The sequence below is a fragment of the Humulus lupulus genome, chromosome 6, assembly GCF_963169125.1.
Source record: "Humulus lupulus chromosome 6, drHumLupu1.1, whole genome shotgun sequence".
NCBI classification, from domain to species: Eukaryota; Viridiplantae; Streptophyta; class Magnoliopsida; order Rosales; family Cannabaceae; genus Humulus; species Humulus lupulus.
In genome coordinates this window covers 191,256,694-191,328,782 of record NC_084798.1, presented here as the reverse complement: position 1 = coordinate 191,328,782, position 72,089 = coordinate 191,256,694, and the positions used below count along the sequence as shown (strand labels likewise).

The 72,089-nt window shown below is 37.6% G+C and overlaps 2 protein-coding genes across 4 annotated transcripts; both read right to left on the bottom strand.

Moving 5' to 3' along the window:
• Positions 1-43,915: 43,915 nt before the first annotated feature.
• Positions 43,916-46,452, bottom strand: LOC133782869 (transmembrane 9 superfamily member 11). Its single transcript, XM_062222292.1, has 2 exons — positions 46,292-46,452; positions 43,916-46,134 (listed from the first exon to the last, which is right to left on the bottom strand). The coding sequence occupies exon 2, from the start codon at positions 46,098-46,100 to the stop codon at positions 44,130-44,132; it is 1,971 nt and encodes a 656-aa protein (XP_062078276.1). The 5' UTR covers positions 46,101-46,134; positions 46,292-46,452; the 3' UTR covers positions 43,916-44,129.
• Positions 46,453-49,408: 2,956 nt separating this feature from the next.
• LOC133782868 (uncharacterized) lies at positions 49,409-54,134 on the bottom strand. 3 transcript variants are annotated; one of them, XM_062222289.1, is made up of 8 exons: positions 53,757-54,134; positions 53,297-53,439; positions 51,618-52,559; positions 51,313-51,405; positions 50,992-51,066; positions 50,746-50,807; positions 50,587-50,656; positions 49,409-50,441 (listed from the first exon to the last, which is right to left on the bottom strand). In XM_062222289.1, the coding sequence occupies exons 1-8, from the start codon at positions 53,938-53,940 to the stop codon at positions 49,584-49,586; spliced, it is 2,427 nt and encodes an 808-aa protein (XP_062078273.1). In that variant the 5' UTR covers positions 53,941-54,134; the 3' UTR covers positions 49,409-49,583. The 3 variants fall into 3 exon arrangements, with proteins under 3 accessions (XP_062078273.1, XP_062078274.1, XP_062078275.1); XM_062222290.1 differs by having other exon boundaries at positions 51,313-51,404; positions 51,635-52,559; XM_062222291.1 differs by having other exon boundaries at positions 51,313-51,404; positions 51,755-52,559.
• Between the last annotated feature and the right edge of the window lie 17,955 nt (positions 54,135-72,089).

The following is a 72,089-nucleotide window of genomic DNA, read 5'->3' as shown; positions in this document are numbered from 1 at the left end:
ATAATGGAAATTCAAATTTTGAATTTTGAAATTTAAGTTGTTATCTTTTTCTAAAAAAGATGATATCTTATTTGAATTTCTAATTATTAATTAATTAAAATAAAAATGCATGAAAAATCAAATCTCCTTATTTTAGGGAGGTGTTACACACATAGGGCTTCATGGACTGCCATATGCGTGTACCACTACTGATAGTGATCAGTTATTTGTTTTTTTATTTTATTTAATTGATTAATAAAACATTTTAAAATAGAATGTAAGACTTTGTTTTTAATTATAATTTATTTATTATTATTAAGATGATCAACTTTATTATTATTATTATTATTATGATAATAATGTCTATATATTCTATATAATAGAAAATAAGGATATAGTAGTTTTTACAAGAAAAATCAGAAAAAATTGATCATATTTTTCTCACAAAAGATAAACATTTATCTCTAGCCTATAATCAAGAGTCTCATGTGTTGAAAATACTTTTGATTCAAAAATTTGATTCTTCTTCTCTAAGTGCTCACCCACATCTTGAGGTGTAGAGAATATCTTGGAAGATCTTGGTGTGAGTACTTTAGCGAGGATAGGAATATTGAAATATATACGAAAAGATTCAAGGATTCTTGAAAGGCTACAGGAGGTAAATAATTTCGTATTATTTTTATATATACATATTACGTTGATTAACATATTACATATTAAAGGATCCTCCTATAAAGTTTTTGTTATATTATTTTAAATAATATAATGTTAGATTAAATAATGTGACATAATGTGATTTGTCACACAAATGTGATTTGTCACACCTTGTAGCATATTATTGAGAGTCACAAAAATTGGACACATGTGTGTGGCAAATGTGTCATATTTTGGAGTTACAAAAAAATAAACTTGTAACTCCCAAATATTACCCAATAATGTGTAGATTTGATATTACATTTTGATTTGAATTTCTCAAAAGTCATAAGAGATATGGTTGTTAGAGATGTGATTTTAACTCTCATAATGTGTATGGAAGTTACAAAATCAAGTGGGAATGAATTTGTAACGTTTTGGCAAATTTGGAAAATTGGTTGCTGAAAAAACGACTTGGGCTACTGCCTATGTTTTTCAGGCCGCGGCCCAAGAGGCAGAAAACATCGTAGGTCGCGGCTCATGTTTTTCAGGCCGTGGCCTGAGCGGCTGACATCATTTTCCAAACTTCGGTTTTATCCAATTTTGAACGTTTCCCACAGCCAAGTAACTCCCAAATCTCTATTTTAATTCCATAAACATCCAATTAATCATTGGTAACAGCCATGGGGTTGGTGGAATTTGAAATTCAAATGGTGTCTCAAAATTCTAGAAAAACAGAGCACGTTTGAGAGCTTTCCCGTATCATCTTCCCTTTAGTTTTCTTTGTGATTTTTGAATCAATCTTGAGGATTCAAGCTTGGGAAGCAAGCCTTGGAAGTTTAGGAGTGTGTTCCTCAATTGAAGGGCTTCATAAGCTGAGCTTTGGGTAAGTTTCTAACCATAGAATTCCCTGGTTTGCTCTGTTTTAGCTTTGTTTTGCAGCTGTGATTTCTAGGTTGAGACTTTGGTTTTGATGGGAGTTTTGGCTAGGGTTCCTATGGTTGGGATGTTTGGGGTATGCTAGGATGGTTTTTGGGTTCATTTGGCATCAAAAATGGGTTTTGGAAGCTTTGGAATCAGGTGGAAATTGAAGGAGATGAAGAAGGGTGTTTCAGGGCATTTCAGTGCTGGAGGTAGCGCTATAGCGCCCACCTTAGGGCGCTACAGCGCTACTCAGGAGGCAGATGGGCATGTTGGGGGTTCTGAGTATAGCACTGGGGCGCTAGGGGTTGAGCACTGTAGCACTGCTCTGTTCCTCTAAAGTCCCGTTTTGAGTATTTTTAAGGGTTTTTGACTTGGGGTTTCAATCCTTAAGGCCCGGGATCGAATCTTCTCACCGTGTGGGCATGTTTCGAGGTCCCGAGAGTGGTGCTTAGGTTAAAACCCTATCCATGTTGATTCTCATTAATTGAGGTTATAATTGGTTGTGATTAGGTGACTGCTAAGGAATCAAAGGTCGATCGTTCTCAGGAGTCGTTCTTATTATTATTTCTCGCTCGAACCAGAGGTAAGAAAACTGCACCCCATTTGTGACATGCATGGTTATTCATGAGGCATGTTGGTTGTATAAATGTGGACATGAATTGATTGTGGAATACTTAACAAATCTTGCTCACTTGTGCATGGTACTGACTCATTAGTCAGATTTGGCAAAGGTGCTAGTATCAACTGTGAAGCTGTGACTCATTAGTCAGGTTCGGCAGTGATACTGGGCACTGGTCACATTGCACTGACTCATTAGTCAGGACGGCTTTAGCGTGTTCAACGCAAGCCAATAAAGATTAGATCTAATCGACTTTCTGCATTGAATGACTCAAAGAGCATTAATGCCGGACCGACCTCAAGTTCGATGAATATTATAAGCGCTTGTGTGGCTCACCCATCAGTCACTCATCTGTTAAAATAGAGACTTACCCATCGATCTCTCATTTGTTGAAGGCTAGTGGCTTACCCAGCAGCCACTCTTCCATTTGAATTAGTGACCTTCTGGTCAGTCACTCAGTATGGTTTACCAGAACCTCAAGTGATATTCACTCATCTGTTTGAAAGCTATGACCTCTATGAGATTATAATGATAATCATTTGATGATGTTTATATACAATACTGTGTTTTCTTGCTGGGCTTTGGCTCATGGGTGTTATGTGGTGCAGGTAAAGGGAAAGAAAAGCTCACCCAGCCTTGAGTGGAGAGCTTAGGTGGTGATGTGTACATATGCAACCGCTTGACCACCACGGCCAAGGAGTTCTTAGAGGAACTAGGGGGTTTACCCTATTTTTGCCGTTTAGGTTGGCGGGGTTTGAAATTTTGGAACAGTAATGACATTTTTGAGTTGTAAATGTTCTTGTGGGCCCATGAACAGTTTTATGTATCAAATAAAACATATCATTTCCTTTTTACTGGTTTTCACCTTAACCTGTTAATAACACTTAGAACACGTTTTTAACTAAAGGACTCAGACAATGAGTCAAATTTCCGGTTCACCATTCACCGTAACTGTTCTGGGGTAACCAGGGCATTACATAAGCTATTTATGGTAATTTGGAATTTGAGTAATTTTTTTACTATATGATGAGTAATTGATTTCTAAAATAGACTTGAAAGCAATGTAATATAGTTTTGGACATGTAAATTACATGAGTAACTAAAAATGTTTATTAAAAGTTAACGTGTAGTATATTAAATTAATTTAATTTTTATTAATAAATTATATAGTAAATTATTATACTATATAACAACTCATTATTTTCTGAAATAAACATGAAGGTTCCTAAAATGTATCTCAAATAATAAGATACCATAATATAACATAAAAATAACTAATTTGTATATTAAGATGTCTACTAATAAGTTTTAGAGGTAACCAAAATGTATTGAAATAATATGATCTAAAAATAAAATTTTTAATAAAAAAGTGACCAATTTATAACTTATCACCATTATAAGTAACTAAAAAGTTATTTTTGAAAACCGAGAAAAACGAGAAATTTGGAGTTTTGAGAATTTTTCCATTTTGATATATTATTTTTGAAATCAAGTATTTTTGATGATGTGGCAATATATTTTTGTGAATACAACTTTATAAATGATTTTTATAATTATTTTATTTTATATTATATGTATGTAATTGTAAAGATCCCTTACATTTTCGTTCCCTATTTCAAATTGAACAACAATCAATCCCTAAAATCTTTCCATCTCATTTCAATGACCATCATTTTGCCTGCACATTGGGAACAAAATTCAAGCCGCACATAAGTCTTACTTTAATGAAATTTATTGTGTATTTATTGAATATTATTGATAACAATGTGTTGAATGAAAAAATAAATAAATAAATAAAGATAAAAAATATATATAATAATATATTATTATAAAAAAATGGTTCAGTCAAATTAGTGGAGAGGAGTATCTCCACCTTCCCACATTCCACTCTCACCCCTCTTCACATAAAGTAAAATAAAGTCTATAAAATGGGAAATAAATCAGACACAGGAAGAAGAAAAAAAGAAAAGAAGGAGAAAGCTCTGTCAAAAAAAAAAAACAAGAGAGAAATTAAGGAAGAAATACAGAGAGTTAAGATTTTCATCTTCAAGGATTTCTACAAAGTGAGTACTAAAGTTTGTCCCTATTTTCTTCTTGGTAATCCAAACATCTTTTATTTCTCAGTGATTTTATTCATTTGTCTTTGGTCCACTTTGGCCTAGGCTTTATAAGCCACAAAAGGTATTTAAAAGTGAGATATAGCCAAAGGGGAAAGGGGAAAAATCTGATTTCTCTATGTTGTTATGCTGTCCAAATCTCTCTTAAAATTATAATTGATTTTCATGTTGTTCATGGTCTACTTTGACCTAGGCTTTGCCAACAAAAGATCTTCAAAAGTGAGATATAACCATGAAAAACATGATAAATCATAAAATTCATATCTGATTATGTTGTCAATTTTTTTTTAAAAAAATAAATAAATAATTAAATTTTGCTAAACATTAAAGTCAAGAAAACAAAACTTGCCAAAATCCGATATCTCGATTGAATTTCAAAGCCTAAGAACATAGAAGTCTAGTTAACCAAAATGGTTGTTGATCTAAATTCTCTACTCATCACGCAACGTCAAAAAAAAAATGTATATATATATATGTATGCCAAAACATATGCAAAAATTTCACTTCCAGAAGAAATTTATATGCGTACACATACACATATATTCTATATACAATTGACAAGGGCTCCTTTAGAAAAAATACTACACCAGTCAAACCATCAGTCACATGCTATAAATGTGATAAAAGACTACAAACATGAGAAAATGTTTGTATTTTGAGAAATGTTTATATGTGAGAAAATGTGAGAAAGGACTATAAAAGACTCACATGATATACATATATAAAAACATTGATAAATCATCTTGCTTTTGGGCTTTTGAAAAGTCAAAACGTGACTGAATCTATAGTGTTTATATATATATGTGTAAAAAAAAAATAGAAACCAAACGAAAAGTAAAAAAAAATAATAATAAAATAAACGGCAAAATTATATATTGCTATACACTCAATCGAGACAAATCAGAAGCAAAATATATATATATACATATACATGTGTATGGATATAGCCATATATGGAGGCACGACAAATCAGACTAAGAAAAATAAATAAATAAATAAAAACTCATATTCATATTTATATGCATATATTTTATATATGTAAACGTAAACTTGGTTTACCAAAAGTAAAGAAGCAGACTGTTTTGAGGAAGATTCCTTAAATCAAGAAGTAAATGACAATTGAAGATAGATAATTGTCACTAACAAACTTTCGTCGTCTCCTAAAAATATGTATATATTTATATAAGAGATTAGAACTATATATTTATATAATTGTTTATAATGAAAACAATCAAGGAGAATAAATATACATACCCAAATATATGATTCACTTTCTTCTCAAAGTTAAACAATGTTTCTCAAATTTGGAGAACTTTGAAGAATGCATTATATTGAGTATGGTAGAAGGTTTAAATAGAGAAAGGATGATATCTTAATTATATTTCAAATTCAAATTCAAACTGAATTTTAGAATATAAAATAATAATATTATCTTATAAATATCTATATCAGATTTTATCACAAATTTTAAATTCAAATCTCTAAAATTAAATTTGAATTTTAGTATATAGATATTATCTGATATTAAATTTGATTATTCATTACAAAATTTTGGAATAATCAATTAAAATATTGTTCAAATAATCTCTTTATATATAAAATAAATTATTAAAAATATATATATAAAGAGATTTAAAGACATAAAATTGTCACCAAAATGATAAAATTCTAAAACCATGTGAAATTGTATGAAATTTCAAAATCCCAAATGAGCTCATCAAAATAAATTCAAATGATGAAATATCATTCCAAAATTTCAAAGAGGTCGTCAACCTCACAAAATCTAAAAAATGGTAATTTTACCTCAAAATTAAAAGTGCACTAAAATTCAAAGCCATAATAAATGGTATACCAAAAATAGGTCATTCACCTCTTAATTATCAAAGCATCATAAAATCTTTGAAAATTACGGAACTACGTTAGGCTTGATTCCTAAAAAGGGATACGTAGGCAACTTAGTTGCTAAGACTAAGTGCAGTCGCCAATACCGCAAAATGGTATAAAAACACAAATCTCAAAATTCCATAAAAGGTCATCCACCTAGGAATTTTTCCAAATTTTCAAATGGCAAAGAATTCTTGAAAATGGTCATATACCGGAATTCTTGAGCTGATGATACCCTGACCGTAAATCGATCTTAGAAAATACAGTCGCACCTCGGAGTTGATCAAACAAATCGTCTATCCGAGGTAGCGGGTACTTGTTCTTGATCATTACTTTGTTCAGCTCACGATAGTCTATGCACATCCGCATACTCCCGTCCTTCTTCTTCACGAATAGTACCGGAGCTCCCCATGGTGAATGGCTTGGCCTAATAAAACCCAAGTCTAGGAGTTCTTGTAGTTGCGTCTTTAACTCCTTGAGTTCCGTAGGTGCCATCTGGTATGGTGCCTTAGAGATAGGCTCGGTGCCTGGTACTAATTCTATCATGAAGTCTATTTCTCGATTTGGCGGCAATCCTGGCAAGTCATCGGGAAAAACTTCTGGAAATTCTTGTATAACTCGAACATCTCCAACTTTAAGTGATGTCTCCTTCTCCACATTCGTGATGCTGGCTAAGAATGCTTGACATCCTTTCTCCATCATTCGTTGAGTTTTGAGAGATGATACTAACGGGGTGCGCAATCCTGAAGCTTGTCCCATGAAGCATCGTCTCTGGCCGTTAGGAGTCTCGAACATCACCTTCTTGCGTCTGCAGTCGATCGTTGCGCCATGCCGTGCTAGCCAATCCATGCCTAATATTACGTCGAAGTCCTTGATCACTAGCTCTATCAGGTCTCCTTCTAGTTCTATATCCTCAATCTTGATCGGTACACCTCGTACTATTCGTGATGATAGAACTACTTTGCCCGAAGGCAACTTGGTTACAAACCTAGTTCTAAATCTTTCACTAGGTTTGTCTAGTTTTTCTATCATTCCTAACGAGATATACAAATGAGTGGCACCCGAATCAAATAATACATGACATAAGTTATTGAGGATAGAAACCTGACCTGTGACCACCTTGTTGCTAGCATCGGCCTCTCCTTGGGTTAAAGCAAAAACCCTAGCAGGAACCATCTTTTCATCCTTCTTCCCTTCTGGCTTTTGTTGAGGACAGTCTCTTTTACGATGCCCTTCTTGACCACAGTTGAAACATTCCTTGGTGTTGGCGTGGCATTCTCCAGGATGCTTCTTCTGACACTTAGAACATGGCGGGTATTCCACGTAGTCCGGCCTATTTCCCCCATTATTCGTACGTGCCCTTTTATCGCTGTCGAACTTCTTGTTATCAGGATGCCGTCTTTTCTGGCCGTTACCATTGTTTCCTGATTGATTGTTGCCGCTATTGCTAGACTGATTGTTGCCGTTATGGTTGTTGCTCCGACTGGCCTGAGGTTGGCTCTGCTGCCTAGGTTCAGGCTTACTGGCTTCTTCCTTGCTTACATTGGCCTGCAACCTTTCTACTTCGATTGCCGTCTCAAGAACGTCGGCATATGTAGTGTTTGCCGGGTTTGCTAGTTTAACCCCCATCTCGATCTTCGGACGAAGTCCTCTAACAAACTTGTTCACCCTCAGATAATCGATTGGAACCATCTCTGCCACGAACTTTGCTAAGCGGTCGAACTGACGAGCATATTCCGCCACTGTTAAAGTACCCTGCTTCAAGTTGGCGAACTCCTCAACTCTCGTAGCGAGTACAGCCGAGTTATAGTACTTCTTGTGGAAGAGCTCCACATATCGGGTCCATGTCATGGTGGCAGCATCATGGGACTGCTGGACCAAGTCCCACCATATCCTGGCATCTTTCTTGAGCAAAGATGAGACGCAGGATATGCGGTCCGCATTGCTGAGATTCATGTGCGTCAGAATCGGTTCCACGTTCCTTAGCCACTCTTCTGCCTCAAAGGGGTCTGTAGTCCCTTCGAAGTTTGGAGCGTGCTGCTTGCGGAACCTCTCATACACTGGCTCCATGTGCTGTACTGGATACGGCGCGTAATTCTTCATTGGCCATCCCCCATATGGACCAACTTGTTGGGGTGCTGGGGCCATTTGCTGTGACTGCGGCTGTGGCGGAGGCTGAGGCTGAGATTGAGCATGTTGGCGTTGTTGCTGCAAAAGTTCCTCGACTTGCTGTCGCAGTCTGGCAATCTCCGCAGTGTTGTCAGCTGGCAGTGCCGGCGCGTTGCGGCGAGCAGTAGCACGCACTCCCCTTCGGCGAACTGGAGGGACTTCATTGGTCGCTGGAACATCGTTGGAGGCGTTTCCGTTGGTGCGTGCAGATCTTCGGAGCGACATCGTAGCAGAGTTCTAACAGTTGAAAGAAACATGTTAGAACTTTACCTAATAGGCTCTAAGGCAAAAACATATTCTAAAACAAACATATCTCGGACCTATTTATTATGACTTTTTATAAAAAGTTATATAAGTCTTTATTTATATTCAGAGTGGGTTTCTATACTTAGAAAAACAAGTCATCTTTATTTTTTCTAAGTGTGTTTCTAATCATCCTATATGACTTAATTCTCAGGCTCGAAACTTATCTTTGTTCCAAAGTTAACCATATTGAAGGAGGGCTGGGATCAGTAAAATCGTTCCCACTACTATGGCCCCCTAACTCTCAATAAGGAAACTTGGTTCATTGATTTGTATCCACCCTCACCGAACTTAGTCATTATTCATTTTATTTATTACTTATTATGATTGCAAAAATAGAATCAAACTCATACATGAAAATAAAATAGCATGTTATTCATTTGGAAAAACAATTTTCACTTATTACAATCATAAAAACAAAATAAATAAAACAAACAATAAAAGCTACTAATCTAAAAATCGAGATCTTCTACATCCGATCCATCATCTAACATATCATCATCTATCTCCTCATAATCATCATTATCATGAGCATCAAAATGCCCTCTAGGAAGGTTTGTGAGAATTCTATGTTTTTGCTCATTTGTGAACCGAAACTCGAATTTTGCGGTGAACCTAACTAAGAGGAAATAATATCTCATCGCTAATGGTAGTTCATTCTCATCATTCATGTTTTCCCATATTTCTTCTAAGGCTGCTATTACAGTATGAAAATCTTTAAATAGCCTTATTACTAGTACATATTGTTCCGTTGATCTTAACATTATTTTCTTAGCCTCTTGAAGGCCACCTATCTCTTGGTGAAACAAGAGCAATCTTCGAGTGATCCTTTCTAGTGCTCCTACGGTGTTCCTTGGCTCCCTTATTCTTTTTAAAGCCTTAATGGCTCGGATATCCTCATAGGTTAGAGCTCCGTTCATACTTAACTGAAAACATAAACACTAAAGTTGTTAGCTATACACATAAGCAAAATAACTATAACTTAAATACTTACTTGGCGGTCAGATTCGGAGCTTTTGAGCATGTGTATCGAGGAGAACTTCATGCGAAGGAACCATTGCTCTGATACCAACTGTAATGACCCACTACTCTAGACTCTTGGACCATTAACGAAACTATACATACAAATCCTTAATAAAACTTACATTTGAGAAAATACCATAACTTTATTGAAAACTTGTAGAAATAAGAGTTACTTTCATAAAATAAGTAGGATATGGGATCCCATTGTCTTAAAAACAAAACATAATTTAAAATAAAGAAGTTACATAGAAAATGCGGAAAAATTACACATAAACCCATAAATAAAAAACTACATCCTCGAAATCGAACTCTCGACTCCTTGAATCCATTCACCATCGATACACAATCCCAAGCACCCACGAACCTTACCGCCACTAAAGCTATTTTCCTGCACATAAAACAAAAAGGAATGAGCCTAATGCCCAGCAAGGAAAAATCTAACACATAGTTCATATACATAAATTTCATAAGAAACATAAAGACATAACATAACACTTATTACATACACATACTATAATGGCCATTATTACTTGGGGTCCCATAGACTAAACAAGTCATATGCCCATGAGATTAGTGGGGTCCTACTAGCTAAGTAGGTCATATGCCCATAATCTTTTTGGGGTCTTGTTAGTCATATGGGTCATATGCCCAAGTCTACAAACATACATATTCATAACATATTTTATAACATATTTCATAACATAACACATAAGATAACATGAGCATAAAACATATAGATTCTATCCTATTTTCCTTACCAAAGTTACCGGGATATGTGGACAGTGTTGGGACTTTGGAACACTCCTAATAATCATTATGAAAAAGAGTGAGTCTAATGAAGAAAAAGAGATGAAAAGGAATGGGAAGACTAAACCATTGAAAAACATACTTACCAAAACTTATGTGCTCAAGAACTTAGATTTCCTAACCAAAATAAAGATTAAGGTTAAAGGCTGAGTAGAAGATTATAAGAACTTAAAAGAACAAATACAGAATTGAACTAGAGTTTTGGGTTACCTTGAAGACTTGTAAGACCAATCTACACCTCAAACCGAAATACTCTAAAACCTTCTTCCCAAAGTGTTTGATAAGCTTATGATGATCAAGCTTATGATTCCCAAACCCAGGTGTTTAAACTCTCACACTCACTTAGCACTTGCAGCCTCTGAACTTAGAGCAAAAGATGAATAATGGCTGGGTACTAGGTCATATTTATAGAGTTTAGGAATGAAAGGATCTTGATTTTACTTGAATAAAAATAATAGCTTTTTAGGTGAAAATAATTTGAATAATCGTTCAGCAGAGGCTGAAGACTCGTTCAAAAAGATGCTGGACTTATCAAGAGGTTGAGTGGCTGAATGGAAAATGAATTCAAAACATTTCAAAATACATTGAAGGAGGCGATATATCGTCCCCTGTAGGCGATATATCGCCTGGGCCAGTATGCCCGAGGCAGTCGTGCATCGTCTCGTGTTTTCCGTATCTTCGTGCTGCGATATATCGCCCCCTATAGCTGCGATATATCGGCACACGCTGATTAATTAAACACGAAATTACACATTTTTAGCTAAGTTTGAATGGAGTAAACAGCCTTGACTAAGCCCTCAACGTATTCAAAGCTGCTGACTGACCTTATAGCATTCAAACTTGACTCCTTATTACATTTAATCCTCAAAATACTTAATTCTTAATCATCCATTCATAACATGTGCTTAAAATCCTATTGGTCCTCATCTAAACCTTATAGTATAACAAATATTATCCTTAATATCAGTCATATAATCAAACCTTAGGTTAAACTTAATATTCTTAAACTATAGGTTAAACTTAGAAAATCTATAAGTACTACTATGAGTGTCCAAATAATTCCCGGTCTGAACCAAAAATCAACAGTTACAAAGATAATACTATACATACTATAATACTACTAAATAATTAACTAAGTAAAGTTCTTGGACTCTACATTTATATATGTAAACGTAAACTTGGTTTACCAAAAGTAAAGAAGCAGACTGTTTTGAGGAAGATTCCTTAAATCAAGAAGTAAATGACAATTGAAGATAGATAATTGTCACCAACAAACCTTCGTCGTCTCCTAAAAATATGTATATATATAAGAGATTAGAACTATATATTTATATAATTGTTTATGATGAAAACAATCAAGGAGAACAAATATACATATCCAAATATATGCTTCACTTTCTTCTCAAAGTTAAACAATGTCTCTCAAATTTGGAGAACTTTGAAGAATGCATTATGTTGAGTATGGTAGAAGGTTTAAATAGAGAAAGGATGATATCTTAATTATATTTCAAATTCAAATTCAAATTGAATTTTAGAATATAAAATAATGATATTATCTTATAAATATCTATATCAGATTTTATCACAAATTTTAAATTCAAATCTCTAAAATTAAATTTGAATTTTAGTATATAGATATTATCTGATATTAAATTTGATTATTCATTACAAAATTTTGGAATAATCAATTAAAATATTGGTCAAATAATCTCTTTATATATAAAATAAATTATTAAATATATATATATATATAAAGAGATTTAAAGACATAAAATTGTCACCAAAATGATAAAATTCTAAAACCATGTGAAATGGTATGAAATTTCAAAATCCCAAATGAGCTCATCAAAATAAATTCAAATGATGAAATATCATTCCAAAATTTCAAAGAGGTCGTCAACCTCACAAAATCTAAAAAATGGTAATTTTACCTCAAAATTAAAAGTGCACTAAAATTCAAAGCCATAATAAATGGTATCCCAAAAAGAGGTCATTCACCTCTTAATTATCAAAGCATCATAAAATATTTGAAAATTACGGAACTACGTTAGACTTGATTCCTAAAAAGAGATACGTAGGCAACTTAGTTGCTAAGACTAAGTGCAGTCGCCAATACCGCAAAATGGTATAAAAACACAAATCTCAAAATTCCATAAAAGGTCATCCACCTAGGAATTTTTCCAACTTTTCAAATGGCAAAGAATTCTTGAAAATGGACATATACCGGAATTCTTATATTCAAATTCTAAAATATCTCAATTTGAACTACAAGTGGCTTGATCCTTCACAAAGAAGGTATGTAAGCAACTCAGTTAGCCAAAAGTACTGAGTTCAACTGCAATTCCAAATTTATCTCAGTTCTCCCTAAATTATTTCAAATTATTTAATATCATCGTAATTGGAATCAAAGGGTATTTTCTTTAAACAAAAGGATTGTAATTAAGAGGTTATTCTTATAATCTCGGATGGGTGGAACTTAAATAAATAAAATCTTATGCTATAAATTTGGCATAGGTGAAATTGTGTTTCGCATTTATTTTTTATTTTCTAAATATGAAATTTTTGCTTAACATAATTTTTGGCACGCCCAGTGGGACACATTCTCCTTTTCATCTCCAACTATGATGACTATTCTTGAACTTTAAAATTTTGGTGCTAATTTTGTTTACCCTTTTTAGGAAAAAATGGCACCACAAGTGACAGTTTACTTCCACAAGTTACCAATGACCTCTTCTAACCAAGGAGAGAAAAAGAATCTCTTCCTCGCGGCATTCTCTATTGATCGGGTATCGATTTCATGTAGTGTACCCAAACCTGTAGAGGATGTGAAGAAAGCTACACCAACTAGAAAGGCTGGAAAAGGAAAAGTTGCGAAAGATGTCTGTAAGACTCAGCAAGCCTTGAGAGGTAAAGCTGCGAAAGGCTTTAAAAAGAGGCAAACCCGGTCAATGAAGAGGTCAATTTCAAAGGTTGTTAAAGCGGAAGCCAACAACGAATGGTTGTCCCATAACTACCCAGAGGGAATGGGGCCAGGAATGTATCATGATTGGTTCCATCCCAATTTTCTTGCCCACTGTTGCTTCAGTGATGGTTATTTCCGCAAAGGAAACCGAAGCAACACCGCTGTCTCAAACTCTGAGAGGCAGGAAGGCGACGAGAGGTAGGAAGGGGACAACAACATCACCCTCACCAAATCCTCTTGAAACACGGGAATTGATAAGGGATATGCCGATCAAGCCTACGATCGTGATACCTGTCAACCGCCAAAGCCAACAGGGGGCACTTGTTGAGAACAACGAACACCCTTTATTACGTCTAAGACTAGATAAGGGGTGTATGACGCCTTTCGCCCTCTCAAAGAAGGCTAGAAGTGACAATGTACGGGTTCCCAAAGCAAACCCTAATCCGTTCCTAAAAGAACATGGTGAATGGATGTTCCTTCAGGGACATCGACCAACAAGAGTCACTTCAAATGTCAAGCCTACATCCTATACAGGACCTGTAACTCGATCGAGAGCCTGTGCCATGCGTTCAATTCCCTTTTAGGAATCGGCGAACCCCCTTGTTCAAGAAGTTCAGGAAGAGGGGAGTTGCACATCTGAACAATCTCTAGAAGACATTCCCTTTGTCGAACAGAGTAAGGGGGTACCCGATGACCTCATTACTCAGTTTGAAGCACTAACCATTGGCAATGATAAAAATATGCCAGTATTAGTAAGTGGGGCAATCAGTAGTGAAGAAAAGATCCTGGAACTTCAAAGACTACTGGTCGAGAGGGATGAAGAAGTAGCCCGACTCTCAATGCAATTAGCTCATCAAGATAATGTGAGACAAAAAGAGAGTGAGATCGGGCAAAATTCCTCGTCTTCAGCACCGCCCGTAGGAAATACACAACTATCACCGTCTGGTGTGCAACCACCACTAACCGGTGTTCAACCTCAACAAGATCTAAAGACTCTTATCATGGAGAGTATTCGAGAATACCAGGCTGCAACAAGTATGCCGATTCTGGGATATCATAAGCCATATCCGGCTTACTATGACCAAATCCCGTTTCCACCAAACTATGTCAGACAAAAGTTCGAAAAGTTTGATGGAATTAACGGTTCTCCCCATGACCATTTGGCATATTTTACTTCTGCATGTGGTGAATCTGCCCAATCAGATGCACTGTTGATTAGACAATTCGTGCAATTGCTAAAAGAGGCAGCGTTCACCTGGTACACTCAATTGCCCCCAGGATCCATAAACACCTGGGACGACATGCAAAAAGCCTTTCTGGCACAGTTTGTGAGTTCAAAAAAGACCATAAGCATCCATGACCTGGTGGAAATGAAGCAACGAGCCAGTGAAAATGCTAATGAATTCATAACGAGATGGAGAAATCTTAACCTCCAATGTCCGGAAAGGTTATCAGAACAAGCTGCGGTTTCGATGTGTGCCAAAAACCTTAACCCTGAGGTGGCAACCTTCGTGGGCACAACAGATCCCAAAACTTTCAATGAGCTTGTCTCGAAGGCATGTAACGTTGAAATACAAATTGCTCGGCAAAAGGGTGGCAAACCCTTACCGAGATTCAAAAACAAAAAGCCATTAAAGAAGGGAGAATCAATGGCCACTTTTATCAATACCGGCAACAATAAAGATAAAGGAAGGCACGAGAGCCACAAAAGAAATTAACTCTCAAAGAAAGGAAAGAAGTCAAATATTCATTTGACGATGATGACGTTGACCAAATTTTCGACGAGTTGTTAAAGGCTAAAGCAATAAGACTTCCTGAGCCTAAACGACCCAACGAGGTTGATATGACAAATGACCCAAATTATTGCCGGTATCATCGAATTGTGAGCCATCCACTGACGGATTGCTACATCGTCAAAAAAATTATCGAAGGCATGATCAAGAGAAAAGAAATTGAAATTGACTCTTCTCTTGGAAAAGCGGCGAAAAATACAACTTCCTTAACGGAGAATGACCAAATACCAAACGATCCCACACAAAAGGACGTAATTTCTGTGGCATTTGAAGTTGATAAGGAAGTTACAATAGTTCAAGCCCACTTAGACATGCCGAAGCCAGGAAATCCAAATATTCCTACTTTGTATGAGCTCATGACAGAGCCCAATTTAGAAATTTGGGATGATTGGTATGATAGTGAAGAGGATTCGGAAAGTACATGGCAAACATGTACTCGAAGAAAACCTACAAAAATTAAAAGTCCATCTCGGAAACCATCTGGAAACTCTGGAGTCAAATTATGGAGTACACCAGAAACAAAGAATCACAAGAATAAGAGAAGGACTGGAAAGCAAAAAATTGCTTTAAAAAGAAATGAACTTGAACAACCAAAACGAAATCTAGTAACTCTGGAGGAGTTTTTACCAAAAGAGTTATGGGAAAAGGCAATTGTTGGTGACGACAGTGTGTCAGATTGCTGCATGACTTTACTGGCAGAAGAAGGTCCTGAATCTACCTTGTTCGAAAGTGAAAGAGATAGATGAAATTACCTTGCAAGATATGTGGAGGAAAATTGTTTCAAAGAAGGCAAAAGAAGCGAAAGAGCTTGAAAAGGCTAAACAAGACCTTCAAAAGCCTTCATCTTCGACCAACAAAGAATTCGCTAATGACGGTCGAAGAGACAAAAGCACTGGTGAAAATGAAATGACGCGGGCAAAATATGATATATTGGCTCATCTAAAGCGCATCCCTGCTCTCTTGAGCGTTTATGATGCACTGCAAATGTCTCCTGAGCATAGAAATGCACTTGTTGTTGCATTAACAAGTCCTGAATTTTATACGGAGAAGATAGAGCCAATAAAACCTACATCACTCGAGATGCATACCTCTTGTATGGCATGCATAACCTTTGATGATAAAGACCGTCAGTTGGGAGCTGCCTTGCATAATTGGCCTCTCTACGTGACGGGTATGGTTGCTAATGTTCGCGTGAGCCGCATCATGTTGGATTGTGGATTAGCTGTGAATGTACTCCCCTTAAAAACCTTGAGAGATGTTGGTTTACACCCACGTCAATTGTCTCCGTCATCATTGACAATTCAAGGTTTTAACCAAGTTGGAGAAAAAGTAAGGGGAAGTATCACATTGAAAGTTGAAACAGGCGAACTTAATTCTGAAGCCTTATTTCATGTCATTGATTCAGACACATCCTATAATGTGTTGTTAGGGCAACCTTGGCTTCATGAATATGGGGTCATTCCTTCAACACTTCACCAATGCTTTAAGTTTTGCAAGGAAGGCAAAGTCAGAAGTGTTAATGCGGACCCAAATCCCTTTTACAGGGAACAAGTGAATTACACTGATGCAAAATTTTACAAGTCGGCTAATGTCACAATTTTGAAAGAGAAACTTGAGGAGGGCAAATGTCATGAAAGCTCAACCTCAAAGAAATCCCTGCAAGTTACGCAACTATCCCCTGTGAAATCTCCTCAGCCTAAAGAGGAGGACTTGAAGGTATCTAATCAAAAACGAACCTTCAAGTACATCCCTAAAAGTCAACGAGGAGTAGGGCAAAAAGCTTTGACGCCGATTGAAGATTCGATGACAGCCCTCATGACGAGCTTTACTTTATCGCTAAGGAAAATTGATCAGTCACTACCCAGGGGTAAAATGCAAATTTCAATTACTTTTGGTGAAAATGGCAGGAAAAACAAAAGGGTTGTTACTCTTAATAAAAAAACTTCAACTTCTGTAACTCCGAAAGCCTTCAAAGTGGAAAAGAAAAAGTTTCATGTCAAGAAGCAAAAAGGAATCACAATCCATCAAAATAGTGATTGTTTAAAAGCTTCTTTTGAACCAGACGAGTTAACAGAAGAGGAACAAAAAATGTTTCGCAATGACGATGTACCAACACCTTCCCCGCGGGTGTCGGTGTTTGACAGACTTGAAGCAAGCACATCCACCCCCACGAGTGTCAGCATTTGAAAGGCTTGTTTTCCCAAGTGCTCCACAGCCAAAGGGAACTAAAAAGAAAAAGCAGTGGGTGCCAAAACAAAAGAAACCCTTGAGAATTACTATTCTTCAGGGGCATGAAACACAAGAAGATGAAGAAAATATTGCTCAAGTTAATTACCTCTCTTTTGAAGAAAGTTTGACCGTAGAAGATGAAGGCTCGAGCTCAAACCCTTCAGAAGATTTTATAGACATTTTTCAACCAGCACCTCAAGAATTCAAAGACGGAGGACAAGCAACAGTGGATGATTTAATAGAGATCAACCTTGGGACCGAGGACGATCCAAAGCCTGTATTTGTCAGTGCTTTATTAACCGAAGAAGAATTACCACAGTACAAACAAGTCCTTCGTGAAAACAAAGATATATTTTCTTGGGAATATCAAGACATGCCAGGGTTGGATCCAAAGGTTGTCGTACACAGGTTGGCAGTATCGAAAGACGCTACCCCTGTTAAACAATCTCAAAGAAGAATTCGACCAGAGCTACTTCCCAAAATTGAGGCTGAAATTGACAAGTTAAGAAATTGCTGGTTTATCCGGGAAGTTAAGTATCCCATTTGGCTCACAAACATTGTCATTGTGATGAAGAAAAATGGGCAACTCCGCATATGTGTGGATTACCGAGATCTTAATCGGGCTTGCCCAAAAGATGAATTCCCACTCCCCATCACTGAGTTATTGGTAGATGCTACCACTGGTTTCGATGCCTTATCATTCATGGATGGGTTTTCTGGGTACAACTAAATCAAGATGGCACCGGAAGATGAAGAGCTCACTGCTTTTCGGACACCAAAAGGCATATTTTGCTATACAGTTATGCCATTTGGCCTCAAGAATGCAGGGGCAACCTACCAAAGAGCAATGGCAATAATTTTTGAAGACATGATGCACAATACTGTTGAATGTTATGTTGATGATTTAGTGGTCAAAACAAAAGAAAGGGAAAATCATCTTGATGATTTAAAACGAGTCTTTGATAGGCTCGGGCAACACAATCTCAAGATGAACCCTTTAAAATGTGCATTTGGGGTAACATCAGGAAAGTTCCTCGGGTTTATCGTCAGACATCGAGGAATTGAAATTGACCCTGCAAAAATCAAAGCAATTTTGGAAATTCCTTCCCCACGTAACTTACATCAACTACGTGGACTACAAGGAAGACTTGCATATATCCGAAGGTTCATTTCAAACTTGTCCGGTAGATGTCAACCTTTTTCGAGATTGATGCAGAAAAATGTCCCATTCGTTTGGGATGAGGCATGCCAAAATGCTTTTGAAAGTATTAAGAAATGCCTGTTACACCCAATCTTAGGAAACCCATTGATATTATATATCACCTCACTTGACCGCTCCTTGGGAGCCTTGCTGGCGCAGAACGATGAGGAGGGAAAAGAAGTGGCTCTTTACTACCTAAGTAGGACTTTAGTAGGAGCAGAACAAAACTACCCTCCAATCGAGAAAGTGTGCTTGGCTTTAATTTTTGCCGTCACAAAATTACAACATTATTTACTCTCACACCCTGTGACTTTAGTGTCAAAAGTTGACCCCTTAAGATATATTCTATCAAAGCCCGTGTTGTCTGGACGGCTAGCCAAATGGTCTATGATTTTGTCAGAATTTGAAATCAACTTTGTCCCACAAAAAGCAATAAAAGGGCAAGCATTGGCAGATTTTCTGGCAGCACACCCAATTCCAGACGATATGGATTTGCGAGAAGATCTTCTAGACGAAGATGTTTTCACGGTTGATACTTCATCATGGCAATTATACTTTGATGGGGCAGCAAGAAATAGTGGGGCAGGTGCTGGAATTGTCTTTGTGACACCATCGGGAGGCCTGATGCCTTACTCTTTCCATATTCTAGCTATATGCACCAATAATGTAGCATAATACGAAGCGTTAGTTATCGGCCTTGAAGTTGCACTCGAAATGAAAATACAATCATTGGAAGTATTTGGCGATTCTCTATTGGTCATTAAACAAATGAGTGGTGAATTTGTAGTCAAGCACGAGAATTTAATCCCTTACCACGAAAAGGCTAAATATTTGCTTGGTCAATTTCAAGATATTACTCTAAATCATATCCCTAGATCAAAAAATGGTAAAGCTGATGCGTTAGCTAATTTAGCTGCTTCACTAACACTTCCTGAAGAAAGGGATATCCAAATTACCATAGGGGAGCACCATGTACTATCCCAATCCACGGAAAGAGTTGAAGAAGAAAATACAGTCAACTTGATAACTTTCCTGGACAACGCAAATGAAAACGATTGGCATCAAACAATCAAAGACTACATCCAAAAAGGAGTCTTGCCAGAAGACTTGAAGAAAAGAGTGGATGTAAGAAGAAGAGCGCCTCGATTTGTGGTCTTTAATGACACATTGTACAAGCGTTCATTCGATGGGATATTGTTGAGATGTCTCTCGAAAGAAGAGGCAGCACATGCACTTAACGAAACTCATGCCGGTACATGTGGCGCCCATTAAGCTGGCCCAAAAATGTCAGCTCAATTAAAGCAGTTGGGTTACTATTGGCCTACTATGGTTCAAGATGCGATTAATTTCGCTAAATGTTGTAAGTTGTGCCAATTACATGGAAATTTCATCCACCAACCCCCTCAACCACTCCATCCTTCTATACTGTCATGGCCTTTCGAAACATGGGGAATGGACGTTATTGGTTCCTTTACACCACCTTCTTCCAAAGCCCACAAATACATCCTGGCCATTACAAATTACTTCTCCAAATGGGCCGAAGCTATACCATTAAAAGAAGTACGAGCAGAGGATGTCGCAGATTTTATAAGGACTCACGTAATTTATCGATACCGGGTTCCTTCAAAAATTATCTCCGACAATGCCCTTTATTTCAAATGTAAAGAAATGGTCAAATTGATGGACAAGTACAAATTCAAGCACCGTTTTTCAGCTAGTTATAACCCGTCTTGAAATGGTCAAGCAGAAGCATTTAATAAGGTGTTATGCAAAATCATGAAGAAGATAGTGACAAAGAATAAAAGGGATTGGCACGAGCACCTCCCAGAAGCTTTGTGGGCTTATAGAACTACTATAAGAACTGTGACTGGTTGTACACCTTATAACTTGGTGTTTGCGTCTGAAGCAGTTTTACCTTTGGAGGTTCAAATACCTTCATTAAGAATTGCTACTCAACTAACGACCCCAGATGAAAATGTGCAAGTCCGTCTAGCTGAGCTTGAAGCATTAGATGAAAAACAACTTGCTGTTCAACAAAAGCTCGAAATTTACCAAGCCCAGGTAGCTGGGGCATTCAACAAGAAAGTTAAATTCCGATCTTTTCAGTTGGAGACCTAGTGCTTACCGTAAAACGACATGTTGTCATAACGAGAAGGATGAAAGGAAAATTTGAGGCAAAATGGGAAGGACCGTATGTTGTCACTAAGGTCTTCCTAAGAGGGGCATATGAACTTTCTGATTCAGAAGGTCAGCGCATCTACACATGTGTAAACCGAAAGTTCATCAAGAAGTTCTACACTTAAACAAAAGGTTCTCACCTACTGTGTAGACCGCACACTAAAAAAAAAAGTGTGCAATGAACTACGTAAGGCTTGATCCCATTCTGGGTACGTAGGCAATCTAGTTTATAACTAGGCCCGGCCACAAAAAAAAAAAAAAAAAAGAACTACGTAAGGCTTGATCCCATTCCGGGTACGTAGGCAATCTAGTTTATAACTAGGCCCAGCCACAAAAATAAAACAACTCATATTCCCCTTCAAAAAAAAAAAAAAAAAGAACCACGGAAGGCTTGATCCCACTTTGGGTACGTAGGCAATCTAAAATAAAATATATTATTAATTTAGATGCAGCCACAAAATCAAAACAAAACAATTTCTCCACACAACGGAGTTAAGGTTCATAAATATCCAAATGACAAAACTACCATCAGTCTCTAATGCTGATAAAAAAAAATGATACCAAAAGTTTTGAAACTAAAAGAAAACGATGAGATCTTCAATCTATCTTGAGGAATGAGGTCAAAGAATTGTGGATCTTCTGAAATTCTTCTTCGTGAGCTTTGATTGCAACTTTAGCTCTTTTGACTTCATAGAATTTTTCCACACCAGCTTCAAGCTTTGATTGCTTTATCCTCTCATCAATCTGTTGATGCTGCTTCAATGAGTCCTCAAGATTAGAAAGATTTTTTTTGGCTGATGCTTTTTTAGTCTCATATTCAGTTCGTCTTTGTTGTAACGCCAATTCTGCTGCAATAATTCCCGCCTCCTTAATCTTAAGATCTTCCAAAACTTGTTTCTTGTTCGACGTAGACGTAGACAGTCTATCTATGGTAGCCAAATTTTCTTCACCGCGATTAATTATATCATGGATGAGAGATATATCAATATCTATGGCACTTTCAACTACCTGGGAAGCAACTGCAGATTTCTCTTTCAGGGCAAATGAATCATTGACAGAACTGATAAACCATGCAATCACTGGAGTTTCGACATTCATCGTCCTACAAACAATGTCCAGTAATTCAAGCTTCTTAATTGCTTCAGCACGACATTCCAAAATGTCTTTTGTTGGTCGGGAAGGAGATAATAAATTAAATATGTCATTCATGATGCCAATTACAAACTCCTTGGTGTATTCCTTTAAATTTGAGTTGGTAATTGCTAAAACAGACATAGATGAGATTTGTTCTGGTGGAACAATATTCTCTCGAGACAACATTTCATCATAAAACTGAACATTAACATGGTCATCAGACTCATCAAAATCAACAAGCTTATCTACTCTCGAACTGGGGGCATCAATACAAATGTCAAGGGGTACATTAATTGAATCCTGTGTAATTGGGAAAGATATATTTTCATCTTGATTAATTTCAAGGGTTTTCGTACGCTTTTTCCTTTTGAAATGTACTTCTAAGGTATCATCACTATCTGACCCAACATCGACATAGTTGGCATTAGAAAATTCAGTATCATTGGGAGTACACTTTATAAAGACTTCGTCAAGAGTTGAATAAATCTCTCGAATGTCCTTAATGATATATTTAGGAACCTCTTCTTCATAAGGTTGCTTTGAGAGCTCTAAATGAAGATTCTTGACAGATCTCCCTAAGAAAGGCATACAAGTCCTTGCCCACCAATGACAGTACCACCAAGTACACTGACCCATACGAGTCATATATAGGGATATGAAAATGAATACCAGTATTTCTCCTTAAAATCAAGGTCCAGGCTTCAGCAACGCCAGCTATCCCACATTGCGTTCTTCGAGAAAAACTATAACGAAGTTCATTTGAGGGCACACCTTGATCAAAACCAAATTGGCGAGCAAATCTATTGGGAAAGTATGGCTCAACATATAGTTATTTACCTACTCTCACAGGTAACATAGAAGAACGCATAGAAACCAACATCTCAAATCTATCTTTAGATAAGTCTTCATTGTCCATACAATCAAAATCTTCTTCAGCAGGGAAAGAATATGGTCGGTGAATGACATAATTTTCTTCTCTTAAGATACGGTGGGCTGCATTAAGACTCCGATTCTCAGCTGGTACCCCAACATATTTGCTTAAAAAAAGGCAAATCCATAGAGGAGCTCCAATTGCTATATAGGTCACGAAAATGTTCAGCCAACCAACCTAATACATAATGTATAGGCAAGAAACTTTGGCCTTGACCTTGCACATGTGTAGCTGCAATATTTAAACCGTGATAAATATATCCTAAAAAAGAAGGTGCAAGTGAAACTCTGACCCCTTGTGCCATTAATGAAGCCATATAAAATGTTTCGGGCCTTACATCATAACCTTGATAAGGAAAAACAAACCGACTTAACCAGAAAGATATGAAAGCTGCAAGAATACACTCCTTGGATGCATTTAAAGGAAGGGAGTGTACATCAATTTGTTTGGCATCCTTCATTTTTAAAGTCTTCTTTGAGGGTTTGGAGGTAGAAGCTCCCTTAATACCTTAAAAAATCTTTTGCCCTCTGTAAAAATATTCGACCCATTGCTGCCAAGTTACTTTTGTACCGTTCAAATGGTCACAAATTTGAGCATGAGTCCTTAAAAGTTCCACAACAATGGGGCTACGCATAGGCCCTTGCATCAATTTAGCATTTAAAGGAATAAATTCCTCATAAGGAATCCCCAAAATTGGTAAGCCACCAATGGCTTTCAAGTCATATAAAGAAATGCCCATTTCGCCGCTGCTGTGGTGAAAGGTATTAGCTAAAGGCCCCCAAAGTTCTGTAAAAGCTCGCCATATGTTATTCTCAATTAAGAAAGGGAACCTAGATACAGCTATGGCACCATAAATCCCTGCATCAGTCAAAGTACCACGATGAAGACGTAAAATTGTTTCTGTCCATTCCATAAGATAAGAAAGAAATTGAGCTCTCCCTCTAAAGGAAAAGTTACCACGGGTTTTCTTCTCCAGTAAGATGCGATGAAGGCTAGGAAAAAACTCACTAGTAACCTTATGAGTAGTATCACCATCATCTCTGTTATCAACCAACTCAAGAACCTTAGCCTTAAAAATAGGACCATAATGTCGCATATGTTGGACGGCTTCTTGATCATTCGAATAGTGATATCGCAAATCACCAGAACTAACCTCTTCAATTTTGGACAAGGAAACAAGGTCATGTGGAGTTACTGAAACCCGAATTTCTTTCAATGGTACAGAACGTTGATAAGATGGCCCAATCTTAATTTCAGATCATGTTTCATCAGGAGCCCGCTGAGCATGGAGAGTACCGAAGGCAGACATTTCAGGATAAATCTCTCACTGTATAAAAAAAATTAATTATTATTAGTGAAAAAAAAAATCAAGCATGCACATGTACATAAATGACACACATATGCTTGAGGGGGCATCTGTTGAATGAAAAAATAAATAAAAAAATAAAGATAAAAAATATATATAATAATATATTATTATAAAAAAAGTGGTTCAGTCAAATTAGTGGAGATGAGTATCTCCACCTTCCCACATTCCACTCTCACCACTCTTCACATAACGTAAAATAAAGTCTATAAAATGGGAAATAAATCAAACACAGGAAGAAGAAAAAAAGAAAAGAAGGAGAAAGCTCTGTCAAAAAAAAAAACAAGAGAGAAATTAAGGAAGAAATACATAGAGTTAAGATTTTCATTTTCAAGGATTTCTACAAAGTGAGTACTAAAGTTTGTCCCTATTTTCTTCTTGGTATTCCAAACATCTTTTATTTCTCAGTGATTTTCTTCTTTTGTCTTTGGTCCTTGGTCCACTTTGGCCTAGGCTTTATAAGCCACAAAAGGTCTTTAAAAGTGAGATATAGCCAAAGGGGAAAGGGGAAAAATCTGATTTCTCTATGTTGGTATGCTGTCCAAATCTCTCTTAAAATTATAATTGATTTTCATGTTGTTCATGATCCACTTTGACCTAGGTTTTGCCAACAAAAAGGTCTCCAAAAGTGAGATATAACCATGAAAAACATGATAAATCATAAAATCATATCTGATTATGTTGTCAAAGTTTTCTTAAATAAATAAATAAATTTTGCTAAACATTAAAGTCAAGAAAACAAAACTTGCCAAAATCTGATATCTCGATTGAATTTCAAAGTCGAAGCCTAAGAGCATAGAAGTCTAGTTAACCAAAATGGTTGTTGATCTAAATTCTCTACTCATCACGCAACGTCAAAAAAAAAAATGTATATGTATATATGTATGCCAAAACATATGCAAAAATTTCACTTCCAGAAGAAATTTATATGCGTACACATACACATATATTCTATATACAATTGACAAGGGCTCCTTTAGAAAAAAGACTACACCAGTCAAACCATCAGTCACATGCTATAAATGTGATAAAAGACTACAAACATGAGAAAATGTTTGTATTTTGAGAAATGTTTATATGTGAGAAAATGTGAGAAAGGACTATAAAATACTCACATGATATACATATATAAAAACATTGATAAATCATCTTGCTTTTGAGCTTTTGAAAAGTCAAAACGTGACTGAATCTATAGTGTTTATATATATATATATATGTAAAAAAAAAATAGAAACCAAACGAAAAGTAAAAAAAAAATAATAATAAAATAAACGGAAAAATTATATATTGCTATACACTTAATCGAGACAAATCAGAAGCAAAGTATATATATATATATATACATGTGTATGGATATAGCCATATATGGAGGCACGGCAAATCAGACTAAGAAAAATAAATAAATGAATAAAAACTCATATTCATATTTATATGCATATATTTTATATATGTAAACGTAAACTTGGTTTACCAAAAGTAAAGAAGCATACTGTTTTGAGGAAGATTCCTTAAATCAAGAAGTAAATGACAATTGAAGATAGATAATTGTCACCAACAAACCTTCGTCGTCTCCTAAAAATATGTATATATATATATATAAGAGATTAGAACTATATATTTATATAATTGTTTATGATGAAAACAATCAAGGAGAACAAATATACATACCCAAATATATGATTCACTTTCTTCTCAAAGTTAAACAATGTCTCTCAAATTTGGAGAACTTTGAAGAATGCATTATGTTGAGTATGGTAGAAGGTTTAAATAGAGAAATGATGATTTCTTAATTATATTTCAAATTCAAACTGAATTTTAGAATATAAAATAATGATATTATCTTATAAATATCTATATCAGATTTTATCACAAATTTTAAATTCAGATCTCTAAAATTAAATTTGAATTTTAGTATATAGATATTATCTGATATTAAATTTGATTATTCATTACAAAATTTTGGAATAATCAATTAAAATATTGGTCAAATAATCTCTTTATATATAAAATAAATTATTAAAAATATATATATAAAGATATTTAAAGACATAAAATTGTCACCAAAATGATAAAATTCTAAAACCATTTGAAATGGTATGAAATTTCAAAATCCCAAATGAGCTCATCAAAATAAATTCAAATGATGAAATATCATTCCAAAATTTCAAAGAGGTCATCAACCTCACAAAATCTAAAAAATTGTAATTTTACCTCAAAATTAAAAGTGCACTAAAATTCAAAGTCATAATAAATGGTATCCCAAAAAGAGGTCATTCACCTCTTAATTATCAAAGCATCATAAAATCTTTGAAAATTACGGAACTACGTTAGACTTGATTCCTAAAAAGGGATACGTAGGCAACTTAGTTGCTAAGACTAAGTGCAGTCGCCAATACCGCAAAATGGTATAAAAACACAAATCTCAAAATTCCATAAAAGGTCATCCACCTAGGAATTTTTCCAAATTTTCAAATGGCAAAGAATTCTTGAAAATGGTCATATACCAGAATTCTTATATTCAAATTCTAAAATATCTCAATTCGAACTACAAGTGGCTTGATCCTTCACAAAGAAGGTATGTAGGCAACTCAGTTAGCCAAAAGTACTGAGTTCAGCTGCAATTCCAAATTCATCTCAGTTCTCCCTAAATTATTTCAAATTATTTAATATCATCGTAATTGGAATAAAATGATATTTCCTTTAAACAAAAGGATTGTAATTAAGAGGTTATTCTTATAATCTCGGATGAGTCGAACTTAAATAAATAAAATCTTATGCTATAACTTTGGCATACGTGAAATTGTGTTTCGCATTTTTTTTTTTTAAATATGAAATTTTTGCTTAACACAATGCATATAACCTTCATCCACTTTATCATAATAATAAATATTGTGGAAATAAATTGAGTCATTTTGTTTGACCATCTTTAATAGATAGTGTTATCCAGATTTCCGGATAGCGTTTAGATGGATAGCCTCGGGGAAGCAGAATTATCAAAGTCTTTCACGAAAGGTGACTAAAGCTCGCGGATGGACAGAAAGGCTTCGCCTCTCCCGTTTAGTGTCAAGCTTACTCTTTCAAGCAACCGCGACACGGAAGCTCGTCAATTCTCCCGGACTCCCGAAGGGATATCCTTCGGGGAAGGTTCTTCCAGGAGAAGCTCTTCAGGTTACCTTCGCGGATACAGTCCAGTGCCTCGCACGAAAGAAGACCAAGCGGCCGAGTCATGGAGGAGGCATAGTTGGAATGATATCCACCTAACACAGGATCCCGCCTGACAGGTCGAGGCCGCACACATCCCAGCACGCCTAAAAGTACCATTTCGCCTACTGTTCCGTTGACAGCCTGGAAAAGACAGCTGCCTTTGTGCATTCCCCATACTTTCATGTAAATATACCCACATAGAGCCTGGTAGCCAGGTGACTATGGTAATTGTATCCCCTATTTATGGCTGGTGTAATTAAGGCTCAGGGGGGCAGAGTGAAACCCTAATCCAAAACCCTAGCTATAAAGACCTCCTCATTTTACGATAGGAGGGGGTCAAGAAATGAGAGAGCAGGAACTCTGCCCAAAATCTCTCTAGCTTCATCTTCTTCAAGAGAACCCGAGAGAAACATTGTGAGTTTGTGAGGGTCTTATACACCAGCCATTTCACTGTAATTCACTACAAGTATAATAACATCGACTCGTGGACTAGGGCTCGTTAACGCCTGAACCACGTAAAAAACCTGTTTGTTTATTTATATTTCTGCACTTCTACAGTTCTTATCTTTTTATTATTTTGTTTGTATTCGTTTCCGAAAAACTCGGTAAACATTTTGGTGCTTTCATTGAGAGCTGTAGAGAGTTGTTAGTCAGCTCTTTTTCTGTGTACGTTTTTTGTATTCACTCCGTACTGAAAAGATGGTGACTACGAGAAAATCCGCGGTACAGAACGAACCCCCGGTAGCCCAGACCGAAGGAGAAAGTACCCAAGACTCGGACTACCAGGGTGAAGACCCGACATCCCGCCAGGATCGGGTCAGCACTGAAGATACGACATACTTAGAAAACGAAGAAGAGTATGTCCGAGACGGTTACTACAAAGACGGCTACTACTACGAGAAGGATCCAGAACTGGTCCAAGTAGCCGAGGAACTGGTGGCCACTAAGGCCAAGCTTGCTGAGCAGGAGCGCGTCTCCGAAAAAATGCAGCGCATGATGGAGCGCCTCCGAGGCAAGCTTGGAGATCTAGGCGACTCGGACGAGGACGCCTCTGTTTTAGGTGGTGCTGATGCCACCATGCCGGATCCAGCCGTTGCTGGACCATCCAAAGCCGCCCCTAACAAGGGCAAAGAAAAAGTTGGGGAGCCTGTGCGCACTAACGCCCCTGCACCTCCTAAAGGCGCGAACCACCAGGCCAACTGCCCCCCCCCAGCGCGCAGAAGGTCTCTGGCGCTCCTAAGCCCAGACGTCCTTCAGCCCCAAGGGGGCACTCTGTGCCTGAAGGGCCCGGTGCTAAGGCACCCAGGCCTAGGGGAAGGAACAACCGCCCCAGTGATTCCGTCAACTAGGACGGTCGAGCTGCGGACACGCACTCCGAGGATAGCTGGTCCACGGTGGACCTAAGAAGAAGGTTGGAGGCCAAGTATGAAAAGGCCAAAGGAGAAAAGGCCCGGCCTCGCGGAGATGACCTGCGAAATCATCTCAACGACAAGATCCGGGGACGTGACCTCCCGGAGAGTGATACAAAGAGGCTCGAGGAACAGATAGCTGCTTTGACCAAGCTGGTCCGGAAGCAAAGTGGGGCCCTATCAGACTCTGAGGAGGAAGACCCGGAACCATGTATTCGGAGGATCGCAGAAACGCCCCTCCCGGAGAACTTCAAAATGCCTCATATAGAATTATATGAGGGGAGGACAGACCCGCGCACCCATCTAGCTAAATACAACAAGATGATGCAAGTGGCGCGCGTCAGTGAGGATGCCAAATGCATGTGCTTCTCACTCACCCTTACCAAGTCCACAGAGGACTGGTGGAAAAGATTAGCTCCCGGATCCATCCACAGTTGGAAGGAGCTACAGTCTGCGTTCAGGAGGCAGTTCATTGCTGCCCGGGACCACGACATGGAGGTTGGTTCCTTAACCAACATCAAGCAACTACCCAATGAGAGCCTCAAAGCTTTCATTCAAAGAATGATGGAAGCTGCTGCTAAGACCAAGGTCAGCGATGATATGAAGCTGATCGCCCTTCAATCGGGGCTTACCGTCGGTTCCCTGCTATGGGGGGAAATGCAAAGGAGACGGGCAGAAACTCTGTCCGAATTCATGTCGAAAGCTCAGGGAATCATCAACCTTGAAGATGCCTACCAACAGGCCTTTGGAGTTCCCCCAGCTCCGACGCCCTCCGTGACTGCGCCGAGCTTTGCTTCGCAAGCTCCCGCACCAGCCCTCACATTTCCAGGAGCCCAGTTCACTCCAAGCGTGTATGGACCTTCCGCGTCTGCTCAGACGCCGAGTCAAACCCATTTTTTTTGGGTACGGAGCTGTACAAACCGGATGTAGTATCGCTCCCGGCCGGTCGCAACCGCAAGCGGAAGGCCCAGAACAAAATCTGAGCCAATCGCGGAATAAACGAGGAGGAAGAAACTCCAACCGGGGGGACCATTCAAAGAAACCCCGGAAGGACTATGAGCCCAAGTTCACGGAGTACACCAGTTTGATAGACTCACGAGAGAATGTCTATCGAGCGACCTGTAATATGGTCAACTACAGGAAGCCCCCGAAAGTGTCTCACGGAGGAAGGCGTCCGCGAGACTCCAATAAAAGGTGTGAGTTCCACGGAGACGTGGGGCACACCACAAACGAGTGCCTTCAACTGAAGGATGAGATCGAGTCCCTGGCAAGAGCGGGACACCTCGGTCAATGGGTGAGGATACCCATAATCTATCCCGGACAGGGAGTAGTTCACGGAGCTGCGTTCTCTCCGGGACAGAGGGGGACCGCTAGCGCTCCTGGAGCCAGTCACCCCCAAGCTCCTGGATCCCAGTTCCCAGCGCTTCCTACTCCGACCTCTCCGGCACCCATTGCCATGTTGGCTCCCAGACCCGGAAATCCATATCCGCCTGGCCTTGCTCCGCCATCTGTTGACGGACACGTAGCCACCATTTCCGGAGGACCACACCTTGCCGGAAGCACCCGCAACTCCCAGAAAAGGTACTTGAGGGAGTTAGAACACACCGGGGAGATGTGCGCCTTGGTTCAGTCACCTGCTCAGCGTCCCCGAATGATGGATCTTCCCATCACCTTCACGGAAGATGACGCCCGACATGTGCACTTCCCCCACAACGATCCCCTCGTCGTGGAAGCCCAGATTGCCAATAAGAAGGTGTCACGGATCCTCGTCGATAATGGAAGCTCCGTAAACATCCTCTTCAAAGCTGCCTTCCACGCGATCGGATTAACCGAGGCTGATCTGACCCCATGCCCCATCCAGCTTCAGGGGTTCAATGGGGATGCACTCATGCCCTTAGGCAAAATTCAACTTCCAGTCACCCTCAGAGGAGACAGCGACGCTTGTGCCTTCAGGCACTGCACATTCGTGGTGGTCGACTGCCCCACGGCGTATAATGCCATCCTAGGCCGACCGGTCCTAATCGATTTTGGGGCAGTAACCTCGATACGCCACTTATGTTTGAAGTTTCCATGTGACAACAGGCGTATTGGCACCCTCAGAGGGGACCAACGAAGTGCACGAAGCTGTTATAACGTCTCCGTCCGATCCGTCTATACAGTCCAGGAGGCGACTGTTGCCGCTCCTTTGGCGGAGAATCTGCCAGAAAATGGGGGTGCCCAAGGGGCATATGTTGACAAACTCGACCCTAGATTGGGGGTCGAGAGGGCGATAGAGCCGATGGAGGAAGTCGAGGAAGTGATCCTCAGCTCGGAAGATCCCACCAAAGTCATTCAGGTGGGGAAAAACCTTGCATCGGCCATTCGAGAAAAGATCGTGGCCACTGTGAAGAATAATTAGGATATCCTGGCATGGTGCCACGCTGATATGACGGGGATTAATCCTAATGTTGCGTGCCACGCACTCAACATCGACCCATCTGCAACTCCAGTTCGCCAAAAGAGGAGGCCGTTAGACCCAGTGAGGGCCGAAGCAGTCAAAGCTGAAGTGGACAAGCTGATGTCCATAGGCTTTCTCCAGGAGTCACACTATCCCGTGTGGTTGGCCAACCCAGTTCTGGTCCCGAAACCCAATGGGTCCTGGAGAATGTGTATTGACTTCACGGACCTAAACAAAGCCTGCCCAAAAGACTGTTTCCCTCTTCCTCGAATCGATCAAATGGTAGACGCTACTTCCGGGTATGAACTCTTATCCTTCATGGATGCATACTCCGGGTACAACCAGATCAAGATGCATGTCGCGGACTGGGAACACACCAGCTTCCTCACGGACAAGGGTGTCTACTGTTACGTGGTCATGCCTTTCGGTTTGAAGAATGCTGGGGCGACATACCAGCGCCTAGTAAACAGGATGTTCAAGGACCAGCTGGGGAGGAATATGGAGGTGTATGTAGACGACATGTTGGTAAAATCCAAGACCTCTGGGGACCACAGTGACGACCTTGAGGAAGCTTTCGCCGTGATCCGAAAGTACGGAATGAAACTGAATCCGAAGAAATGTACTTTCGGGGTCTCGTCGGGGAAGTTCCTCGGTTTCATTGTCAGCTCCCGCGGAGTGGAGGCCAACCCTGAGAAAATTCAGGCGTTCATAGATATGCCTTCTCCCCGAAAGCATAAGGATGTCCAAAGCGTTACGGGAAGGATAGCTGCTCTCAGCCGCTTCGTATCTAAGGCCACTGACAAATGTGTCCCCTTCTTCAATGTTTTGCGAGGAAACAAGAGGTTCGAGTGGACCCCCGAATGCGAAGCAGCCTTCCAACACCTCAAGGAACATCTAACTCAAGCTCCCATATTGTCCAAACCTGTCGAAGGAGAAGCGTTGTTCTTGTACTTAGCTGTGACCAAGCATGCCGTAAGTGCCGCTCTCGTCCGGCAAGACGGCCGTCTCCAGCTCCCTGTGTATTACGTGAGCAAGAGGTTACTGGACGCCGAGTCCAGATATTCAATGATCGAGAAATTCTCCCTCTGCTTACTAATCGCTTCGCGGAAGCTAAGGCCCTATTTCCAGGCACACACCATCAGAGTACTCACCAACCACCCTCTCCGACAAGTCTTGCAGAAGCCCGAGTCTTCTGGCAGATTACTTAAATGGGCCATGGAGCTGAGCCAGTTTGACATCCACTACCAGCCACGTGTTTCCATAAAAGTTCAAGCTCTCGCGGACTTTATGGTGGAATGCTCAGGAATGAATGACCTCCCGGAAGATCCTGTCCCAGAACTTCCCACCTGGAAGGTCTATGTAGACGGAGCCTCAAATGAAAAAGGAGCTGGAGCAGGGGTTATCCTAATTTCTCCCCAAGGACATCAGCTCCAGAGCGCCATCCGTTTCGCGTTCCCAGCATCCAACAACGAGGCAGAACACGAAGCCATGCTAGCTGGACTACAACTGGCCAGGGAAGTCGGAGCCCAAAAAATCGAAGTATACAGCGACTCCCAACTTGTGGTAAACCAAATATCCGGAGAATACCAGACGAAAGGCGAAAAAATGGCTGCCTACGTGTCTCTCTCCCGCGGCCTCCTGCAGCATTTCAAAGGCCACCAAATCCGCCAGGTCCCCCGGGACCAGAATTCACTCGCGGACACACTGGCCAAGCTTGCAACAGACCCGGAAATTGAACAATATGGCCTAGTGCCCATCGGGCACTTAGAAGCGCCTAGTACCGAGACACGGAGGGTAAATGCCATCATCGACCATTCCTATTCCTGGATAGGACCCATCCTCAGATTTCTCACCACCGGAGAGCTCCCCACTGATAAAGCTGACGCAAGAAAGCTCCAATATCAAGCTCCCCGATACGTGGTTATGGATGGAAAGCTTTACCGCAGGGGGTTGTCCATACCCTTCCTTAGGTGTGTTGCCGGAACCGAAATCAGCACCATCATCCATGAGATTCACGGGGGCTTCTGTGGCGACCATACCTCCGGGCTGAGCCTCTCCAAAAATATCCTTCGTCAAGGATACTTCTGGCCCACCATGAAGAAGGATTGTGTGGATTATGTCAGAAAATGTGAGCAGTGCCAGAGGTACGCCAAGGTTCCGCGTGCGCCGCCTACAGAAATTACCTTAATGACCAGCCCCTGGCCGTTCGCCGTTTGGGGCATTGACCTAGTAGGTTCCCTCCCAACTGGAAAGGGTGGAGTGAAGTATGCCATAGTCGCGGTAGACTACTTCACCAAATGGGCTGAAGCTGAACCTATGAACACGGTCACCTCTAAGAAAGCACTAGACTTTGTCATCAAGAATATAGTGTGTCGTTTCGGGCTTCCGCGAAAAATTGTGTCCGACAACGGAAAGCAATTTGACAGTGAGCATTTCACGGACTTCTGTGCTTCGCATGGAATCATCAAAAGCTTTTCCGCAGTCGCCAGACCTCAAGCCAATGGGCAAGTGGAAGCAGTGAACAAAATCTTAAAGACCACGTTGAAGAAAAAACTCCAAGCATGCAAGGCTCACTGGCCGGAAGAGCTTCCGCGAGTACTTTGGGCCTATCGCACAACAGAGAGAACTTCGACGGGGCACACACCTTATTCCATGACCTTCGGTTGCGAGGCCGTCATCCCAGTAGAAACTATGATCCCCTCTCACAGGCAGGACACCTACGACCCTACCCGGAACCACGCCCTTCTCCAGGAATCCCTGGACATGATCGAAGAGCTCCGGGAGCAGTCGCAGGTCCAACTAAAAATGTACCAAGGCAAGATAGCCCGACACTTCAACACAAGAGTCAAGAGCCGTACATTCGAAGTTGGGGACCTTGTCCTACGGAGAGTATTTCCTGCTACGCAGGATCTGGGAGTGGGAGTCCTCGGACCCAACTGGGAAGGCCCCTATGAAGTCCAAGAAAAAGTGGGCCATGGGACGTATCATTTAAAGAGACTCGACGGATCTAAAGTCCCTCGCGCCTGGAACGCGAAGCACCTCCGCCGTTACTATCAGTAGGCCCCGGACTATCTAGTCGGAAGTCCTTGGTAGACGTAGCCAAAATGTAAAATATGGAGATAATCCTCCCAGCTGTAAAACGGATGCCTAACAGGCTAATTTAATAAAACACGGAGAAATTCACTCCGCTTTTACTGCATTTTTTATCCCTTTGTTCCAAGCTGCGTTTTAACAAGTGACCACGCGGTCCGGAGACGTCCGGACCCCACGCTCACTTGGGGGGGTATACATGGCTAAGGCATAGCCATACGCCCCTTGAACAAAACATACAGAGAACACCACTTATGTGTTAGCATTGTGTTTGAAAATTTTAAATTGTTAAGCTTAAGTTGATTTGTTGCCATGAACATAAATGCATTACGTGTCATATGTGCCTTATGTGGTTATGTGAAAATTGTCATGCAAATGTCTGCCATTATGCATCATGAAAATTATCTCCTGTGTAGCCCAGCGATGAACAGGACTGGGGGTTGAGGCACATTCAGAGAGATACGCCGAAACACCCCCAACTCCCTGACAAGTCCTTCGCAGAATACTCCGCGACCGCTGTAAAGCTTTGCTTCGCAAGTTTCAGCTCCAGGTCTCATAAAGAAAATGAATAGCGAGATCCGCGACCGCTGTAAGCTTTGCTTCGCAAGCTCCAGCTCCGGGTCCCGCAAGGCGAAAGATGGCAAGATCCGCGACTGTTGTAAGCTTTGCTTCGCAGGCTTCAGCTCCGGATCTCACAAAATAATGCATGGTGAGCTCCTCGACCACTGCAAGCTTCGCTTCGCAAGCTTCAGCTCCAGGAGCAGATATGATCGATCCCTCAATTACAGCAGGCCTTGCTTCGCAAAGCCCCTGCTCCGGGATCGCACATGGTAGGCGTGGCAATTTCCCCGACCGCAACGAACCTTGCCTCGCAGGGCTTCATGCCAGGTCCCTGAAGTCGGCCACCATGAGGTTCGCAACGACAGTTAGTTTTGCTTCGCAAAGATCTAACCCTAAGTCTAACGACGCTCACCAAAAGAACTCCCGTTCCGGCACCATGGAACGGCTCACCTTAGCAATCCCAGCAAACAGTATAACTACAAGTCCCGGGATTGGCTATTTGCCTTAGGAAAGCTGAAATACGGCGAAAGTAGTCTGTCCGTTGGAACCAAGAAACCTTCGTAACCTAGAAACTACGTGGGAAAAGACATTAGTCGTTGGAGCTTCAAGTTGGAAATGCATAGGTTCTGGCCGTTGGAACCAAAACCTCATACGCCCCTACAGCAGTTTCTACCGTATAAAAGTCTACCCTAAATGCAAAGTTAAACAAAGAGCTCGGCAGAAAAGGAAAGAAGAATGCTATAATTATGGCAAATATGTCTGCAATGAGAAAAGAGTACAGGGAGCTTCGCTCCAAAGAAAAATACAAATGAAAAATAATAATCAGTAAAGAATATTTTTTACAAAAGATAAGACCCCTTCAAGCACTGGGGGTGGCAACGGCATCCACGACCGGGGTCTCGGAGACAGCGGTTTCAACTGGGGCTGGCGGAGTCAGTTCATTGGAAGATGGAACGTCATCAATGGCAAGTTCAGAGGTCCCCGCCTCTTCGGGATCTTCTGCCTCAGGGACTCCAGCAGGCTCGTCGATGTTATAAGCCTGGACGTACACCTCTGGGCTTTGATCCCACGCCTGTATCTTTTCCCTCATGGCGGCAGCGTCCTCTCCCAGGTAGCCTACTACCTCCGGGTTTATTTTCCAAAGTTGGTGCATGAGGACCACGTGGGATAGATTAATCGTTCTATTCAGCACCACCTCGGCATTTTCCTTTTCCTTCAAGCGCTCCGCCTCAGAGGTCGCCAGCTTTGCTTCCGCGACAGCCAATTGAGCCCTCAGTTTTTCCAGCTCGGCCTTGGATGCATCCCGCTCTCCCTTAAGGGAATCAATCTCCTTGCGCTGCACCCTATTTTGATCCAGCAAGGATTGCTTCTCGGTTAAATGCCCCCTGACAGTAAATTGCAAGGCTCCAATCTGTTTATCCTTCTCAGCAAGCCCCAACTCCAGCATAGACGCGAGATCCTTGCTCCTCTTGTGATCTTGCTCCTCCTCGTGCAGCTTATTCTGAAGAATGGCGTATTCCTCGTTCTGCTTAAGGAGGAGATCGTTTTTCGATTGCAAGCGGGCATCCAGGGTGTCCTTCTCCCCCCTGGCCTGGGATAGCTCTTCCTGGAGCTTGGAGTTCTGGGCCTTCAAGTCATCCGACCGCTGCTTGAACTCATTCTCCGCGCTGGCCCGGTACTCTCGATATTTGGCAAGATATTTCTTATCCGCCTCTTCCTCGGCCGTGCGCCGGGCCTGGCTAATCTTCTCCATAGCCTCCCCCTTCATGCCCTCGACCTGTTGGGTCAGTTTCTGCTTCTCCGCCTCCAAGGCCTGGCGACCCGCCTGGCTCTCCTCCAGCTGAACCAGAACTGCACCCACCTCCTAGAACGAGCGTTCCGCGATAAGAGAGGCCTGCAAGGAAAAACAGCAGAATAAGTTAAGCAGAACCAAATGTACTAAGACCAACGACCCCAGAACACAGTAACTGATAGCTCACCCCAGTAAGTTGCTGCTTTACGGCATGTGTCAGCAACAGCGGGTCCTTACTGCTACTGATGGCCCATTTCTCAGAATTGAGCTCGCACAAGCTCAAGGCCATGTCTTCCATCATCTCCGCCCCGAACGGCGCCAAAGCACGCCCGAGTCTAGGCACCAGCCTCTTCTCCAAGGCTGGGCATCCAGAACCGCTCCAACCGGGTGAAGGGATCTCACCCCTTCTGCCAGCTCAGCTCTCTTCACGGCAGACAGGTTGTCTGCCCTTCCCTGAGTAACAGCCTTCTCGGCCTCCAACCGCCTCTTCAAAAAATTATCAGCCCGTCTTACACCCTCCAGGAGGGCAGCGGAGAAACGGGTTGGTTTCTGAGGGAACTGGAACTTCAGGCCAGGCTGAGGAAGGCTTGTTTGTTGAGAAAGTGGAAGAGAAGGAGAAGAAGGAGACCTCGGAAGGGTGGACTCCCTTTGGACTGGAGGAGGAGGTAAACGGGGTATTAGGGACGGTAGGGAAGACACTACCGTCCCGGTTTGTTGTTGCTGCTGGTGTTGCTGTTGTTTTTGCTGCTGCGGTGGCGGAGGTGATTGCCTTTGTTGTTGCTGCTGTTGTTGCTATTGCTCTTGCTGCTGCGGTGGCGGAAGTAATTGCCTTTGTTGTTGCTGCTGATTTTGCTGTTGTTTTTGCTGTTGCTGCGACGGTGGTGGTTGTCTTTGCTGTTGCTGTTGTTGTTGTTGTTGTGGTTGCTGCTGGGTGACAGTAGTCTGGCGAGGACTGCGCGCAGCCCGGAGGTCTCCATCACCTCCGGGGGAAGGATGTCTGAGGCGTTTCTTCTTGTCGCCCTCAGCCTCTCCTCCGGGGCGCTTGCTCGTCCCGGTCGTCTTCGCGGGGAATACAAGCCCTTCCCTGTTGCTGCTACTACTCGAGGCTGCCATGGTCTCGGAAGGCCCCTTGGCAGGAGACCTCTCCACCGCCGGAGACACTTGCGCCTCGCCACCTGTCTTCTTGGATGTGGCAACTTTACCTCCCCTACCAGCTCTGGCTTTTCGTCCTTTCCCCTTGGACGGGTCTTGGCTGGTGGCGGCCTTCTTGATAAGTGAGGTGACTCTCCCCAACATCTTTGCTTCGGGATGTTCTGCAAGCAATGCACGAAGCAAAGTTAACCAACCAGCAAGCGATGTGAAGAAAGATAAGCAGAAAACAAACACATGCAACAACATAAAAGCGCAAACAAGTCCACCAGCGGGCAACAAGAAACAAGCAAGAGAAAAGTTTGAAAGGGACGACCATGCACGTGAAACGTGGATGGCCTTCCCCGAGCAAAACAAGACATCACTTCCTGCTCCAGGAAGCTCCCGTGCTCCTCGAAGTCCAGGAATAACATGCTGAGGGAAGAAGGGTCAACCATGGTGACACCTTCTGGCAAACTATCGTCACTCAAACACCTGAGGAGCTCATCTACCCTATCGCAATATCTGTCAAAGGGTATCCTACGCGGATCTAGCCTAAGGAAGCGGGGATCGAACCCTATCTGAGAAGTCCGGGAAACCTCAGGCAGGCTGGGGGTGTGGATCAATCGAAAGCTAGTCTTACCTTTCCCGGAAGTACCAGCTCCCGGAGTCCCTTCATTGGGGTAAGCTGCGGCGTAGCGAGCCTCAATTTCTTCTCCCTCTGACTGAGGGTCGGGGAACCTCTCCGCCCAACTGGGGGATAAATTGTTCTCGTCCTGGGCCGCCTGACAGATCACCTTGGACAGCTTCAGGGCAATCTGCTCCCGGACGTCAGCTGACACCTGACTTTGCCCCCTGCCACTCACTGGCTCAATATTTTGGAACGAGGCGAGTAGCCCATACTCCCTCAAAGATTCGGAGGTCACAAGTCCTTCCACCTTCAGCTCTTCCTCCGAGAGCCCCTCGTAGAAGTTTGACCTCCTTATCATTTCCGCACAGCGAGGTGTCCGCGGGACGGCTTCTGCAGAATCCAAACACGGGTGTTAGAGATCCTCCCGGAAGGCAAACCAAGCGTGAAGAAACAAAGTTAGAAAAGAAAGGAAGGAGCACTTACCAGGAACTTTGAAGTCCAAAGACAGAGCTGGCACCCTCTTCAATGGGAAGCCAGTCGTCAGGAACCAGTACTCCCGGAGATCTGGAACCCTCGCGGTATGACAAGTGGGACACATCACGTCCGGATACCTCTCCAGCCTATAAAACCCCACCTTGTCTGCATGACCTCTCATGGGTTGAGACTTCAGCCCATAGAAGTATAGCACCTCCTCCAGGGTAGGGGCCTCCAGGTCCCGGGACTTGCAGAAGATATACCACCCCGCTAGAAGCTTGTAGCTGGGGGGAATCAACTGGAAGGGGGCAATCCCCGCCTTCACGCAGAAGTTGGCAAAATAACTTCTTAGGGGCAAATGTGCCCCACACACTATGTGTGCCCAGCTCCAGGCACCAAAACCCTCGTGACTCTGGCTGGCAGATTCACCCAGCACCGACAGACGGTGCCACATCAGGCCCGGGATGTTCTTCAGGCCCGCTTCTGAGGAATACAGCTCCAGCATGCCGTAGTTCCTGAACAAGTTCGGCTTCTGGTCCATCTCCCAGATGGAACTGTTGATAATCGGTGGGCTAGCCGTGGCCACCTTAGCTTTTGTTTTCTCCTTTGCGCCGGCAACAGGGGAACCCTGCTCCTAGGCAGATTCAGCCTCTACCGCAGCAATGACTTGTTCCTTTGAGGTGTTCGTCACTAAGCAAAAGAAACAAAGAAGAAAACACTCCAAGCAGTCAGCACCCTTGTCATACCCTAACGGCATTACAGGCGTCGGGGAGACCCTCCCCGAAAACTGCTTGGAGAGGCTCCCACCGAGCTTGCCGAGGGGTTGGCATCATGCCACCCGGATGACAGCAAGGAACCAGATTCAAACTTCGAGCCTAAGCCCGCCGAGAGAAATGTTTTCCCAGGGAAAGACACCCTAAAGGCGTTCACGCTTATGCCCTAAAATAATAAACCAGGACAGCACAAGCAGACGAAAAACACCTTTCCAAGAGTAAATCGGCAAAGCATGCAAAGAAATGACTTATCGACTCACATCAATCGCATGCCTATCAAAGCCCTATTCACACATGCATATAGACGACACCGGCAGAAAACTCAACCCTAACAACTACCAACATTCTAAGGTTTGGAAGGAAAGAGCAAAGTAGAAATACTTACTGGTGTTCGGGTAGTTGAAGATTGAAGGAGTAACCGGGTCACTGCACCGCACGATCACGTGAAGTAAATGCTGCAAAGACAAATGACGATTCAAACCCCGAACTTCGGCGAACAAACCCACTGCCAAATCAAAAGAAAAGTTTCTAGATTCCTTACCAAAAGAAGTGGCAAATTCGAAGGAAAGGAAGCTTGGAAGCTTGAGAGTTCGAAGATTTGGGAATCTGAAAATCTGAAAGATTGAGAATTTGAGAGCGTAAAGAGGAAGAAAGGTCCGTTCCCTCGTTTTTATAGCAGGAACGAAGTCCTTTCGAATTCTACAAATGGACGGTCCTGATCTTCCCATACCGCATGCATCAGATCCGACGGCTGGAGATGAAGCGTCGGTCCTATTTATGACTCCTCGGATGGGAATAAAGTATTTATTTCCCATCATTATACCATCTCGGGCCCGGTGTACCATTAAATACCGTCAAATCACTACTCAGATGCCTGACGCACGCATACTCAGCCAGTCGGCTCACGCACACGTCTTGGTCACAGAGCCATTCCCGGCATGACGCGTGGCCCTTGCCACACTTGAGTACTTGAGTTCAAACAGAAGAAATTTCCTTTCTTTTTCATACTAACACTCAGGCGGGAAAAAGGAACCCTTCCAGGAACACAGGAGGTGACCCCTCGCCTAATCTAGAAACCAGAATACCCGGAGGGCTGTACAAGTTCCCAGACCTCTCAAAGCTCCGTGACCTTGGGGGGTAAATGTTATCCAGATTTCCGGATAGCGTTTAGATGGATAGCCTCGGGGAAGCAGAATTATCAAAGTCTTTCACGAAAGGTGACCAGAGCTCGCGGATGGACAGAAAGGCTTCGCCTCTCCCGTTTAGTGTCAAGCTTACTCTTTCAAGCAACCGCGACACGGAAGCTCGTCAATTCTCCCGGACTCCCGAAGGGATATCCTTCGGGGAAGGTTCTTCCAGGAGAAGCTCTTCAGGTTACCTTCGCGGATACAGTCCCGTTCCTCGCACAAAAGAAGACCAAGCGGCCGAGTCATGGAGGAGGCATAGTTGGAATGATATCCACCTGACACAGGATCCCGCCTGACAGGTCGAGGCCGCACACATCCCAGCACGCCTAAAAGTACCATTTCGCCTACTGTTCCGCTGACAGCCTGGAAAAGACAGCTGCCTTTGTGCATTCCCCATACTTTCATGTAAATATACCCACATAGAGCCTGGTAGCCAGGCGACTACGGTAATTGTATCCCCTATTTATGGCTGGTGTAATTAAGGCTCAGGGGGGCAGAGTGAAACCCTAATCCAAAACCCTAGCTATAAAGACCTCCTCATTTTACGATAGGAGGGGGTCAAGAAATGAGAGAGCAGGAACTCTGCCCAAAATCTCTCTAGCTTCATCTTCTTCAAGAGAACCCGAGAGAAACATTGTGAGTTTGTGAGGGTCTTATACACCAGCCATTTCACTGTAATTCACTACAAGTATAATAACATCGACTCGTGGACTAGGGCTCGTTAACGCCTGAACCACGTAAAAAACCTGTTTGTTTATTTATATTTCTGCACTTCTACAGTTCTTATCTTTTTATTATTTTGTTTGTATTCGTTTCCGAAAAACTCGGTAAACAGATAGTATAAATTTTGAGCTAAATTTGGCCTAAAAATTAGATTTATAATTATGCTCCAATGTACAAGTACAAGATACTAACAAACTAAAAAAGTCAACAAAGTTATTAATGTTTGTTGAATACACAAATTAAAAAAATATATTTTATTTCTTTATGTTAAATTTATGAACTCTACTATGCACATATATTTAAAGTAAAAAAAAAATAGCACACTTAGATTATTATGATAATATTTTACTTTATATGGGATATTGACGGCCATGATAATAAACAAATTTCAAAAGTTACACATTAATACCAAAATCTTATTTTTTGGCAGTAATAATACTTAAATGGGGGGTTTATACCTTTTTGGACCCTGTATTTTTTTCCATTACCTGTTTGGGCCCTGTGTTTTGTAAAATAGTTAAAATAGAACTCTAAACCCGATTTTGATCAATGCTTTTTCAACTAAAATCACAAATAATTTAGAATAAAAATAAAATCATTATGCTTAAATACTGTGTTGTTATATTTAATTTTTCCCTTCATCAAAATTGAGTTTAGGGTTCTATTTTAATCATTTTATAAAACATAGGGTCCAAAAAGTAATTTGTCAAAACACAGGGTCCAAACAGGTAATGGGGCAAAACACAGGGTCCAAAAATGTCTAAACCCTACTTAAATCTACAATTTCAGTGCAACCGTTAGTATTCACTGTTAATTGCCCGTTAAGTATCTACGTGACATATTTTTATTAGTCTAATTGGCGGCGATAATACCAAAATATTTTCAAAAGTTGCACTTTAATACCCAAATTATTTTTTGTGGTAATACATAAATCTATAATCATGGTGTAACTGTTAGTACTTACCATTGACTGTTTGTTAAGTATCCACTTGACATATATAGATTTTGGGATGATTTTAGACTAAACTATTTAAATTCTTTAAATATTAGAAAAATCATTTTAAATTTTAAAAAATCTAAAAGATTATTAAAACTATTAATAAAACTTAAATTTGCAAATTCGAAACAACCCAAATTAAAATTGAAACTTTAGGATGATTTTGAGTTTCAATTTTAATTTGGGATGTTTCGAATTTGCAAATTTTAGTTTTAATAATCTTTTAGATTTTTTAAAATTTAAAATGATTTTTATAGTATTTAAAGAATTTAGGGATATTGACAGTGATAATATCCAAATCATTTCACAAGTTACACTTAAATACCTAAATTTGCGGGTATAAAAATGTTCCACGTAGATACTTAACTCGTAGTTAACGATGAGTACTAACGGTTACACCAAAATTGTAGATTTATGTATTATTACCATAAAAAAATTAGGTATTAAAGTATAACTTTAAAAAAAAAAAAATTAAGTATTATCGGCACCAATATCCTAATTATATTAATATAATTACTAAATATTTATTATTCTTAAATTTTATAAAAATTAGAATTATATATTATTATAATAATTATATTTTATAAAATTTGAATTTATGTTAATATAATTACTAAATATTTATTATTCTTGATTTCTATAAAAATTAGAATTATGTATTGATATAATTACTAAATACTGATTATACCATATATTTTAATTGATTTTAAAAGTATATTCAGTTAAATATTTATAATATTCTATTAAAGTTAAAAAAAACCCTTAAAACAAGAAAATGAGAAATTAATACATGTGTTTACGTTTATTCAGTAATTTTAATCAATTTCACACTTTATCAAAAATATTTAATTATTTATAATAACTCTAATACATTTTAAAAAATATATATATATATAACCACATGAAATCAATAACAGTTAAAAAAATCTTTAGTGTGTATTAATAAAAATTATAAAAATACAAAATAATGACAAGTACAGGACCCAAAAGAAAAATAATGCCAGCAGAAAAAAACCACAGAAGAAATGCAAACTTTAATTCAACAATTACAACACATACAAAATGGAGAGCAAAAAAATATGTCATACATGCAAAATGTAGGTGGTTCAACAATGGCCAGGATAATTAATCATAGCAGAAAGAGTAGCCGATTGAGTAAAATCTTTAAAAAAGAAAAGAAAAAAACTTAACAAAAATACACAGTAATGATATAACAGAATAACATCTACAATCAACTAGATCAGTATGCACCCAGAATGCAAATAACTCCAATATCATATCTATAATATGCCATGAGGTTCATCTATTAAAGAATAATAACAAAACTGGACGAATCATTGTTATTAGTTATTACATTTGACTAAGTTCCCTACCAAATTTAAAAATGAAGTAACACATAGTAGAACAACTCCTGTAAATTTCCTTGCTTTTTCTTGCTTTCTCGATTCCCAATCTTTGCTGGAAACATTCTTCAGTCAAGCTTCACTGAAGAGAACAAGTAGTGCACGAACCAGAATGAAGAAAGGAACCCAACTGTGCCGGTTGCGAGCATGATTGCTAGAACCATGAAGAGTGAGTATCCCAAGTAGAGAGTGGCAGACACAGGTCCACTCAAACTCTTCAGATCAAAGATAAGGTAGTTTACTGAGTACAAGAAAATGTAAATGGCAACTGAACCAGAGGCAAAGAAGGACTTCCACCACCATTTCCAGTCCTCCACACAGAGATGCATATAGGTCAGAACAAGAGATACCTCAGCACAAACAACGACAAGAAGGATCATAACAATGAAGAGAAACCCGAAAACGTAGTAGACACGACCCATCCAAATGCTAGACATGATGAAAAAGAGCTCAATGAAGAGGGTGCCAAAGGGAAGTGTGCCAGCACCAAGAACTAACAGCCAAGATGGGTATTTTTGTGGTGGGATTTCCCTAGGAATTTGATTGGTTCTAACTGGGAACTCGATATGAGGAGCCTTGGCTCCAAAGTACCCACCAACAAGGGTAAGGGGAACCGAAATGCAGAACCAGAGCAAAAGCAGAATGACAAACAGAGAAAATGGAATGGCTCCTGTGCTGTGACTACCCCATAACAGGAAATTCAGAGTGGTCAGAATCAAGAAGGCGATTCCAGGGAAGAAACATGCAGCTCTCCATGAAACTGAAACCCATCCCTTGGAATCTCCACAGCCAATTGTCCTCCACAGGCGAACTGCAACATATCCAGCTACAATTCCAAGAATCATATAGAAAAATAGCATACCTGTAATAAGTGTCCCTCGAGAAGCCGGCGACATGAATCCAAGAGCAGCAAACAAAATGGTGACCACTGCCATCCCAAGAATCTGAACTCCATCACCAACCATTATACACAGGAGGGATGGATGACTTGGGGCACGGAAAACATCCCCTACAACAAGCTTCCAACCAGACAACTCCTCGTTCATTTGAGCTTGAGCCTCCTTGTCGAGCTCCTCGTAACGGGTAAGATCACGTCGAACAGTCCTCAAAAGGATTACAAGAACAATACCAGCAAGGAAAGTGATCACCATCAGGGAATTGAGAATGGAGAACCAATGAACCTTGGATCCCTCCATCTTCAAATATGCATCCCAACGTGAAGGCCACTTTATGTCACTCTTCTCAAATTCAACCTCATAGGTGAAAACAATTGGCTGCCCTTCCTTAATCGGAACAGACACAGAGGTTGGATCACATTTTATGGGAGATGGGTATTTTTCATAGATCTTCACGTTCTTCACTGAGTCGGCATTATGCATAATACTGCAAGGAATGACCTCAAATCCTACAACCATGTACCCAGGCACTTCAGATCCTTTCGCTATCGTTGGGATGACCTCTGCTGCATCACCAGTGCCCATCACACGTGCCATATTGGCATCCTCATACTCATGAACAAGAACCTTAAACTTCAAATGGTTAAAGATATAGTAAGAGTCCTTGACCTTAACTCCAACAGGGTAACCAGTCCACCGCAGGGTGTAACTTTCTTTCTGGGTGTACCGAATGGCTGGCAAGTTATCAAGGATCAAGTTAACCTGGTACATCTCATCGATCCTCTTCGTCAAGATCTTGAAGTGATCAGGTGACAATGGTTCAGATTTGCAGAGAAAGATATCCGATTCGTTGTTGTACATCTTGAATCGATAAGGCGAGTTCTCAATCCGATCTCCCATGAGAAGCTCACCGAGATTTTCAGCACTATCCTTAACACCCTCTGGAGGCTTACAGAAGGGTAAACTGTAGTAACTGAAGGGCATTTCGGTATCGATGGAGGTCAGAGAATTCACTTTCACATTCAAGAAATCTCCATCAACATACTTATGGGGGTAACTACCGGGGAGGTAAAACCCATGACCCAAATTAAAAATCAAGCAAATGACCAAGACCCCGATCCTAAATCGATCAAAAAACTCCATTTTTCGAATAGCTCAAGACGAATTTGCGTCAGATCTGAGAAAGCCAGATCAGAAAATAAGTACAATAACCAAATAAGATAACAAATTTCTATCTGGGTTTTGAATTTATATACGAATTTTGAAACATTACAACAACTATAGCACTAAAGATCCATAACAACACAAAGAAAAAGTTAAAGGAAAAAACTGACCTCTATAAAGATATAATTCATCTAAAGCCAAAGCCAACAAGTTCAGTTCACCAGCCAAGATCTCCCAGCTCTGAAAATCTGAGAGGAAGAAGACTCGAGAGCTCCAGAGAGAGAGAGAGAGAGAGTGAGAAATGGGATTCGAGGGGCACAAGAAAGAGACTTATATACGGTTGGTCTTTCGATGGCAAATAAGCCACACCGACGATGTGTACTGGCTTTTTTTTTTTTTCAAAAATAACCACATTAGTTTCTTAAAATGCCATAAATGTAGTTATAATTTCCAAAAATGTCACGTTATTTTTATAATTGTCTCGATAATTATTTCGATGTATGTTTTAAAAAATATTTTATTTATTATAATACGTCAATACGTTGTCGTTTTCTTAATTTTGCTTATTATACCGATGCAACCAAAATCCAACCTTGTCGTTACGCCATTGGCATTGCTCACTAATCACAACGAGAACCCCGCCATGAACAATATAAAAAATAATTAATTATTGTTGTCTTAAAATGTATAATTTTGTAAAAAAAAACTTGGATTTTGTTAGAAAAGGTTAAGAGAAAAAGACTCATTTTTCCCTTATATATATATAAAACTCTTAATTTTATATTACTATGTTAAAATAAACCATCATTTTTTTTGGACAATACTTTTTTTTATATTAAGTAAAATTAGAATCATGTGAATTTTTTTTAACAATATATTTATTTAATGAATAATGATATATGTACTAAAATTATATATTAAAACATAATATTATGCTCTAAAACATAACAGTTTTATTTAACTAATCAAATTTATTTATTTACCCTTATAATATTTTAATGTATAATTTTATTGCACATTCTTATTTAATTTTCAACCTCACCTCACAAGAGAGAGTTAAATACATATGAATCTGTACCCCAAAAAAAAGTGGAGCAAAGTAGCATCTACTTTATAATGATAGCATAATTCAATTGGTTTAAATTTTCATTCTCAAGATTAAAAAAAATGTATTTATCAAAATTAAAATATATATAACAATTACGTGTAATGTTAGACAGACATAAAATTTGTACTAATTTAAATGATATTATTTTACTAAAAAAACAAAATATATGAGTAAAAATAATTATGTATATTGTTTGTACACAAATTTTGTGTGATTAATATTATTCAATAGTTACATATTGTACTTCATTGACTTTGAATTAAATGGGGGTGGAATATAACCTGACTTAGTGTGCACACACATTAACACTTTCCCAATCCCCAATACTTTTCTTTTGTTCTTACAGTAAAGTAAAAGATAATATATTAGGACTTTACTCACATTTAACATACATTATGCCGTTAATTTTGTACTTATAAATACAATGTTCACATGTAACGTTGTACTAAAGAAATTATAACAAAAAAAAATGTTAAAATCACTTTTGTAGGGTGTAAAAAAAAAGTGTTAGAAGAGTACTTTTTTTCTAGCTGAGGCCGTTTCCAACTCATAATCTTAAAATAGTGTATTTTTTATACTAAAATAATGTGATAAAATTATATTCACCTTGCCAAGTTACACCAAATATATATTTGATATATTTTGGAATAAAAAAATTAAAAAGGAAATATAAATAAAAATCTAAATCTACCATTAATATACCAAATTTGGTACAATGTAGATCACACCAACATAGCATGATATTATGTTGTTAAGTCGGAGATGATATTTTCTCCATTTTATTCTTCAAAAAATATTTTTGGAGTATAGTTTGTTGTGAGGAAAAGAAAAATGGAACACCCATTAGAGTAGTTTATTTATTTATTTATTTTTCAATATATATATTTAATATATTTCTGTTTTACATTATCTATTTTGAAAGTATATACATTCTAAATATATCAAATAAAATCGTTTTTCCCTTTTAAATTAGGTTCTCATGACATACTTGTTGGGTTATAATATATAAATATAATTTAGGTTGCATACAGACAGGTAATATATATTACTACAGTTCATCAAAATGGCACCTGGCCACAAATTCTATTGAAGTATTTGGTACTTCCTCCATATATATAAAAAATAAATATAAATTTTTATTTCTATATATTATCATATGGTCAGAAAGAAACCAAAATAATGTACCTCCATTAAATATCTAAATTGTCTATTATGTATTGCATTCCATGATCCAGAACCACAAGCAGTCCAACCAAACTTAAAAGCTACACCCTAACTATATCAATGTAATTTCAATTTTTTTTTTAATCTCCTTATTATTTCTCTATTTTGTTTTCTTTGTTAAATTCAAATTCAGATGGAAGTTTGAGAGGTACATTACTTTATAGGAGTAGTGATGAAGAGATGCCAACATGGAAAATTGACAATACTTAAGAAAGAATCAATGTAATTCAGCAACATAAGACACTTGTCACAATTTTTTATATATAAAAATAGATGTTCCATCTATAAACATAGCAATTACAATGTCATAATTATTGATCAAATCAAATAGGCCCATCTTTTAGAAAACTCTATATAATTTCTCACATCTTTTAGAAACAATGCTATTATAACTACTTCAAGGAGGGAGATGACAAAGAAATTAAAATAACCCATATAATATACAATCAGGCAGTCTAATGGTGCTACTATTAAAATAAGAGTACCAGGCCATTTGTTATAACTACACATATTTTTGTATTAAAAAGAATAATTTTGATTCAATCATCTAATAATAATTGCTATTAATTAACAAAAAGAATATCTGCCGAGTATCTGGCTATCTGTTGTAGCTACACATGTTTTACATAAAGAAAAGCATTCACAACACAATCATTAAAACATTTCTAACAAAATATAAAATTGCAGAATCAACCAACTCATCACTTGATTCAATTCTACAAAGAAATATTAAAAACCTAATTATTTATAATTAATACACATCAATTCTACCATGATTCTAAGATATTAACAACCACTTAAAAAGTTCAAAAGTGGGGCATCTTTTTATACTACAAGCTCCAAAATTACTTTTTTATAATTTATTAAAAATTAATTAAAGGGTATGAGGGTGGGGCATCTTGAAGAGGCTAAGTGCGAAAATGGGCAAAAACATTGGCTTTGTAGATGATTATGCTAGAACTAAATTAAACCCATTTCCCATAGTCTTCTGGTGTCACACTCACATGTGTACATTGTACGAGAATAAGATGACAATCAATCATCTATATGTTTATTCAATTGAATTGTGTCATGATGTCATGACAAAGCTTTTAAATTTAAATTTTTACAATGCAAAACACTGAATATTTCTAATCTTTGGCACCTATACCTCTTGATTTTGGTAACCGGACTGCAACTAGAGGATTGACAATGCCTTGTGAATCTCTCCCCAATCCCATGCCTTCAACAAAACCCATCTTTGCCATCATCTTTGAGCCAAACCCTTTGGTGTGCTTTTCAAAAGATCCAAATCCTTTAGCTTCCTTCCCATAAGATCCAAATCCCTTGGTGTCCTTCCCATTAGATCCAAATCCTTTGGATTCCTTCTTTAAAGATCCAAATCGTTTAGTGTGCTTTTCGAAAGCTTCAATCCTTTGAGATTTAGTCTTTACTGGTTTACTACTTGCTGCCAAGTTACTTGTTGCAGGGTCATCAACGGTGTTAGAGAACTCAACACCTAAACCAAGGGATTTGGGTCGTTTGACCACATCAATGGGCTTTGCAATACCCTGACCATCTTTTCCTAAGCCTTCACCTTCAACATATCCCATTTTCGCCATCATCTTGGATCCAAAACCCTTGGTATGTACCTCAAAGGCACCAAAACTTGCTGAGCCAGCAACAACATTATTTTGACCACTTGAAGAGTCCATCTCCATTGAATCAACAGTTGTAACCTCAACAGTTTCTGATAGCATTGCGCCACTCGACACAAAGGATACTGGTTGATTGGCATATGTCTCCTTTCCCTTTTCTCTATTCTCATTAGCTCTGCCATGATGCTTGGCTGATGATTTTCTTTCCGCAGATTGTCCAAGTTCCACTGACCTTGTGAATGTATTTCTTCTTCCATTTTTCTTTGACCTTTTTCCATCTCCACTCACTGACTTGATGTTTGAGTTTTCAACCACAGAAAAATCAGCATCCTCCATGCCAGCTCCTATAAGCTGAAATTATAAGATCAACCGATAAATTATTATGTGCAATAAGAGACCACAAAGTACATTTTAACTCTTCAGTACAGACACTTTGAAAGCAATATGAAACTACACACAAAATTATTACAAAGCAAAATGAATTGAGAATTAGAACCTTTTCCAGACGAACCCTGTCGCTAGAAGATGGCATGGATGTGTGTTGAGTTCGTGTCACCGTTACAAATCTTGAGAAAGATAAAAATGCAAGCTAGAATCAGAAGAATATACATGTACTGTATTCATCTCATATAGAAAGCAAAAGGAGCCTACGTACCTTTTTTTACCAGAGCCATGGTAACCACTCTGTAAGCGATAAATAGAAGCTAATCGACGTACCTGAAGTATTACCAACAGAAAAAGCTATTAATGCAAGGGTTCAAGACATAGTATAGCACATCTTGCAAAAACATCAACCCATGGGAGTACTTGAAACAGAAGGCTTGGGCTAGCCTCAGCTTCTATTCTGAAATAATCATATACTGTTTGAATGAAATCAACTAAGGAACTGATAAACCTTTACCTGGGAACAATCACGGGCATGCAAAGGTTGAAATGAATATATATCAACTCCATCCAAAACAATTTCCTCCAGTTTCTGTCCAAAGCAATGAGAAAGCAAGCTCTTTCAGTATCAAATGTAGAGAATTATTCAGGAAACACGCATCAAATTTTACTGAATTTGAATGGTGGCTATTATTACTATCTACATGCTTCAAGATTTTCACTGATCATTACACAACTTCATTCAAAGCATTATCAACAGCAACACTGCCTATTATTAAGGGGGAAACAGAAGACTTAGAATTAGTTGTCTTCATAATTTTTTAATTTTTTTAGTTACCAAGTTTATTTGCTCAAGATCAAGACCACGACGGAGCATTCTCTCCCGATGCTTCACAGCAATTGCTTCTTTACGATGTTTCTTTTTTGTACCTGAATTCATTATAATTAAAATATTCAATTAGTTGATAAGGGAAACGTAACACACATTTTAATCACAGGGGGGAAAAAACATTTTACTCCTGTTATCTCATTAGCTCATGTGCAAAGAGCTTATAGATAAACCACATAATGAAATTCAAGTTAACCATGAAAACATTGCAAAGGAACTAATGCATACACAATTATCAAATCAAAATCCATAATAGGAATAGTTCTGGAACCTTTACTCTTCTGATCTCCTAAAGGCCAAGACTGAGGGAAGTGGGCAACATGCTTCTTTTTAGCAGAAAGTTTTCTTGGATCCTTTATGAGCATACAGTCATCTATGGATGAATACCAACCTGTTACAGCTGGATTGTGTTTCTGCCTTGATTGGGCCTTCTTCATTCCATAATCCCTAGATGCTTCCTGAAGAGCAATTCCACCCAACTTCTTTACAGTGTTATCATAGCCACTGCTTGAAGTATCATCATCTGAATTATCAAATTCATGCCCTACCAACCACTTAGAATTTAAAATATTTTCCGGGCCACCAATTCCTTCTAAATAATCTTCTACAACATCATCGTCAACATCTGAACCACTGTCAGATGTGCCTTCAGAGCCATCACTTTCGGATGATCCTGTCTCAGAAGACCCTGAACTTCCTTCATCAACTGATTCCCCGCCTTCATCTTCATCACTTTCCTCGTCAGATATATCTTGAGTGTATAGTTTCACACCTCCAATGGACAAAAACCCAGAGTTTTTCTTAGGAGTTGACATCACTGCTAGTGATTCTTCATGCTTCGCAACACCTATTTCATCACTGTTTCTCTCCTCTGCATCCATATCCTGCTCAGAGGGCAAGGAGTTGAAAAGTGGGTTTTCTTTCTCTTCATTTTGTGTTAAGGAAGCTTCATCACCACTTGGGGTTTCCTCAAGTTCATCAGAGTACCCCAATCCCCTATGAGAGCAGTCACCTAAGGTAAAACCTGAACTGTAATCATAAGTAAAAGCTACATCTTGGGACTTTAAAGATGGTGTCTGGTCTACATAAGCAAATATCTGGGACTCCTTGGAATCAACTAAAGCAAAGGTGAGTGAATCGTCCAAATTACTATCTTCATTATTGCTCTCAAAACGTGAGTCTAGCTGTGAACTCTCCTGCCAAAAGATAATGCAAATAAAATGAAACGACAATTCACATGCGTTCTTTACTTTTCAAAGAGTATTCATTGCACCTTTAAGTTCATTGACATATCAAGAAGGATACTCAATATATTAAGAATGAAAAATCATTTTTTAACATGAAAAAAATAAGACATACAGAGTCAATAAAATTAGTTCATTAAAACAAAGAAAAAAAAATGAAGGAACGTTTCTTAATGTTTTCAAGCAATCATTTGATGTGGATGCAACATATTGATGAATTGCTCAACAACCACTACCCCCAAATAATCAATTAAATTACTCCATCTAGTCAGCTAATGTAAACTCTCATATATTGTTTAAAGCCATCATCTCAATGTCTGTTCAATGAAGCTCATAAGAAAATTGGAGGGAAAATTAAAATTTAGTCCTTCAGTCATTTGCTTTTGGATTGGGGAAAAAAAAACCATTTCCACAATAGATAAGTTTTTGGAAAAGCAAGGTCCTGAGAGCTTAAATTATATACCACTTTAGTTCATTTGGGGAAAAAAACATGGGCACCTAAGTTCCATCTTGCCTTTCTTATTCTCTTTTTCCTCAATGAAAATCACTTCTACACTGACCGAGAACCATTGAAAGGGAATGTTATGAAAACCAATTCAAAACATAACTCTACTTTGTTTCAGGCAGCTAAACTAGTAACAAACTTCCAAAAGGGAGCAGAAGAAGAAGCTTTAAGCAATAGAACAGACCTTAAAATCAACCGAAGGATATTGGAATCCAATAGTGTTCCCCCCAGACAATCGAGACCCAGTTTTTGATCCAGAAGCTGATTTTGCTCGATTCAAGCTTTCAGATTTGGACCCAGATTTGTTACTGGAACTGGGATTTTTCCCTGAAATTTCAAAATCATGAATAATACATACAAGGGAACCACAAAATCAATAGCAGTCCCATTCTTCTGCCCATTTAGTATCATTGAGAAAATGCACATGAAACCAGGAGAAGCATGTTTTTATTATGAAAAAATACACTTTGCCCAGTACATCCCTAATAAATATCTCCATATTTTATCCATAACTTTAAGTTATCGGAAATGAAAACCCATCAAAACTTGAGATTTTCCTTTTCCTTTCTATTCACTCGACTAAAATCCCAAATGCTCATCATCAACCCAAAAGAGAAAATGTATACGAGAAGAAACAGAAGAACCTCGAGAAGGGGATGGAGTAAAGGACCAATCAGATAAGAAACCTCCATCAATGAACAAAGCTTCTGATCCTCCTCCTCCTCTTCTTCTTCCGCCACCACCGCTGCTCTTGCTGCCACTATTGTTGGGTCTTCCTCTTCCTCTCCCTCCTCCTTTTCCTCTTCCTCTTCCTCTTCCTCCAGCCATGGCTTCTTTCGTTCTCGTCAGCAACAGAGCCTAGAATCGATGAGTTCGTGGAGAAGATGAGAGGGTCCTCTGTTGAAGCTTGGGAGCTCTGATGAGTAGTCTGATCTCGATCGCACAGTGGGAGAGGTTGAATCACGACCGTCAAGATCGTGCTGCGTCTAGTTGATGCTATGGACGATCGTGATGATGCCACTTGAGTGCACTGCAAGTATATAACTTTTTACGTGGTACCCAAGCATATAAATTGGAATATCCAAAACCTAGGGGATACATTTTTTTTTTCCATTCAAAAATAATAATTTATTAAGCTTGGTTGCCAAGTTTAACAAATAGCCATCATAGATGGGCAAATTCTACTGCTAAAATGAAAAACTCTATATTTTTAGTTAAAAATTGGGTAATATAAATGAAAAAAATTACACATAGCATTATAATTTTCAAAACAATTTGAAAAATACAAAATTTTACAAAAAAATGGATAACAGTTTGTAACAATTATATTACTGGTTGTTACAATTTTCTATTTAGTCTGTAAATGTTGTTTGTAAAATTGTAACATACAGTTACAAACCTCTAAACTTTAGTTTCAAATTGGTAAACTTTACTTACAAATTGGTAAGCTTTGGTTATAAAGAAACTGTATTGTTACAAATTTTAAACTTTGTTTACAAAAAAAAACTCTGTATTTACGATTATGTCCCTCTGCATTTTTATTTTTAGTATATTTTTTTAATATTGTGTCCCTCTGTATTTTTATTTTTAGTATATTTTTTTAAACCTTAAGTATTTTTGTAAACTTATCATTATAAATTGGGTTGAGGAAAGTTAGGTATTATTGTAAGGGCTTTTAGCAGGATAATTCTTGAATTATATATGATTTGGCAAAATAGTCCTTGAAGTATAAAATATAGCAACTAAGTTCATGAATTTATCAAACAATAGCAATTAAGTCCCTATTATGTGATTTTTTTTTACTAATTTTTTTATGGAAAAGATTGAATGGCATTGCCAAAGTGGAAAAATAGAGATCTTCAATTCACCATTTTGTTTATGATGCTATAGTTTTGTTATACCAATTTCCGGCACAATGACATGGTAGTTGATGTGGCCCGAAGATATGTTGGTTAGATGATTCATAGGCAAACATTGTTGAACACGGGCTGAGATCGTAAATGATACAACAAGACCAGATATCTACGCCCGCAAGTTCACAATTAGCGAGGTTCGATATTGCTTGATGTCAAGGTCTCTGAACTTCACCAAATTGGCATTCACAACAATTCAAGTCGCCATGCATATAGCATGTACATATGGCATTACTTAAATTAGTTGGTACAATGTCGGAGACATCCCCACACATATAGAGATTTAGCTATGTCACGATATGTGTTGTCTTATCATGTTCATTTACCACTTCTACTATAAATAATAGGACCAAAAATCATAAAAAATTTAGACATCGGTATTGCATTCAAGAGCATTTACTCCTTGTACTCATCTTCTAACAATCTCAATAAACTCATTTGTCTTAAGCCCATTGGATCTTGATGGTGAAGAAGCTCAAGCAATAAAACCGGCTAAGTGGACATAGGTCGTTAGTGGTCGAACCACTATAAATCTTGTCTTCAATGATTGTTGCATTTATTGTACTTGGATATTCTCTCCAAGTTCATGTACTAAAGTTATCTTTCCTCGTTAAATTATTAGTTAACCAAAAAACAAGTCAACAAAGTTTATATGCTAAAATAAATATTTTTCTTTATTTGTTTTTTAGATAGAGAAATAGATAAAATGAGAGATATTATGGTGTTAAATGTTAATTAATTAGGGCAATGTATTATATTTTTGCTTTCTATATTGATACTTTGGTAATGTCATTCAATCTTTTTCTGTATAAAAAAAATAGTAAAAAAATCATATACAAGGGCTTAATTGCTACTATTTGATGAGTTCAGAAACTTAATTGCTACATTTTATAGTTCAATGACCAATTCGCTAAACTACGTATAGTCCATGGGTCGACATGTTAAAAATGTTATATTATTTTACATATAATATAATATTTTGATTAAATGAATTATGTGACAAATAATAGAGTGTGACAAATATTATTTTGTCAAATGTAAAATATATTGTGGAGTTACAATTTAAGAAATGATGATCATAATAAGTTTTGTAACATATAGAGTAAGTTACAATTCTTAAGAAATGATAATCATAAGCTTTGTAACTCTTACAAAAATTCACCAATTGATGTGTAAAAGGAATTATGCATCTTGAATTTGATTTTCATTAGCTATAATATTTTATAGTTGTTGTGTGCATGTTTTCTAACCCCAAAAGGGTTTGATGGCATTAGAAAATCAAATGGTAGATGAGAACTCTATAAATAGAAACCATCTTGATGACATGCTCATCTTTAGAACACTATGATGAGTATGAGAGAATACTTGATAAATCCTTAGAAAAATTTCTAGAGAGTATTCCCAAAGTGTTCTTATGAGGGGGGAAATAGCTTTCAGGACAAAGGTTTTAAATATTGTTTAAGCCTTGTGTTGCTATTGGGATCTTCATCTTTAACATTCTACTCTTATGATAATTGTTATAAGTTATGTAATATCTTATCATTTTTTTCTTTTACTTATGTAATATTATTAATTAATATTACATATACTGTGTACATTTTGATTGTAACCATCTTCATTGTTAATATCCTCTAACAATCTAAAAGCTATTTTTCTTGGAAAGTGATACAATCAAAGTTTCTATTGGAGGAGGATCAAGGTGGGACTCTTGACACGTCACAAGAGAGGAGATGGAGAACATTCATTTTATGATATAAAGTGAGATCTCAAAGTTCAAACCACTTATGGGTAAGTATGGTGGTTTAAACTCTACAATACACTATTTTAAATAATAGTGTGGTGATATATATTCACATATTTGGGTATATCTATGTGTGTAATTTTGTGATTTGAAATATATGTAATCTATGGTATATTAGTAATCTATGTCATGACATGCTAATTCTTTTATAATAAAAGTATTTGATATGTCATCATAATCTTGAAATTGTGAATTTTCTATATCGTAATTTGTCATATATTGTGGTAATAGGAATTTATCAGCATGTAAATTGATGATTTAAGTTGACATGTTTTATTGATTTAAGTTGAATCATTATAAATTAAAACATGTATATATGTATTTGTGTGATTTATATCTATATGAATGAAAAATCATAATAGTATGATAAATCATATGTGGTGGCAATTGAGATATAATCATGCTAATATTTGTTAAATTAAAAGTATGAGGATATACATGTGAATTATTATGGTGTGCTATATAATATGACAGAAATAAGTTTTATCCTACTATTGTTGGAATGTGATGAGTTACTACTTAATTGGTGAATAAAGAGAATTATTTGAGAATTTAAATTTTCTCATTTAAGTGTTGAGCATCTCAATTATGAGATAATAAAAGATAAACCTAAGGAGGTTACATCTTATGATAAGTGTGTCTTGCTATTGCAAGAATGGATCAAAGTGGATCCAAAATTATGGGATGTCATATTGACCTATAGCCTTGGAGTCTAAAGTGTGGTATAACGAAAATTGAGAATTATTTGGTAACAATAATTCTTAAATATTCAATGTCTTATTTTGAGACATTACGAAATTGGAGAAACAATTTTGAGTCTTAAAACAAAAAAACAGTGAATGAATTGATGATAATTTTGTTCATTTTGATTATAGATAGTGATATGTTTAAATTAATCTCAGTGAGAAGATAATTTTAAACTAAAGCAAGAGAAAGTGTTAATTAAATCAACGAGGGTTAATTTTCGTTGATTAAGTGTTTAAAATTGACATCTTCAAATTTGATTTTGATGAGAAAATCAATGGATGTCAAAGTGGTGTCTTCAAAAGAATCTCAAAGAGACTCTTAGAAAATGCACAAAAGTTGTTTAAGTAATTTTGAGATTATTTAGACAACTAAAAGTAAACATTAGTGATTGTTTGTTTGAGAATTTTTCACATTGTATTTGTGTTTACTTATTTCATCTTGTGAAATGTGAAAAGAAAGCAAACCAAGTGAAGGTTATCTTCAAATGGATGTGTCTTGCTTTTTTGCAAGTAAATGAGTCAAAATAAACTAACATTGAGGTGTTGTTTACTTTGACTTATTGTGAAATTATCATGTGGTTTAAGGACTCGTGATGAATTTTGGGAATTATAAGTCTAGTATTATCTTGGAGGATAATGTAAAGGACTTAATAGAAATGAAGAGATTTCTATTTTAAAAATGACATTTTATCATTTATGAGACATGTGGGGGTGATTCCAAAATTAGTCAATTTATTTGAGTAATGATTTATTAATTTGATCATCTTATTAAAATGAATATATACAAGTTATATGATTTGAAATTTCACATTCTAAATCATTTTAAGTTTCATGTATATAATATGAATGATCTAGACATGCTTGATGTCTAAGGTTAATTTGTGAGATTGGTTCAATAAAGAATCAATATATAACATAAAATGAGTAGTATAAAAAAGAAAGGTTTCTAGAATCAATATTCAAGCAAGTGTGTTTATCTTGAGTATTGAAGTGTAAAAAAAATAGTGGGGGTGTTGACTTGGGTCAGACTCACTATTTTGATAAATTAAAGGTGTAAATATTTTATTCAAACTATAGCTAGCACAAAGTTTGAATAAAATAATAAGAGAGTGATGACTCATTAAGTATGCATACATGAGAAAAGAAAATGATTCAAAATGGAATCAAAATTTTGAGAAGTTAAGACAAAAACTCCCTAAAGATATTCACGGTTGATGGTAATCTATCTTAATACTAGTTACTCAAACTAGTGTTAGGTTCAATAGGTAATAACAAGTCAACTAAGTGAATGTGTATAGTACTTAAAATTGTCCAGTCTAAGATATAAGTACTAAGTGTTACTAATTGGAGGGTTAAAACCGAAATGTTTATTAATGGAACTTAGTCTTGAGATGACAAATATCTTAAGAGTAACAAGATACTATAAATGTTACACCTATATAGACTTAGGGGTGGTGCCGCCTCTCATGATAATTGAGAGTTCATTCTCAAGAAAAATTCATGAATGGATTTGTGCACATGGCCATTAACGGTGCAAAAGCAAGCCATGAGGTTCTCAAGTAAACATAGCAAAAGTGTGTGCATTATCATTGGTTTGTTATCAAGGAATAGTGGTTCAAAGCTTCGACAACCAAAATTTCAACAAACTTTGTGATAATTACATTAAGGTAAAATTCAAGTCGAAAGACATTTTACTTTATGCACTAATGCATTGGTTCTATATAGAGTTGAATTATTTAATCAAGTGGGGAAATATTATATTATTCTATAATATAATGTTTGATTAATTAAATAAATGTTACAAACTATTTGTCACTACAGAAGTGTCATTTAATCTAGTGGGGGGAATGCTATATTATTTTACATATAATATAATATTTTGAATAAATGAATTATGTGACAAATAATAGAGTGTGACAAATATTATTTTGTCAAATATAACATATATTGTGGAGTTGCAATTTGAGAAATGATGATCATAATAAGTTTTGTAACTCCCACAAAATTTACCAATTGATGTGTAAAAGAAGTTACGCATCTTGAATTTGATTTTCATTAACTATAATATTTTAGAGTTGTTGTGTGCATGTTTTCTAACCTCTAAAAGGGTTTGATGGCATTAGAAAATCAAATGGTGGGTGGGAACTCTATAAATAGAAAACATCTTGTTCTTGCTCACTTTGATGTTATGTGTGAATGTGAAAACACACTACATAGCTTAGAACACTTGTGATGACATGCTCATCTTTAGAACACTATGATGAGTATGAGAGAAGGCTTGATAAATCCTTAGAAGAATTTCTAGAGAGTATTCCCAAAGTGTTCTTATGAGGGAGGAAATAGTTTTTAGGATAAATGTTTTGAACTTTGTTTAAGCCTTGTGTTGCTATTGAGATCTTCATCTTTAACCTTCTACTCTTATGATAATTGTCATAAGTTACGTAATCTCTTCTCATCTTTCTCTTTTACTTATGTAATATTATATATATTGTGTTCATTTTGATTGTAATCATCTTCATTGTTAATATCCTCTAACAAAAAATCCTTTAGGGGGTGTTTGGTACGGGGTAAAGTAAAGGTGGGAATGAGAATCTAAAACCATTCCTATGTTTGGTTCAAATTTTAAGGGGGTAAAGTGATTAATTTGTGTAGGTACCACATCTATTTTAAAGGTAAAGTGAAACCTTTTGTACACAAGAGTTTAATATTACCTCCATCCTAAACCCCTCTACACTTTCCAAGGCAACTCAACTACTCAAAACAAACACCCCATAAGAGGTGTTTGGTATGAAGATTTCAAAATTATCTTATTAATGATAGTATTAATGTAACGCCCTGGTTACCCCAGAGCAGTTACGGTGAACGGTGGACCAGAAATTTGACCCGCTACCCGAGTCCTTTGGTCAAAAACGTGCTCTAAGTGTAATTAACAGGTTAAGGTGAAAAACTAATAAAAAGGAAATGGATATTTTCATTACAAACTGCTCTGCAGAGCTAATCAAAACAATTACAAGCTGTTCTCAGTACAAAATGGTCATTACTGTTTCAAATTTACAATCCCGCCGACCTAAGCGGCAAAAATAGGGTAAACTCCCTAGTTCCTCTGAGAACGCCTTGGCCGTGGTGGTCAAGCGGCTGCATATGTACACATCACCACCTAAGCTCTCCACTCAAGGCTGGGTGAGCTTTTTTTTCCCTTTACCTGCACCACATAGCACCCATGAGCCAAGGCCCAGCAAGAAAACACAATAAAGCATGATATAATATCAACAATGATCATAATAATCATTCAGGACCATCAGTCCAAACAAATAGGTGACAGTCGCAATAGTCACAAAAGTGGGTACAGCCCCCTCTAGCCATGTGACGTTAGGGTCACTCGGCTTAACTGATAAGAGAACCTTTCATAAATTTGATCAGGATAGGTGTATGGTGAATAGTCACCCACATAACCTTCCTCATGACTTACAGTCATAACTCTGGAACAATGTTCCCTAGCCATGTGACAAACAGTCACCGGGGCCATATGCCCTGGCTCTGAATAACTGGTCTTAGACTAGACAAGCGCTTATAAGTTTGTCGACCTTAGGGTTAGTCCAGCGGTAATACCCCATATGAGTTATTCAACGCTGATATCGATTAGATCTAATCTTTATTTGGCTCGACGTTCATGACGCTGTGCCATTTTTGACTCTTTAGGTCAGTGTCTCTGACTAATCAGTACATATACAAGTATTCAACATTCACTAGTATTCAATAGGCAATCCATGTCCACATTTATCAATCAACATGCCTTAATAATAATCACGCATGTCACATATACACAGGGTACAATTTTCTTACCTCCTGTTCAAGCGAGAATTAATACTAAGAACGACCCTTGAGAACAATCAACCTTTTGGTCCTTTAGCGGTTACCTGGTCATAACCAATTACGGGATTCCATCAATTAAATGAATAATAAAAGGTTCCCAAACCAAAACCTAGCCTCCGAGACATCAAACACTACTAAACCGGGTAGTAGGATCGACCCCGAGGCCTAAGGCTAGCATCCCCGAGCCAATAAGCCATTTCTGGCCAAAAAGCCACTAAGGGCTGCGGCCCGCCCCTCAAATAGAGGCACTTAACTTCAGCATCCTTCAAGGGCCGCGGCCCTCCCTAGCCATGCCGCGGCCCAACCTCCAGTTCAGCCATAACCCCTGTTTTTCTTCCCTTGCGATTTCTCTTGGAACCAACCTTTCAAACCAAGCTTAAACACCACTCAAACCTCCTATACAACCCCTAAACTTGTCCTATATCACTCCCTCATCAAAACCCATGTGAAACCCCAACCAAAACTTCCATCAATTCCAACAATCCACCACAAAAACCCAAGCTGAAAACTAACACCAAAACAGAGTATACCAGTAAACTAATGGCTGGAAACTTACCTCAAATTCAGGTTGTGATGCTCTTCAATGGTGGAACACTCTCCCAAACTCCCAAGGTCTACTTCCCAAGATTGAATCCTCAACAAGATCACCAAAAATCACAAAGAAAATGTAAGAAGGAGAAGGTACGGGAAGCCCAAGAACTTGCTTTGTTTTTCTCATCAACTTACAGCATAAAGGAGTTTATATCTATCCTGGGGGTAAAAAGACCATTATACCCCTAGGTCATTTAAGGGTTTCTAAAGGCTCCCAAGGGCATATTTGTCCTTTCCAACCTATCTCGTTAATCATAATTAACGCTCTCCAATTCCCACTATTCCCAATAATCCCAAACACCAATAATTCATATCCCGCTACCCTTTAATGCCCGGTAATGCTCTAATCATCAAAAACACCCCGAGACTCCTCCCGAGCCTCGAACTTAAACTTGTTATGACCAGACCACTAATTAACATACCATGGTCGTCTCATGCCGAATAGCTCGAACAAACCCACATTATAATGTGGTCTCAACATATATCACCGACATGCATACATTTAATATCATACTATAATATAATTCACATATACATGCATAAATCAATTAATGACTTAATTAAACAAGTATGGCCCTCCCGGCCTACTAATCCCGCCATTAAACCATATCGGAGAATTCGGGGCATACAATTAAGTATGAGAATATGATTGTCTGGTAACTTGTAATCTATGATTGGTTGTGCATGTAAATATTTGATTAGATTCTCATGAATTGAATTACATTGTTTGGTTGAATACGAGAATTTTATACATTATTTCAAAAAATTAATTTAAAAAAATATAATAAAAAGAAAAATAATATAACGTTTATAACTTAAATTAATTATACGTAAAAACCGAATATATTTTACATCATTCAAAATTTTCCCATAAATATCTAACAAATGAGAACTAATTATCGGGTGAGCACTCCCTACAACTACTCTACTCTATTCTTTAAAATACATCACCAAAACATTATTTTTTCTATTTTACTTCTAATTTTTACATTACACCATACATCAGATTCTTTATATTTTCTCTCTACATTATGTAAATATTATATTTTAAAATATATTTATTAATTAAAATAATAGAAAAATGAGATAAAGAATAAAAAAAATAATTAATTTAGAAAGAGAAAGAATAAAAATGACTAAAATAATAATAAAAAATATTTGAAGAAGAGGTAAACCTTAGAAACATGTGAAGTTGGAAATATGGTGAGCTAAAATACATGAGTGGTTTAGTCATCCAATGAAGTGTGTTTTTGATGATTTTGAGCTAAATTTTATAGCTTTAACTATTATAACTCACCCATTGTAAGGTATCATATGACTATTTTTATTATTGCACTTGGACTTTTGGGGCAAAGGGTATAAGATTTTGGGGGTTGACCAAGGTGTTGGGAAAACTTATACATGATCTTTATTTATTTTCATGTAGATCTAATATTAAACAAATTAATATGAGATAACCTAGAACATGTTTCTAAAATTGAATTCAAAGAGAAATAATGATAAGAATACTTACATTATACGCAACGGAATGAATGAGTCATTCCTTCAGGTCTCTCTAACCCTTGTATCATTTCTGTCGCAGAGTATTACCAAGAAACTGAACCGATCTTTAATTTTCTTCACAATCTTCCAAAGTATCCTTGGAATCACCTAAAATAGGGTGGGTAATTCTCAACACATGAGATAAATACAGAGAGAAGAAGAGAAAATTACAATGAGGTTTACAAAAGGACTTATGTTTAGAGAGAATCTAAAGCCTATCAGAAACTTGTGTTTCAGAAATCTGAACTTGTGACTTCATCTCTCACTAAGCACTCAATTTATAGACTCAATTAGACCATTTAATTTAATTAAAAAATTAATAAAATAATAGCCAATAATCAGCCCTAGGTCGAAATTATCATGGGCTTTAGGCCCGTGAAATTTCTCATTTGATTATAAGCTCATTGGACTTAAAATCAAGGCTTGTATTATTTTCTATTGATTTAATTAATTAAATCATTTATCAAATTAATTATTTATAATTTGAACCTTGATTTAAACTTATTTATTAATTTAGATACAAATTTATCTTAATTAATAAATATGCCCTAATTTCTCTTTTCTTCTCAAAACTACATAACTCTGTGAAACTATCCAAAATTGACTTGGTTAACTTTGATAATTCTAATTGATAATTAAAACAATTAATTGAGACTATCTAGATGATTTTATCCATGGTACAATGGGGACCATGGGCCTATGAAATCAAGCTCTAATAAGTTATCATAAATCTAGCAAATAAATTTACTAACTTATTAATTCCTCGTGACTCCACTAAAGACTCGGAATTACACTCTTGAATTCATAGAACGCTCTATAACAAATATAGATACGCTATTAATTATCCATTGTTACAATCATAATTGTCACTCAATCCTCTATAGACGGTCTACAATGAGATGGGACTAAAATACCGTTTTACCCCTCATTGTATTTTATCCTTAAAACACTTAGTTCCTTGTAAATGATATTTCAATAAACTAATATTAATTACTGAAATGAGATCTCTATCATTTAGCACCTTGAACCAAACTAAAATGAAACCATCATTTCACTTCTTCATCAGAAGCTACAGATGTTCATATCTATGATTAACACTCCTACTCAATTATACTACCGAGTTCCCAAGATGTAAGTATGGGCTAGTCCGTAGGGTAAGCTGGTAACGAACAAGTCAAAGAACTCAAATAATACAATCAGTTAGAATACTAACCACTCAGAATTGAGATTGAATTGACCCATGGTCAACTATATGATATGACTATAATAGATAATAACGGTATGTTTACTTATCCTATCAACTGTCAATATAAGTCCAGTCCGATGTAACAAATACATCCGATCAGAAACTTTGCTAATGTTTTGGAAAGAACATAACACTACAATGTATAAGTAGATCATATCGTAGATTGGCAAGTCAATGTAAATCATGTGCACTGACTAATCTTAGGACTAACTTATTTTGAACATATAATCATATTTATATTCCACTATGATTACGTCACTATAAATACGATTAGCTATATGCTTGGGATTTAATAGAAGTTTATATTAAACAAATAATCATGAAAATAAAACATGTGAGCAAAATGAATGACCAAGTCAACAAATAATTTCTATTCTTTTATTGGTAATAAATGAGATTACAAAGAAATTGGGTTATAATTAGGGCATAAAACCCCAACAAACTCCCACTTGCACTAATTGAAACTAATGCCTTAATTCTACTAATCCAATTTCTTTGACATGCTTATCAAATGTAGCTTCTGGTAGTGTCTTTGTAAACAGATTTGCAAGATTGTCTTCAGATGCAATCTTCATAACCTTCATATCTCCCCTGGCCACATATTCCCGAATAATGTGATACTTCATTTCTATATTCTTACTCCTCTTGTGACTACGAGGTTCTTTCGAGTTTGTTATCGCTCCTGTATTGTCACAAAACAACACAAGCGGTTTATCCATTTCTGGAATAACACCAAGATCTGAATAGAACTTCTTTAGCCAGACTATTTCCTTAGCTGCTTCTGACGCGGCTATGTACTCAGCCTCCATGGTGGAATCTGAGATTGCAAAGTGCTTTACGCTTCTCCATATCACAGCTCCACCCCCAAGAGGTTCCAGAAGTAGACTTCCTGTCATCGACATCAGTCTAAAAATCTAAATTGGTGTAGCCTACAGGGTTCAGAACACCACCTTTGTAGACTAACATATAATCCTTAGTCCGCCTTAAATACTTCAGGATATGCTTAACTGCTATCCAATGTTCCGGTCCTGGGTTTGACTGATACCTGCTCACTACTCCCACTGCATAGCAGATATCTGGTCTAGTACACAACATGGCATACATCAAACTTCCAATTGCAGATGCGTAAGGAACTTTTCTCATTGCATCTTCCTCTTCAGGAGTCTAGGGAGACTGCTTCTTTGAAAGATGAATTCCATGGCGGGACGGTAAACGTCCTTTCTTGGAATTTGTCATTGAGATTCGTTCAAGCACTTTATCTATATAAGCTGCTTGAGATAGAGCTAAAGTCTGTTCTTTCTATCCCTAATGATCTGGATACCTAGAACATAACTCACTTCACCCAAATCCTTCATCTGGAATTGAGTGCTCAGCCAATTCTTCACATCTGACAATTTCTTAACATTGTTTCCAATGAGTAAGATACCATCTACATAAAGAACCAGGAATACCACTATTTGATTTTCCTTCAGTTGGTAAACACAAGGCTCATCAATATTTTGTTCAAAGCCATAGGTTTTGATTATTTCATCAAACCTAAGGTTCCAGGAACGAGAAGCTTGCTTAAGTCCGTAAATAGACCTATTCAACTTGCAAACTTTTCTTTCTTGTCCGGCTACTTTAAATCCTTCTGGTTGATCCATATAAATGACTTCATCAAGATTTCCATTAAGAAAAGCTGTCTTGACGTCCGTTTTCCAAATCTCATAGTCAAGAGCGGCTGCTATGGATAGGAGGATGCGAATGGACTTGAGCATGGCTACCGGACTAAAAGTTTCCTCATAGTCCACACCTTCTCTTTGGGTATAACCCTTTGCCACTAATCGAGCTTCATAAGTCTCGATATTTCCATCAACACCTTGTTTCTTCTTATAGATCCACTTGCACCCAATGACCCTAAAGTCACTAAGTGCTTCCACAAGATCCCAGACAGAATTTGAGTACATGGACTCCATTTCCTGTTTCATGGCTTCGAGCCATAGTTCCTTTTCAGGGCTAGCCATTGCCTGTTTGAAAGACAATGGATCATCATCACTAGTGTCACCAACAACCATATTGGTTTCACCATCCAAACCATAGCGAACTGGGCTCCTAGAAACCCTCCCACTACGACGAGCCTCCATGACTGTTTGCTCAGGAACAGTGGTACTTTCTTCATTTAAATCGACTTGCGTCGGTTGGATATGAAGAGTGGGAATTTCATCATCAACTCACGTTGATGACGATGGAACATTGGTTGGATTCAATTATTTAACCATCTCCTCTAAAACTACTTTGCTGCGTGGTTTGAAGTTTTGGACATAGTCATTTTCCAGAAAAGTAGCATTCATAGAAGTAAGCACTTTCTTTTCTGAATGACTATAGAAAAGTCTACCCTGAGTACCTTTAGGATAGCCAACAAACATGCAAACTTTAGTTCGCGGTTCTAACTTTTCTTCCTTTTTTCTTAGGACGTGGGTGGGGCACCCCCAGATTCTATAATGGCATAAACTAGGTTCACGACCATTACAACGTTCTAAAGGTGTTTTGGGGATTGATTTAGATGGCACGACACTGAGAATGTCATTCGCAGTTTCAATTGCATGTCCCCAGAACGAAGTTGGTAGAGTTGAGTAACTAAGCATGCATCTAACCATTTCCAATAAAGTTCTGTTTCGGTGTTCCGCTACACCATTTTGTTGCGGAGTACCTGGGGTAGTAAGTTGTGATAAAATCCCAAGTTCAGTTAAATGATCTTAGAACTGCATATCCAAATATTCTCCACCCCTATCAAATCACAAGATCTTTAACGTTTTACCTAATTGGTTCTAAGCCATAGCTAATAATTCCTGAAACTTTAAAAATGTTTTTGATTTCCTATGCATTAGGTAAAGACACGAGTATCTAGAGTAATCGTCAATGAAAGTGATGAAATACTCAAAAACACCCCTACCTTGTACATTCAAAGGTCCACAAACATCTGAATGCACAAGTCCAAGTGGTTCTTTGGCCCTATCACCCTTTGCAGAGAATGGACGCTTGGTCAGTTTGCCTTTTAGACAAGATTCACAGACAGGTAATTCGCCTAAAGTGAGCTCCCTCAAAGGTCCATCCTTTGTAAGTCTTTGAATCCTATCATAGCCAATGTGACCTAGTCTCAAGTGCCATAAATACGTCATATTATCGTTATTGGTCTTTTGAAGTTTATTGGTCCTAGGCTTAGCTACTTTGAATAAATCATTGTTAAGAGCGAGGGGTTCATTAGGTTGTGGAATATAAAGCTCGTTTTCCAAACATGCAATACACAATTGTGATCCATTGAAAGAAATAGATATATTAGAACTTGTGAAAGTCATAACAAATCGTTCTAATTGCAACATGGAAACTGAATTAAATTTTTACTAAAATCCGAAATTAAAAATACATCATTTAAGATTAAAAATTTATTTCCAAACTTCAGATGAGCTCTTCCTTTAGCTTGGACCGCAACAAACGCTCCGTTCCCAACTCTAAGCTTTAAGCCGCCTTCGTCCACTTCCTCCCATGATTGAAGAAGTTGTAAAGAGTTGCAAACATGGTTGGTAGATCCAGAATCAATAATCCAAACAGATTTATCATTCTCTAAAACACATGTTTCTAAGATAAATGAACTATCATTACCTTTGTTTTTCGCTGCTAGAAACTTGGGGCAATGTTTTTCTTGTTCTTCCCCTTAGGCATTTGTGCATTTGGTTGTGCACTCGTCTTTGCAGCCTTTGCAGGCTTGGGGTTGTTGTTTTTTCCTCCTTTCCTCTTATTTCCAGCTTTCAAAGACAAAGTTGGGTTAGCTTCAGCCTTAGTTGGATCAACAACAACATCAGTAGTCTTATTTTCTCCTCCTTTACTAGGTCCACCCATGATAGGCTCAATAATATGAAGCTCGTTCATGAGCTGCGTCAGACCATAGTTGAGTTGATCATGAACGTGCGGACATAGTGCCATTCAAGCATTCACAGTGTCATCACGTATGTGCGGAGACGGTGCTATCCAAGCATTTACAGTGCCATCACGAGCATTGACGGTGCCTTCACGAACATGCAGACACGGTGCTCATTCTGGGGATTCCTCAATCATGACGAACTTGGAGTTGTCACCAATCAACTCTATGTTGATATTCTGCTTTCAATTAAGGAAATTTTCTCTAGTGAGTTTCTCCATCGAAAGTTGAGAAAGGATGGGAGTAGAATCAGACACTACTTAACTTAAAACTACAAATTATCAATAAAATATAAATCAATCACATTTGCTCAATAAAACTCCTATTCACACAAATTTCAAGAAATAGCACAACATATACCAAAATATGTAAGATATGAGAAAAAAATACCAAAATAATCATATCTCTATTTCTTTAGGTTTTTAACTAATCTATGATATCCTTGTCTCGGTTGGCGAAAGTAAAAAATACCACTAGTTAAATAAAGTTGTAAACTTATTTAATAGTGGACACCATTATTAACAACCTACTATTCAATCAAAATAAGAACAAAATATCTTATTTTATGAGCTAGACCCATGGTTTCGATAATCACAGATTTAGTCTTAGTAGTCACCGTATGGGCGAGTCTAGTAGAATTTGACCTATAATTATTTATCTTTCGAAATTTAACATTGTCAAAATAACTAATGAACACCTCCCGTAGGGGGACGAATCAAAGTGTCTCGATGCCCCATTAAGCTATTGACTTTGTTAAACCAACGGTAGCGATCGAATATAATTCTTAAAATAAGCTCATTATAAAATTAAAAATATATTTTTATTATTTTTTGAAAATTAATGACTGGTTCTCCAAAAAATTGTAAGATTAGAATTTTTAAACCAAAGTCCTATAATTTCCTATTAATTATAAAGTGTCACATTGAAACAAATTCAATTAATTTAGAATTAATTTGTTGCTAATCAATATTTAGGTGTAACTAATATAATGAACCTATACAATTAAGTCCAACTCAGGTAAATGAGCCTTAACAATTGGGCTTGTATGGGGGAGGGTTGGGTCCAGTATGTCGTTCCCACTACAAATGCCCCCAATCTTCCATACAAGGTCCAAAAGACACGAATTTAAACCTTCGTTTTATTAATTGTTATTAATTGATTAGGCCCACTATAGTCATGCAAAGCAAATGAGCATTCACAAGTGGAATCACCCACAAGAGATAAATTTAAACTTTACATTTTCTAATGGGCCCAAATAAAACCTATCATTTTATGAATATTTTATTTGGCAAAAACCATATATCTAACAAACATATGGGCCACTATATGCATCTAAGTCCAATTACAAAAATACTACATATAGTGCAAATAGACATGTTATAACTGGATGGGCTTAATCATGTTACTATATGATCAATTCTATGAATTTATGCAAAAATACCACAATTTATTTCATTTGCAAAAATACTACAATTAATTATCTAGAATTTATCAAAAAAATTTGAATTAATTAAATTTTTACAAAAATAAGTCAATTTAAATGAAATTTATCAACAATTAATAAAAGTTAATTTAAATTTCATTTATCAACAATCAACTTGATTTAGGTTAATTTAAAAAATATCAATTTAATTTAAATAGGATTTATCAATAATTAACCAAAGTTAATTTAAATCCCATTTATTAAAAAATATTTTATTAATTGGTTGAAAAATATGATATTTTTCAAAATTTAACCAATTTAAAATTTTAAAATCAATATATTAACTGTTTTTCAAAAATATCTTGTGTTGTTACAACTATAAACTAATATTTTAACCATTTAAAAAAATAAAATATTAATAGTTATAACAACCATAAAATATCTCAAAACAGTTAAACAAATTCAAACATCCATGAAAATATCTAACTAACAAATTTCAAATTTCAAATAATTTAAGTATTAAAAACTATAAAATAAAACATATATTTATATTCTCAAATAAAATTTAATAAAAATAACAAGTATTTAAAAGAAAATATCTTAAATATCTCATATCTTAAAATTAAGTTGTTAGTCTATTTTTAAATTTGAATTTGAATCTTTGTAAAAATATCTAATTATTTAAATCTCAACTAACAAAAATATCTTTTCTTTTAAAAAAACTTTTTTAAATACAAAAACAAATCTAATATTTTTGGCTTTGATTATAAATAATTAATTTTCACATTTTAATTTCTTTAATTTAAAAGAAAATTAAAAATTAATTTTTTTTCGGATGAACAGTACCAGGTGGCTGGTGCGCGCGCAAGTGTAATGGCACCCAAGTAAAAGTTTTCGAAAAATTTTTTTTGTTCAATTTTTCAAACCAAAAAGGTTTTCTAATTAATTTTTACCATGTTTTACACAAAATAAAGCATATATAAAAATTAATAGCATAAAAAACACAACAAAATAACCTAAAAATTGCTAATAATCACATAAAATCAATATGCTTAATAAAAACATGAATATCCATCAAATTATTCAAACACATCAAATAATCCAATTTTTAACATGTTCATGCATAAAAATAAAGATTACCAAAGGCTCTGAGGCCAATTGTTGGGAAAACTTAGACATGATCTTTATTTATTTTCATGTAGATCTAATATTAAACAAATTAATATGAGATAACCTAAAACATGTTTCTAAAATTGAATTCAAAGAGAAATAATGATAAGAATACTTACATTATATGCAGCGGAATGAATGAGTCATTCCTTCAGGTCTCTCTAACCCTTGTATCCTTTCTGTCGCAGAGTATTACCAAGAAACTGAGCCGATCTTCAATTTTCTTCACAGTCTTCCAAAGTATCATTGGAATCACTTAGACTAGGGTGAGCAATTCTCAACACATGAGATAGATACAGAGAGAAGAAGAGAAAATAACAATGAGGCTTAGAAAACGATTTATGTTTAGAGAGAATCTAAAATCTATCAGAAACTTGTGTTTCAGATTTTTGAACTTGTGACTTCATCTCTCACTTAGCACTCCTTTTATAGACTAAATTAGACCATTTAATTTAATTAAAAAATTGATAAAATAATAGCCAATAATCAGCCCTAGGTCAAAATTATCATGGGCTTTAGGCCCGTGAAATTTCCCATTTGATTATAAGCCCATTGGACTTAAAATCAAGGCTTGTATTATTTTCTATTGATTTAATTAATTAAATAATTATTTAAATTATTTATAATTTGAACATTGATTTATCAACATATTTCTCCGAACCTAACCCATAAATTCTCACTCTAAACACCAATCAAACCCAGAATTGAGCATGGATT

What these genes read in the sequence shown, in the direction of transcription:
- LOC133782869 (XM_062222292.1), bottom strand. Translation starts at nt 46,100, where the DNA reads ATGGAGTTTTTTGATCGATTTAGGATCGGGGTCTTGGTCATTTGCTTG.
- LOC133782868 (XM_062222289.1), bottom strand. Translation starts at nt 53,940, where the DNA reads ATGGCTGGAGGAAGAGGAAGAGGAAGAGGAAAAGGAGGAGGGAGAGGA. An exon ending in ATCCTTCGGTTGATTTTAAG is followed by an intron (nt 52,560 to 53,296) that starts GTCTGTTCTATT and finishes ATCTTTTGGCAG; the next exon opens with GAGAGTTCACAGCTAGACTC. An exon ending in ACAGGGTTCGTCTGGAAAAG is followed by an intron (nt 50,442 to 50,586) that starts GTTCTAATTCTC and finishes TTATAATTTCAG; the next exon opens with CTTATAGGAGCTGGCATGGA.